The sequence below is a fragment of the Lampetra fluviatilis genome, chromosome 2, assembly GCF_964198595.1.
Source record: "Lampetra fluviatilis chromosome 2, kcLamFluv1.1, whole genome shotgun sequence".
In the NCBI taxonomy this organism is placed as follows: Eukaryota; Metazoa; Chordata; class Hyperoartia; order Petromyzontiformes; family Petromyzontidae; genus Lampetra; species Lampetra fluviatilis.
The window spans coordinates 16,442,201-16,503,148 of record NC_136276.1 but is presented as its reverse complement, the minus strand read 5'-3'; the positions used below and the strand labels follow the sequence as shown (position 1 = coordinate 16,503,148).

Genomic DNA, 60,948 nt, shown 5'->3' with positions numbered 1-60,948 from the left:
TGGGGAACATTCTCCGTGACACGAAGTTGTCTAGCGACTGCTGACCGCAGACCACATTAACAGGTGACCGAATGTTCAGGCTAAGCGTGATCCAGGGCTTCAGTCACACTGTGAATATTTGTGCAATAGTGGACACACCTGCCACACGTTTTCAAGAATACCACAATTTGTGGGAACAATTTTATGAAAACATTCTTCTCCTTTCATACAATTTTGACAACTATGCCATGTACACTCGCGTAAATGGTTTTTCAATAACACCGCGCCATTTCTACACATCCCTGTGTTGTCTTGAGTGTGTATTTAGACAAATTATTTAAAAATACTGTCGGAATATTCAACATTTCATCCAAGGTCTTATGCTCCTTTGAACAATGTATAACCTGTATGTAATAAAAAAGTTAGTGTCCATTTTTCTAATGCTGGTAGCTTATATTTACAGAATATTAATTATATCTCTGATTTATATCACTTCACGTAGTATTTGAATAATATGGCAGATAATTCACGTTAATTTAATGTAAAAAAACGAGTCACAATTTCACCTGGCTGACCTGTAGCTGGCTGGGAGCACTTTGAGACCACAGCATATGTTGTACAAGAGACACTTGTAGGGAGGCGCGGGTGTGAATAGAGTATAAAGGCGTGCAATCTCTCTTTAAAATTATAATCATTCATTGGTTCACTAGAGATCCCAAAACCTTGCTAAAAGCATCACAAACTCGCTGTCCTACACACCTCCGTACGATGCGAAAGAAGTTCAACATACGGTACATACATGTCTGCTTCCCTACCACGTAATTCGGATAATAATACATAACCTACGTTCATTAATTAGTATAATTATTAATTACATAGTCATAGCGTGTGCAAAGCACATGATTCACCCCTAAGTTATGATAATAATTAATAATAAAACTTGGTCTCAATCATTATTTAATTATTTTTATTGATTACGTCCAGTCATCGCCTGTGCAAAGCACATGTTTCATTCGCCACCACGAGCACGCAGGCAGCTGCTGTGCCATGCTCCGTGCCCCTGGCCTCTGTGCCTGCCGTCTGCTGCTGCTGCTGCTAGTTCACGTCACCTGCACGGCCTTGCGCGGTGCGCTGGCCTACAACCTGGACGTGGCAGGCGCGGCACTCATCCGGGGAGCCAAGGGCACTTTCTTTGGATTCTCGGTGTTGCAGCATGCCTATGAGAATGACACTTGGTAGGTGCATGCTCTTTCTGGACTTGTGATGTGCGTGTATAGACTAGATTTAAGTAATGCACTATTAACAAGAGATGTAGTGACTGAGTTGCGTGCGATGTATTGTCGGCTCAATAGTTGGATATATGTTTGTGTGTATGTGTGTGTGTGTAAACTGGAGTCGTCCACAATGAGTGAGTGTATTGTTTCTGCAAACCATGTGTATATATATGTCACACAATGGTAAGTGAAACGTGCATTGGTATTTGTATACGTGATTGAAAAATAAAGGGGTAAAGATGCGTACAACTGTCTTCTTAACAAAACCGACAGATATTGTTTGTGTCACTCCTGTATGTGGCAATTTAAAGTGAGTAAACTACACATGCAATTTAAATTCGTTTACCGATTACATAACCACGCCTGGCATGGGAAATAAACCACGTAGCGGACGAAATTGTCTCCAGATGGTGACCCATGCATCAACATATTCATAAATATGAGGATTCTATCATCGTATAAAGAAATAGAGATAAACACAGCACAGCAATTCTATGCATTTCCACGACTGACTTATGCAGACGCTTATGCGCGTGCATGCACACACACGCATGTGTTGCGTTAGGTGCCAGCGGAGAAAATCTGTACGGCTTGCGTTGTTTGTGCCAGGGTGTTGATTGGGGCTCCTCAAGCGCAGTCAGGCGCTGAGCGCTCTGGGGCCGTGTTTAAATGCCACGAGGACGGCGCAGGAGGGTACAGCTGCAGCGAATTACCCATAGGTATGCTCACTGCCTGGCTGGCTTGCGTGCGTCTCGTTAACAAGTCTTCACAATACCTGCTCACGCATATTTATTTATGTATGTATGGGGTAGGGTGAGAAGGGGGGGGTCAGTCAATAATCTTTTTACCACTCAGATAATAAAACGACCCGCATTGTTTTTTGGGTGTTTATAATATCCACACCATGTTTTCACCAGATAAAACAAGCGAGATTCAGAGCAGTGGCTGATGGAGGTTTTTTGATGTACAAATTCGCTCAAGATCGACGATCTTGGATATCGGTAAATAAGCAAAATCTCTTTTGCAGAATGGAGCTAAGTACGAGGCGGGATTATGAGTCTGGTGACACTTGTCTTTACTCCATAGTTTTGAAAGCATGAAGTTTTGGTGGATGACATTAATACGCTAAATTAAATGCTATGATGCCTAAATGGTAAAATAGATTTTTCCACAAAATTACCATCAGACTAAGTTTTTTAATTATCACATCAGTGACGAGAAGCCATTTAAATCATAGTCAAAGTTGTAAAGAGCAGATAAGCAATGTCATTTGTCACGACATCACACTGACACAGAATGGAAATAGTTTTGAATGCCCTGAAAAACACATCTATTGAGTCTAAGATGTGCTACAATTCAAGACATACGTAATTATCAGAGACCAAATATAGGCACCGTTGCAGAATACAGCGATAGTAATCGTGCAATGAGCACGGCGAATGTGGCACTTTAACTGAGACGAACTTCTAAAAGAATCCTTCACACGTAGGCTTTCGTGACCAATATTATCCATAGTAGAGGTTTTTTGGGTTAGATCGTGTAAATGTGTCGTTAAACCCGCCACCACCCGACACAGCTAATTAGTAAGGTTTGCCACGTAAATAAAACATGCCAATTCGCGACTAGTTCAGCACACCGGTGTGTTGGAGAGTAAACCCACAATATTTAAAGGTGCAGCCCTACAATTGCTTGCTCACCCCACTGCTGGCAGAAGGGCCTCCACTAGAAAAAGCTACAGACAACATCTCTCTAGGGTACATTGGCCTACTCTTCCATGCTGACCAGACGTATTGGAAGAGGTGTGAACACCCACACATTATCCCACCACACGCGAACTGTCGCTCGCCTAAGCGCGCCGTACCATTTGTACTGCCGAGTTAAACAAAAAAATAGGCAGGTAGATGACCAAAACCAAAAATTCGCTCATTATTTCCACTGTCGCGCCAGGATATCAAACCAAACTGGCGACCCCCCGGATTGCCAACCATTACCCGATGGCAGCATCTGTCCTATTTGTACTGTACATCAAATGTGCTTTTTAAATTCGTTGGCATTATCCACATTAAGATGCAGCACAGTGTTTTTGTTTTGTTTGAAATAGCGCTTGTCGCATGTCCACAGATAAGCGGACTGGAAATGTGTGTGGGACCTTATGTCGGGAGACGCGTGCAGACCAGTGGCTGGGGGTGTCACTGGCGAGGGAGGCTGGTGGTGGCGACAGCAAGGTCATGGTGAGCGCTTTATGAACAGTGTGCACAAGCATTGAGGCCCCCCCAGACAAAGATCCCCCGTGTAGCCTTAACAGACTGTTGGGGCAAGTGCTTTTAGCGAGCACTTATCAAGGCTGGCATGGCACACGAGGGGGTAGTTGGCCAGCACCACGCCCGGCCACCCTTTGTCTCCCTCGTGGCAATATTTACACACTGCATCAGGTACTCATTTGAGGCTGATTCGACCTAGGGGAGGCCCAGGACCGGTTCGGAAAATTGTCACTGGGTGTTGGCCGTAGCACTGCTGTTCTCCACGCTCCCCTCCACCCGCACAAGGGTTTTCATGAGAGTTGTAACCTCTAGAACCTAACCGTGAAAATAAGTCAAGTAAGCAATGGAAATGTTCTTCAAAGTTGGAAATCAAAAAATAGATCTATGAAGGAAAATCTTGGAAGAAAATCATATTTTATCAGACCGTGGTATCTGCATTAATCGATGATATATTTCTGGACCATTTTTATATATTTTTAGGACTACATTGTGAGAAATCCACGTGCCACACAAGATATATTGTTTAATGTTGCATTCTGAATGTATTGTTCTCAGATAACACATTGCATGGTGCAGAACTCACAATGATGGTTATAATGTAATCATCAGCGTATATATTTCTGTGGCAGAGCTGTTATCTCACAAGCAGCAGATTATGAGTTAAAATTTAAGTCGGGGGCTGACTCAGCCTAAATCCATTATGGGTCAATAAAATAAGTAATACTTTGTGAGAAGTCCACAGTGGTTGTCCTATAGAGAGACTTCCCCTGAATACAAGAATGTGGATTTCCTCTGCTGACTCAAGACTGCTAAAAGATGAATATTGCCCTGTGCTCTGTTGATATTGGTGACATTCTGACTTTTAAAAAATATCACATGATCACGTCGCACTCAATACATAGCAGTACCATAATGCTTTGAGTTCTGATAACTGTTTACACATAAAATCACAATGCATAGAGAGGGACTGGGATCCTTTGAGCTCTGTTACCAGTTTTAAAATAAAAAAACTTTTGTTCAATACATAGAGGCACCGTAATGCTCCGAGTTCTCTGAACTGTATTGTTAACCATGATGCGTCATGCTTCGTTGTTTTGGTGCCCAGGCCTGTGCCCATCGCCGGGCCAACGTAAACCCAGACGACATCTTTCCTCACGGCATCTGTTTTCTCATTCCTCCTGACCTGAAGCCCAATGCAGTGACTCACACCAGCCCCTGCAGTATCGGTAACGGCCTGCATTATTCAATATCCCTGCAATGCGAGTGACGGTTGGCAGGGCTCCATGGGTGTGCAGGCATGCACCATGTCGCACAATTAATGAAATAGCACAAGGGCATGCGAGGAAAATGACTGTGGAGCAGTTTGGTTTATGAAATAATGAATCTACATTGGATATGTCCAGCACTGAGGATTGTTTCATTTGTACGGTCGCTCGTTACCTTCCCCACGGACATTTCAGAAAGCAACACAGCAATAATGTAACGGGGTCTTGCAACAAAGCTGCGCGTCTTTGGCTGTTCTGAACTCTAGTATATAGTAATTCATGAATTATTATATATATGATGTTTATAATTTGAATCTTATTTTGAACGAATTCCGAGTTCATCAGCACACAAGTGATAGTGAACGTGTATGAACTAACACTTGTTCAGTTCGAAGCAACATAATTTATCAGGTCGCCTTGGCTAGTGGCCTAAGCTGGTTGCTGTGGCATCATGTCTGTGGCCAGGCCCTGCAAATCACAAACTTGGGGGAAGAATGTGTTTTCCTTTGTCCCAGAAGGTATAACTGGACGGGACTTTTAGTTAATTTAAACACAATATATATCCTTGGATGCCAATGTGGTCACAGCAATGTGTGCAAATTCGATGGTTGCGACTCAAAATCTGGATTTGACTCCTCTACTAAAAATAAAATCAGTATCACTTTGCGGGCAGCCACAGTGGTTGTCTTACACTGACTTGCCTCCGTCATAATAATGTAATTTGTTCACTATTGTAATGTGCACCTTCTTTCTAGCATTGGTTCAGGATATGAGCATTGCTCAGTACTCATTTGAGCTGAAAACCACTTTGAATTTGAAACGTGATATATAATTATGACCAGATTGGTTCTATAGCTTGAAAGAAACGTGGTCACGAGGACCTTGGTGGTGTGAATGTGGTTGTTTCACCCTCCGTGCAGGTGCAGCCAACGCCCACGATGAGATGCGGCAACACGCCTCCTGCCAGGCTGGAATGGCTGCCTCCTCGGCCACACAGGTGGACATCTGTTGAAAAAGCGCTTCATAGATCATCGAATTCCTCCAGTCTAAATACATGTTCTGATTCTGAGGTGGTACTTCCCTCCCCTTCCCCCCCAAATGAGATTAGGCAATTGTGTGTTTGTTGAGTTGGCAACAAATAAAACTATCTATTTTATGCGACGTAACAATTAGTGGACTTCACAGATGTATTCAATTGACATTCAGTTGCTGTAACGTTCGTTGGACGGTGTCGTCGTAGAACTTCATGGTGCTGGGCGGTCCTGGATCCTTTAACTGGGCAGGCACTGTGATGCTGCACAACGTGAGCTCCGGCTTGACGCACTTCTCCACCCCTGACACCGTCGTCACGAAGGACAGTTACCTTGGTGAACCTGAACGCATCGCAGTCACGCATCCACTGCGCATCTCTCCACACACGGCAACCAATTCATTCCCAACAAGGGAAAACAGTTTTACGTTGACGACAAATTGCCTAAACACCAAGCAATGTATATTGAAATACCGTGTTTGAAAGAATTCTAAATTGTTGTGTTGACTTTTTTTTGTTTGTGTTGACTTTTACCATGAAGGCTATTCGGTATCAGCTGGGATTTTTTATAATCGAAAGACCCTGGGCGTCGTAGCTGGAGCTCCGCGCCAAGACAACGTGGGAAAAGTAAGAACCAACATTCATGGCCTTGGGTTATTGAGTGAGAATAATGATCCCTGAAACTCTTTAATCAGCAGCTTTTCAACAGCCGCTGTGACAAAGAGGCAGTTGCGAGGAACAGTGATAATTCTATGTTGAGACTGGGCTCTGCCATGAGAATGTTGAATTTCCACCACTAGCCCACGACTACTCCACGCTTGGTTGAGCGGTCAATGTATAGAATAAAAAAAAACGTAATGTGCTCTACACATCCGTGGACAGTATTGTGCACGACAAGAAGAAAAATGGTGCGTAGAACCTCACTTGGAGGTTGGCAATACGTGAGCTGAGACCTCTTAGGAGACAAGATGGAGACCGAATGGCACGTGTGCTCTTCTGCGGCAGCATCACCGTGAGAAGTGTAGTTACGATGCGCAGAGGAATCTTACGATCAACCGCGAATGGTCGAACCACAGGGGCGCGATCGGCAAATTGTACTAAATTTGAAGCGGATGGTCAAATCCGCGATGCTGTATACAAGTTGGAGTTTGGTGATTTGTTGGTCGTTGCTTTGTATTGCATATTTTCATTGTATTGATGATTATTGATGGTTGGTTTTACTTTTTGGGATTCATTGGGTTGTCCAAATGAGCGGGAAATAACAATGTACGTTACGACCATGCAATTTGGTAAGAAACGTTTGTGTTATATTGCACACCAGGTGTACCTGCTGACATTAGTGGAGGGTGAACTGCAAATAACATGGCAATCCTCGGGAAAGCAGGTATGTATGTGTGTGGATTTCACACCTGATGACGATTGCTTGTGTTGCACTCGAAACGTCGTGTGAATTTTTATTGTTTAATATTTTTATTATTTTATTATTTCCCTTCTACGTGACTTTACCGAAAAAAACAATAATATAGTCATTTACTCGTTGTGAATAAACCTTGGAGTGTGCAGGATGTTGGAGAGCTATGTGATCGTCGACACGATGGCATTTAATCAGTTTGCATGGGGTTCGCAGTTCGAATTCCAAAGTGGACAAATAATAATAATGCACAGGGTTAAGGACTCTGTGATATTACTGACAACAGTTTGTCATTCATGGCGAGTGTCAAAGTCCAGCATCTAAAATGTAAAGTGGAATCACAATCACATAAACACATTCTGCCAGCTGTGTATTATTTATGCAGATGCGAGCATCCAATTGCTCGCTTCATTCAGTATGTATTGTATCTACGTGGGCCCACACCTGCTTTGGCAAAAGTCACTGAATGAAATGTATTACAAAAAAACAAAACCCGATGGAAAAGTCCGGTCGTTTTTTCTAGTTCCCCAACTTACCCGAGCATCCTTCGCATCGATGCATTTCATTTAGCCGCCCGCCAGCGATGAATGGTCCCAAAATAGAGAGTCGATTGAGTTAGCGGAGCAGCGCCACTCCCCTCTGCGTCGGTCGCGCAGCCGGTGACCGTGGGGCATTCCCTGTGCTGTCGTCTGCAGCTCGGCTCGTATTTCGGCTCCGCCACATGCGCCGTGGACCTGGACGCTGACGGCCTGGCGGACCTGCTGGTCGGGGCGCCGCAGCACAGCGAAACGCGCGACGAGGGCAGGGTGCATGTGTTCATGAACGCCGGCCAGGTGTGCTAGGCTGGTCACGGGAGGGTGGCGGGGGGAGGGAGGCAGCAGCTGTACCAAGCGGGGACGAGGGAGGCAGCATGAGCCGCTGCAGTCTTCACGATTGACCTTCGCTATGTTGATGCATGAATGTATGGCCACTGTTGCCCGTATGTCTGTGCAACTGGTGTTCGCTGGTGCGTATGTGTGTGCAGTGTGTAAGTAATCTCTTTCGTATGGCTGATGTGGAAAAAGAACAAAAACTGAAATTTCACACTCAGGTGGTTAAGGCAGATAAATGCGTCCAGAGCAGTTTGGCCCTGAAGAGGGCCGTTGGCGTGACTTGTGTTGTTGCTCAAGAGACCGGGGTGATCGATGTTCGGCACCCGCCCCGTTGATAAGTAATGCAAACTTTGGAATGTCCACCTGGTGCTCCAATGGTGCCATCAGAAATGAACACTGCTTAATGTTACGTTACTGCGACGCAGTGGGTATACGTTCTGTGCAGATGCAACGTAACCGTGATGCAGCATTCTGATTTTTACATTTACATTGCTGTGTATGTGAGTAACGTTGCGTTAATTGATTCTAACAATGTATGACAGTCCGATTGCCTTCCTCCAGTCTAAATGAAGATACTGGTTTTCTTATGTGGCATAGGGAAATTTGGTAGAACGGAAGTCTCTTCTCTCTGGAGCCAATGCATACAACGCTCACTTTGGACAAGTCATTGTGGCCCTGGGCGATATAAATGATGATAGATTTGAAGGTCAGTGACAAATCCGCCAGACGTCTCTACATCGGAACATCTCGTTGCTTGTAAAAAAAAAACTTATCCGCCACTTTTCTTTGAGAACCAGATGTGGCGATTGGTGCTCCGCATGAAGATGACCTGCGTGGTGCTGTGTATATCTACAATGGGGGGCCTTCTGGAATTTCCCACTCTTTCTCACAGGTAGCAGTTGGAATTGGGGTGTCAATGTGTTAACCACTTTGCCACCACACAACCTACTCAGTCAACCACACACAAAGACATTTATCTCCAATTTAGTTGAAGAGACTTGGAAGCAAATATTGATAGCGAGGACCTATTATGTCACACACACACACAGGTGCCACGGTAGCGATATGTTGAGTGCCTCGCCTGGGATACAGCTCGTGGGTTTGATGCCGGCCCTGTCGCCTATATATTTGGAGTTTGCATGTTCTCCCCGTGGTCGCGTGGAATTTTTTTTCTACGGGTCCTCCGGTTTTCCCTCCACATTTATAGACATGCTTTTGCAGAGTATAGCCACTTCGTTGAGCTATAATTTGTGGTCAGGTCGCTTCTGAAAAGGAGCTATACAGCTCAGTGGGCCTTACCTGGTAAAATAAAAAAAGTTTATAGTTTTAATAGTTGGTAGAAGACAACTGCAAAATAACTCTACTTTTGCTTTGGCTGCTATGGTACATAAGGATCAGGTGGTTTGGCCATCATTCTGCCAATCGACTTTTGTTTCCCCAATGCCGATGTTTACATATTCCTACTCCTTTAAAGCTATGTTGACTCAGGGAAGATGCAATACCACTTGCCATTGATGTATGCATGTACGGAAATCTAAACCAGATCGCTCGAATATATTTTAGTTTAGTGTGTTAACCACTACACCGCCATGTCCATACAAATATCCTCCATATAGCCTTGAATAGACTGTTAAAGCAAGTGCTGTTAGCGAGCACCTATGAAGGCACCCTAAGGGGTGGGTGGCCAGCGCCGCACCCGCCACCTTTGTCTTCCCAGTGGCGATGTTAACATCGCACTAGGCACTCCTTTGAGGCTGAGTCGACCTCGAAAAAGCCCATAAGCGTTTTGGATAATTTAACCTTATGGCGGTACCCCGGGGTACCATAGTCCTCCTGCTCTCGCATAATGTCCGTGATGCAGTCATTTTTTGTCTGTTGATGGTCGGCGATGCGGCAATCGACTCATCTCGACGAGCTGTACACGATGCACCACTACGGTGCGTACGAGCATTCAGGATTTCAGCGCAATCGTCCTCGCTGCGTTTCGACATCGCGGAGGAGCACTGATTTCGGATTGATTGGTACCCCAGTCGCGGAGTTACGTACACCCCTGGAAAAAATAGTGTCCCAGAAATAAAATATTTAATTGCCTCGGCCATTTTGTATTATTTGGTACCGCCATGAGGATCAATTGTCACCCATCTTGGCCTTGAGCGGGAATTGATCTCGGGTCGGTGAGTTTGTAGCGCAGCACGCTAACCACACCCCCCACACACACATACACACACGTGACGGCAAAGATAACCTGTTTAGCTTTCAATTCTTGGGGCGCGTCCTAAAAGTGAGCACCCACATATCCACCAATAGTTTTGTTAAAGCAATTTGAGGTGTTTGTGAGCACCTATTAAGTCTGGCACAACTCACACGGAGGTGGAGTGGTAACCACCATGCCTGGATTCCTTTATCAGCCAAACACTGATGTTTACACACCGCATCAAGTACTCGTTTAATGACTGAATTGACCTTGCATAAGCTCTGGACAAGATAGGGGTGTACATGATGCTAGGTGCATATTTCTTCCAATCGGTCTTGGAGATTATGGGAGCAAGGTCTGTTAGTAACTGCCTATTAATAAGTACATTTACGCATGCATTATTTAATATCACTTACATGTAACTTTTTTCTCACTCATTTGTTTTTGTTATTTTATACCAATGTGCAATGACGTGGCTTTTGAGAAGAGGATCCTGGGTCGAAGAGTGAACGCAGAACTGAGCATGTTCGGACATTCCATATCAGGAGTCATCGACATGGACAGAAATGGCTACCCAGGTGAGGAATCGGACATGGACAGAAATGGTTACCCAGGTGAGGAGTCGGACGAGAACAGAAATGGTTACCCAGGTGAGTAGTCGACAAGAACAGAAATGGTTACCCAGGTGAGTAGTCAACAAGAACAGAAATGGTTACCCAGGTGAGGAGTCGAACATGGAAATAAATGGTGACCCAGGTGAGGAGTCGGACAATAACAGAAATGGCTACCCAGATGAGGAGTCGGACAAGAACAGAAATGGTTACCCAGGTGAGGAGTCGGACAAGAACAGAAATGGTGACCCAGGTGAGGAGTCGGACAAGAACAGAAATGGTTACCCAGGTGAGGAGTCGACAAGAACAGAAATGGTGACCCAGGTGAGGAGTTGGACATGGACAGAAATGGCTACCCAGGTGAGGAGTCGGACAAGAACAGAAATGGCTACCCAGGTGAGGAGTCGAACATGGACAGAAATGGTGACCCAGGTGAGGAGTCGGACAAGAACAGAAATGGTGACCCAGGTGAGTAGTCGGACAAGAACAGAAATGGTTACCCAGGTGAGTAGTCGACAAGAACAGAAATGGTGACCCAGGTGAGGAGTCGGACGAGAACAGAAATGGTTACCCAGGTGAGTAGTCGACAATAACAGAAATGGTTACCCAGGTGAGTAGTCAACAAGAACAGAAATGGTTACCCAGGTGAGGAGTCGAACATGGAAATAAATGGTGACCCAGGTGAGGAGTCGGACAATAACAGAAATGGCTACCCAGATGAGGAGTCGGACAAGAACAGAAATGGTTACCCAGGTGAGGAGTCGGACAAGAACAGAAATGGTGACCCAGGTGAGGAGTCGGACAAGAACAGAAATGGTTACCCAGGTGAGGAGTCGACAAGAACAGAAATGGTGACCCAGGTGAGGAGTTGGACATGGACAGAAATGGCTACCCAGGTGAGGAGTCGGACAAGAACAGAAATGGCTACCCAGGTGAGGAGTCGAACATGGACAGAAATGGTGACCCAGGTGAGGAGTCGGACAAGAACAGAAATGGTGACCCAGGTGAGTAGTCGGACAAGAACAGAAATGGTTACCCAGGTGAGTAGTCGACAAGAACAGAAATGGTGACCCAGGTGAGGAGTCGAACATGGACAGAAATGGTGACCCAGGTGAGGAGTCGGACAAGAACAGAAATGGTTACCCAGGTGAGTAGTCGACAAGAACAGAAATGGTTACCCAGGTGAGGAGTCGAACATGGAAATAAATGGTGACCCAGGTGAGGAGTCGGACAAGAACAGAAATGGTTACCCAGGTGAGGAGTCGGACAAGAACAGAAATGGTGACCCAGGTGAGGAGTCGGACAAGAACAGAAATGGTTACCCAGGTGAGGAGTCGGACAAGAACAGAAATGGTTACCCAGGTGAGGAGTCGACAAGAACAGAAATGGTGACCCAGGTGAGGAGTTGGACATGGACAGAAATGGCTACCCAGGTGAGGAGTCGGACAAGAACAGAAATGGTTACCCAGGTGAGGAGTCGGACAAGAACAGAAATGGTGACCCAGGTGAGGAGTCGGACAAGAACAGAAATGGTTACCCAGGTGAGGAGTCGGACAAGAACAGAAATGGTTACCCAGGTGAGGAGTCGACAAGAACAGAAATGGTGACCCAGGTGAGGAGTTGGACATGGACAGAAATGGCTACCCAGGTGAGGAGTCGGACAAGAACAGAAATGGCTACCCAGGTGAGGAGTCGAACATGGACAGAAATGGTGACCCAGGTGAGGAGTCGGACAAGAACAGAAATGGTGACCCAGGTGAGTAGTCGGACAAGAACAGAAATGGTTACCCAGGTGAGTAGTCGACAAGAACAGAAATGGTGACCCAGGTGAGGAGTCGAACATGGACAGAAATGGTGACCCAGGTGAGGAGTCGGACAAGAACAGAAATGGTTACCCAGGTGAGTAGTCTACAAGAACAGAAATGGTGACCCAGGTGAGGAGTCGAACATGGACAGAAATGGTTACCCAGGTGAGGAGTCGGACATGGACAGAAATGGTTACCCAGGTGAGGAGTCGGACATGGATAGAAATTGTTACCCAGGTGAGGAGTCGGACATGGACAGAAATGGTTACCCAGGTGAGGAGTCGAACATGGACAGAAATGGTTACCCAGGTGAGGAGTCGGACATGGACAGAAATTGTTACCCAGGTGATGCACGTTGTCCACAACATGATTCTATATTTCGGATTCCAGGGCGCTTTACTGATGGGTGTTTCCGAACGAGTTCATGAATGATGATGATGATGATGATTTTGTAACCATTACACACTTAACAATTACAAACACAATGACACAACAAGTTGCTCAGCTGAGCTTATTGAGTAAATGTGTCTCGGTTTTGTGGTATCACAATAGTTGTCAACATCGAGTAAAACACATTGCTAACTTTGTATGGCGTGTGTACATTCATATGGTTCTCATTTCAAGGGTTCATACGTATATATATATTTGAACGAGTAAATGCGTCATGAAAGAAACAACATTCAAACACGTGATGCTTTTTTTGTCATTTCAGATGTGACAGTTGGTGCTTTTAACTCTGACGCTGCTGTGGTGTTCAGGTAATCAAATAATAGTCACCCATTTCCAGGACACTAACATGCATACAATCGAATGGCTTGAGACACATTTTTGTTTCATTATGTGGCTGTATCGTGTGACGGCGGTTCAGTACTGGCAAGCACGTGTGCTAATTGCCCTGCGGGTGACTCACATTTCACATCTCTCTGTGGCCGCAGAGCTAAGGCGGTGGTGACGGTGAGAGCCCGCGTGTCGCTCCCATCCACCGTTAACGCAAGCAGCTCGGTCTGTCCAGGCACTCATCAACAAGTGAATTGCATCATCATCAGGGTGTGCTTCACAGTCACCGGACGGAACCTACCCAGCGTAATAGGTGACTTGTTGGTGTATATGCCTGCGTATGCGTGTAAGGGGAGCGGTGGAGCAGCGAATAGCGCCCCGCGCGACGAACGTGGCCACCCGAGTTCGATTCTCGCTCACGGCCAACACCAGTGATGATTATCTGAAGCAGTCCTGGGCCATTAGGGAGAAAAAGGCGGTCGGGCGTGGTGCTGGCCACCCACCCCCTCGTGTGCCGTGTCGACCTTCATAGATGCTTGCTAGTAGCACTTGCCCCAAATGTCCGTTTAAGCTATACGGGGAATCTTTGTCTTGTATTTGTCGTTGGTGGAAAAATGGGAGAAGGCAGAGTTGTCAAAAGTGTTTTGGTTTGTGTGAATATCGCTGCTATCCCGATGCACATGAGTGCCAAGGCCTGTATGTCCTGTCCTTAGCTTCTTCTAGGTCGATTCAGCATTAAATGAACAATTTGTTGCGATATGTAAACATCAACACTGGCCACACACCACCTAATGTGCCACAGCTGTCTTGATATGTACTAGCTAATGGCATTTGCCCCCGTGGTCTATGAAGATAAATGAGCAAGGGCTCTTATGACTCTGTGTGTACGTACATTTACCAGCATGTGCTTAACTTTTGTTGATTACTCCCAATGATTAATTTCGCTCAATACAATCTTCCTTGAAAGCTAAAAGTCATCCCTTGATATTTCATGCAATGAAAGCCACGACAGCAGGGGGTGGCTGCTCGTTGAAAACATAATAACAATCATAAAAAAAAGTAAAAAAAAATTCAACCTGGCGCCAATCCATTGCTGGATGAGGGTGTGCTCGTGCCCTTTCATGCACAGAGGTTGTTTGACCATACTTCACCACGCTGGTAGGTGTGTGTGTGGATGAAAGGGAGGTAACAAAAGACACGAGTTCATGACTGGAATTTCACATTGGATCGCCAGGTTCACTTCAGGTGAGAAGACTGCAGTGATCTCGCCACACACCTCCTGAGTTATTTGCGCGTGCTGGTCCACCAGGCTTGCAGTACAACCTCACTGCTGATATCAGAAGACGGGAGCTGGGGTTCCAGTCCCGAATGACAGTGGGATCGCTCAACAATTCTGCCAGCTTTGTATCCAGGCATATGGCTGTGCGACTTGGTGACAATTGCCAAGAGAGCTTAGGGATTATCAAGGTGAGCTAAAGATCACACTCCCTCATTTAGGCTGAGGTATAAATGTGGCAAATTAGATGCTGCATGTCATGATACATACCAAGAAGCTGTTATTGCGAGTATTTTTTTCGTAATTTTACTCGAAGGTTAGTGAATGCACTCCTTATAAACTATATAGACCAGTCCATACTAAAGTGTATACATAGAACAACTGTTTACGTGTGTATGATTTTATATAAAAAGTACATGCGTATGAAATAGCTTCATACACAATATAATTTTACGCATCTATTCTGAATGATGCACAGTATTCACAATTCCACTGTTATGTATCCATAAACACACACATACTTGCATGCATGCATAGAGTTTGGCAAATGACAACACAATAGCTGCAAAAAAACCTTTCTATCAATGGCTTAATCTGACGCGGTCTTTGGAGTGTCTCTGCCCAAAACATTGCTACCTCTCATATTCCTCAGCTTAACGTCTTCATTAGGTATGCGTTCATAAACTTGGTAAGCTTAATTTCCAGGCATGGACTTAAATCATCTTCATGTACTGCACACAATTCGCTTGACGTTAGTGAGGCACCAGGTTCCAGGTACTAAATTTCAGCTGCATCCTAAGAGAAGCCCATTTTTTTAGGCCCAGTCAACTAAGGAGAGGCCCAGGCCTGACACTGAATATACATTACCACTGCAAATGGCTCAAGGATTAAACTTAGCTCACTGGGATGGTAGTGTAGAATATGAGCCATTACATCATTCCAGCTCAGAGGTCAAATCAAGACTCACACACAAATCTGTGTAAAGCCACAGGATTGATGAATAAATCAGAAACATTTCCATCACATCCCTTAGATTCCATTAATGTAGATTTTGCAAAAACATGCGTGGACTGCAAGTCAGAGGTGCACAATTGAAATATTAGTTAATTCCTTAATTAATTTCATTCCCATCCTTGTACGCTCACCGAGGTAAAAAAAAGCATCTGTGCTGCGTCAAGAAGGTCCCCCTTGGAGAAACTGTCACAAAGCCAGTAATTGGCATGCACAAGACGAATCAATGAATAATTAATGTGTGAACTGTTATTTATTTAATTTATTTAATGAATTATGGATTATTTTTATTTTTTGTAATTATTCTTTATTATTATTTCATGGTGATGGTGATCACAATCGTGAAGGAAACATCATCATCATTTGAGTAATGGTGATGGCCATGGTCGTTAAAATATTTACTATTTCAATACCAAATAGTAATCACCCAATGTCAATAATTCTTAAAATAATATTCAGCTATACGAACGCATCCCACAGTGTGTTGTTTATGGGTTGTTGTTTTACCATAATTACCATGCTGGCCAGTGTGAGTTGGTGAAGGTTGGGTGCCAAGACCAATTCAGATTACTGTTGGTAGCGGTGTCGGGGAATTTAATTCATGTCACTGGATTTACTGTGCCGTGGACTCACCATTGCACAAAGGCTCCCCCCATCACAATCATACCCAGTGCTCCAAACCAATCTGGAACACCTGTGCACTTTCACAAATAACGGATCATATATCCATGGGTATGTATTTATCCCCAGCTGTCCTCTTCAGGACATCGTGTTTAACCTACACTGGAATGTTGAGTTAAAAATACGATCTGCCAGGTAAAGAAATGCCACAATCTCGATCATCAACATTGTGAGAGGTTAATGTTTCTGCATGAGTACACTGCCAGCAAGAAGTACACTGCCAGCATAATTATTTCCCTTCATCCATGTGTAAATCTCATCCTTTTCCCTCTTTCCCCAATTGGTAATATAGGTCACATCTTAATAACCATTGCTTGTTGCTACAACTTTCAAGAACCCTACGCTTTAAACTTTGGCCGCCTTGCAAAAAACAGGACCCCGGGCTCTTTGTGACAGTCTCTCTGATGAGCCCTTATGAGGGTGAGATGTGTTGACGTATCGCATGTGGTGATGTCTGCAGACTGTCTAGCCCTAATGAATCTCTAGGAGGTACGTTGCCTGCGGGATTCACTACATTTGCCATGAGTAAATTGCATCCTTTTCTTGAAAGATGCTTTCGTTTAGAACTCTCAATGAAGCACCATTCATGTAATTTATATACACGATTCTGTGTGGGTGAAACGTCTCTTCTTGTTTATTCTCAATGCAATGCCCTCCATCCCTTCAATTGCCTCCAGCAAACACTGCATCGTGCCCTGCTGTTCCAATTCATCCCTGTTGAGTCAAGGACCAGATTATACTTTAATAACAATGCTGTGCCAGTAAAAAATATGATAATAGTTTTTTTACCCTTTTATCTGGCAAACAAAACTGACACCTTTTTTACAAGGAGTCATGTTTGCATAGACCACAATACCTGCAGTCATAATGCAAACAAAAAACATAACTCTGATAATGTATGCACTGTCCTTGAAGTTGATTGGTCCACACCCGAGACAGCTTTCCTTAGAGCCTGGTCTAACACCATTATGACTGCAGGTATTGTGGTCTATGCAAACACGACTCCTTGTAAAAAAGGTGTCAGTTTTGTTGCCAGATAAAAGGGTAAAAAAACAATTATCAACAATGCTGCAGTTTAGAGGTGTAGCGATCCACCTCCCTACCAGTTCAATGAATTGTCATAATTCAAGGCCGTTTTTTTAAAATCAAGAAACGATTATTTTGTTAACATTGTAGTCATACATAGTAGGGCTTCTAGTGACTGCATGAGTGATGTGAACCCGTTACATACAAGATAAAACATAAACTAAAGATGTATTGATTCTTACACGTTAAATTCGATGCATGTATTACGTGCTTAGGAATCCGCATTAATTGATCAATAACAGCCAATGCATCACTCCTGTTGACATCTCACCCAATATAACCGATTCCAACAAAACAAGACATTTTACGGCTTCCAATGTGGCACATTTAAGCAGGCATTTAAAAGAGCGGTCAATTTTTCGCACTGATATTCCACAAAATAGTGCTCATTAAATTGATATCGGTACCACCACGCCTGGACATTTACTTGAGGTTCCGTACGTGGGCTATTTAAATGATCCATATTGCAGATAGGGAACACTGGGAGTTCACTCCCCTAATCATATCATATGTCGCACGTTCTACTGTCTACTCGTACGATATAGTGTATAATAACTGCTGCTCAGTGCTTTACCTCCAGCAGTACTGAACTGCGGTGCAGTGTAATGGTGTCGTGCTTACAGCTCCTGTGCAGCGCTGGAATGAGTCCAGCATGGAGAGAGGCAATGTGATGATTGCCCTTATCGATTTTGCCAATATCTTGCACCTCCGATTAATACGGTTGGCTACATACGGTGTGTATGGTGTGAAAGAAGTTCAACATACATACAAGAAAGGCCATTGCCCAAAACATCACCGATTACATTTTTTGTTTTTTCCCCTTTCAGGGCAGTGTAACAGACAAATGTTGTTAAATTTCTGTGATGTGTGCTTGTGCTCCACTGCCAACGCACAATCACGAAAAAAGTGTTAATCTTTTCAAAGATATAATCTGCTTTCTCTGAGCTGTATGATAAGGTTTTGGGGAAAAAAAAGGTCCATGTGTAATATCTCGGCTGTGGGTTTCAAGGGAAAGGTCTCCTCAGGTCTGGCTTTTCGTTAGTGCTGCGTTGGCGAATGCCTGTGTTAAAGAGTAAATGTCGCGACATCCCAGAGAGCAAAGCAGAGACTGCAATAATAGAGTACAGCGTACAATAGCTAAGCTGACCATCTTCATCAGTGGTGGCTGGCCTGGCCCCACTAGAAAGAAACGACATTTGAGAGGGAAAGCTAAATAAAACTTCCAGATTTGAAAGTTAACAACTTGTACATTACTTAATGTTGTACACTGCATTGAACAGAGTGTGGCAAAAATGGTTGATCATAAAAGGAAAGTTAACAAGCCAGTGCAGTACTACCTAGGCACATGCGAGTGAGTACACAAGTTGCTTGCTTTTTGGGCAGCCCGACCACTTGCTGTGAAGGAATTGCATGGCGACTTAAATTAATACAGCAGGTAGGGATTTTTCTCATGAATGCACTTCCAGTATTTGTTTTTTTTCTGGCCAATGCGGTGACACACGATAGCCTCTCTCCCTGGCCTGTGCTCAAACAAATTAATATTTGACAGTACTATTTATATATTACCGCCTCCTAATGGGCTTTCTGTGTCCTGCCAATATTCATACCCACCGGCCGCCACTGATAGTTTTAGCATACATTAAATTACCGCAGCCCTATAGTATTATTGTAATCATCATACAATCGTAAAATTAAAGCTAAACGTTCTATTTCACAACGCTGTTTATTTTAATGTCCTCGCACAGAGAAAATGCGTCATTTGTCAAAGCAACATACAGGGACTCATCTACTTACAAACGTTCGAATTACGAACTTTCAGAGATACAAACCTGTCCCATAGTTCAACAGCCATGCAATAGATGGCGGTGGTGGCATCTACATCAGCAGACCACTAAGAACCAGTGGCATCTGCATCTACAGGAGATTATACAACTTTTAAAGCCATTCCCCGTGTTTAGTGTACATGCCGAACAACATGTTTGGAATCAACAGGAGTAAAGTAGGACTAACGGGCAAATCGACTTACGAACAGACCACTGGAACCAAACCCGTTCGTAAGTAGAGGAGTCCCCGTATGTGTTTCAGAGAACATACTAGTGTTTCCATTGGGCACATGATGCAATGATGCACACGTATAGTTATTAAAGTTGGTTGACAGTAGCATTCGAAATATCCCCTTCGGCTATAACGAGTACGGGAATAAGAGTCAATCTGTAGTTGTGGCACAAAGTGAGCCTTCATGTCGAGTGCAAGGAACTGACGACGGTTTTTTTTTTCTGGCATCGCCAATGAGGCTGGAAATGTGTGGAGCCAGTCCCCTTTTTAAATCCTTTATATTAAGTTCGCTTGCTTGCTTGCGTGCTTGCGTGCTTGCTTGCTTACGACCGTGCAAATCTTTCGGTCGTTTTTTAACCCACTTCCCGTGATCCAATCGAGCTGACATTTTCCACACAGACTCGTTGTGCGTGACAATTAATGTTCGTGGAAAATTTTTTCCAAAATTTTACACTTTTTAGGACAAAAATATTATATTTAATTACCAATTGCTTAATGGTGCAATGCAATCATCTGACCCATAGGTGGCAGCCATCTCAAGCCAGAGGAGGAGAGGACTCTAGCCGCCACGCATATAAAGGATTTATAGTGAAAAACTTTGTTTTTATGGGTTATACTTGTATCTGATGCTCAGTATTTTCCAACTCACAAAAACGCGCTGACACAGTTGAGCGCGCGTGCTCGCGGTCAGTCCTTCACAACTCTGGGGTTTTGTGTTTCACGAAATAAAACACACGCACCCACCCCCCACACACACATCAGCCCACGATAACCGACGTGCCACGCGTGGCTTTCTGCGCTGGCACGTGGCACCGCGGTGGGGGAATTGAAGATATCCATCTCGCAGCCACACCCAGACCAGTGCGAGAGCGTTGGCTGCATTGTCACCCGCTCTCGTGCGACCGCACACATTTTGGGAAATGGGCATTGGCATTTAGTCTACGATGACACATGCAGGGCGGTGAGGCAGGCCCCTTGCCTCGTGTTTGCCATCAATAGCATGTGAGCACAAAATGTGGACTGTTGCACGCGGGATTCGTAAGTCAACAACCGACGTTCTACATGTACAGCCGTTTGTCATTCCACTGCTCGATGAGGACCATTCCTCATCCAGCTGCATAAATAGCATGACCCATACTCTTTGGTTCTTTCGGTAAAGTCACGTAGGTAGAAAATAATAGATCACGACGTTTCGATCGCAACACAAGCGATCGGCATCAGGTGAGACAATCACAGCAGGGAGACTGCTGCTGTGATTGTCTCACCTGATGACGGTCGCTTGCGTTGCGATCGAAACGTCGTGATCTATTATTTTCTACCCAGCAGGGAGACTGCTGCTGTGATTGTCTCACCTGATGACGGTCGCTTGCGTTGCGATCGAAACGTCGTGATCTATTATTTTCTACCGACGTGACTTTACCGAAAGAACCAAAGGGTGTGGGATTCCTGCAGTCACGAAAGCTTCAAATCTAGCATGACCCAGTCTGGTCATGACGGCTAAGTATAATTCTGGCCCTTTTAAAATAAGCATTGCATTCGTACACATTGATTAGCAAGCCCCTGTTTATGGACGAAAAACGACTCAGGACAGCGAAACCACAAGACACGTAAGCTTTACTTGTACGTTCATGTGCCCTCTGTTATGACTCTTGACTTGGGTTCAATAAAAACAAGAAAAAAAGCATTGCATTCTAACTTTGACCCTGTTTGGAAACCCAGTAATCCATTCTTGTTCGTATTGTGATGCTGTACATTTCTAAACATTCTTCGAGCCTATTTTGTTAACCTAACATTAAGTAGGAATCTAAATATGAGCCACATTTTTATTAATCACGTAAAAGGTATAACAGTATGGAAACACGTTGTTTGTACAACATATTTCACAGTCTAACTGGTGCAGGAAACAATCATGAATGGAATGAAGCACTAGCAGAGCCATGCCGGCTGGCTCGTGCTGCACACTACTCTGGCTCGTAGGGTATCTTCCCCTTGAGAGCCGGGGGCCAGTTCGAGCAATGCGCCTGCTTATAGTCAGTTATTTAACGGTGGGGTTGGCGGGTCGCTCTGAGATCATGCGCGTGGAACACCCGCCTGAAGGGGCAGCGAGATGCCAGTGAGAGGAAGGAAAGAATATGTTTTGGACCTGGGTATCATTTCAGAATTCTTATTTGGGAAAACATAAAGTTAGGTGATTAATTTGTTGTCCTTCCTTAGTCGGTTATCTTCCCCCACACCTCGGATTCGCACGGTTGGCAACGTACGGTGCGAAAGAAGATCAACATACATATTAAAACAATTTTCTTCTTTCCAGCGGGAAGTCGTCGATGTGTTCCAACCGGTGGTGGTGGAGGTGACCTATGGCCTCCTTGCGGTGGCTGCCAGGCCCAGTGATGTCCGCCCACCTCCCCTCCAGCCCATGCTGCGGCCAAGAGCAGAGGGACACGTGGCTTGGAGCCAGGTCAGCCAGACAGCAGAGACACTACGCGCCTCCTAGAGTCCACACTCGTTAACGCCCCCCCACCGCTCCGTGTCATCCTGTATGTGAATGAGCCAAGTAACACTCTCAACTCACAGAAAAAGTCCTCTCATGTGCCACATGCTCAGTGATCTACACTGCCTGGAGAACTTGGGAGGGCCTATTTCAAGCAGGCTTTAGTAATCTGCTAAGAGTTTCAGCAGTGCTTGTAATTGTATTAATTAGCATTAGTTCCATTTTTGGGTATGCCATCCCTAAACCATCTGGAATGTACACAGTAGATTTACTGCAATGCGAGCCCTGAGGCATAAATATTGACTGAAACTTAGTTATAATTAGGCATTTCTATAAAAGCAGAGTGACGTGTTTTACTGAACTTTTTTTTTACAGGAAAGCTTGCTTCGCAAGCTGTACTGATAAAATATACTATGTGGTCGTGTTCTGATATCAATAGCAGGGATTGTGTTTAATATATATAAATACAGTAATGTTTTTTTTGCAGAAAAAGTCCTGATTTAATTACATCAATTATCGATTCCAATAATATATATTCACACGCATTTATCAACTTCACATTCTAACAAATAACCTTGAGATTTACACGAACAGAGTATACATACATGAAAGTATTTTTTTTTATAAATCATTACAACAAACCTAATATTCCCCGCAAAAACAGATTTTATATATATATAATACACCTATTTAAATGTCTGTGTAAAAACACTGGAGGCAAACATTCTAGAGTGGTGACCTATCTAGACATATTTGTTGCTTAAGCGCCAGTGGTAAAAAGTAATACTGTCACGATAGATGTGGTGGAGGATACCACATTACCAATTATCTATGACAAAATCACCATTAATGCACCTGATCTCTTTGGATCTTTTGAAGCTAAACAGGTTCGGGCCTGGTTCGGGCTTGGTTGGGTGACCACCAAGGCGTGCCACGTGTTGCAGACGTGGAGCTTTGAGGTAGCCAGGAGACGGCGGTGTTGTGTGGTGGTTTTTTTCTGGCCCCTGCGGTTTCCGCACCACACACTCAAGTTTAAGTTCATGTATTAGGTATAGCCCTGTGAGCCATTCGGCTCTTGAATCGGGTGCAACCGCAACAAACAAAAAAAACAAAAACATGAACAAGAAAACATTTTAAAGTGAATATGTGCAAACAGAAAATCCAAGAAAATAGACAGCAAAATATTGCAGAAAAAGCACCGTACACCAACACTGTGTGCAAAAATCCCAGTGGGATGCAAAGCAAACAACAACAACCACAAGACAACTTAGATTAAGGCCATCCGTTTAACTCTGTACTACAACAAACAAACATGGCCAAACCGAAAAACTTTTCGAAAATCACCAAAATAAAGCCATAAAAGCAATGAAACAGTGAGCATAGGAACTGTTAGCGAATTTTCACAATAAACGACATAAACAACATGTATTACCAAACTCTGCAGCTATAGCTGGCTGCATGAGTCACTCCACAACAGCAGGAGCATCAGTCGGAGTCAATTCTTCTAAGCAGCTGGACCTATTTGAAAGATAGTCTCAAAACTCTGTGAGACTTTCCTCGGCAAAATGAATAACTTCGGCACAATTGTTATTCAACAATGGCGCGATATTCACGGAGATTGATTTGTTTTATGTATGCTTTGTATTATTTGCTTTCTCCTTTGCGAATGTGTTCCAGACTTTGCTCCAGTGCCACTCTGTGAACACAAACTGTACACCTGACCTCTGGGTGGAGGTCGCGTTTATTCATTCTGGGTATGCAATCTCGTCCATTTGTGTATTGCTGCATTAAGTTCGATGTCTGCTCGAGTGTGATCTCTCCTTTGGCTGCCACTCTTGTCAGTACGCTCAGCCACCGGTCATAATCCCTTCCAGACAACGTGTCCTGCCCAAGACCACGTTACTTAAACAGATCTCGAATCCATGTGTTCCTCTTCCTGTCATTCGGTCGAATTCCAAGCGTGCACTACTCCACGCTTCTTGCGAAACATATGGGCTTTTATTTTATGTCTACGTTGGCATTCGTGATCCATATGTCATAGCAGGTCATAGCAGGACATATGCAATAATTATCTTGATTAAATGCTTTACGGTGCCCGGCCGCCTTTGGGAGACAAATGCTGCCGGGTGCGGTGCTGGCCACCCACCTCCTCGTGTGCCACTTCTAGTTGCTCATTAACAGCACTTGCCCCAACAGTCTGTTCAGGCTACACGGGTGATCTTTGTGTGTATGCATATGTGTTGAACGCCTTTCGCACCGTACAGAATCTTCGTCTTTGTGCTGTCATTCTGTGTAGCTCCGAGCATCCTGGGAACAACGTGGTGGCTGGAAACACACGCACACTGCTGATGCACGTTAGCGTACACAACCGCGGAGACACTGCACACGGTCCTTCCCTCTCTGTGGCTTTCCCACGGCCGCTGCACTACATCAAGGCTCTCGTACAGGTCTGCCCACACGTGTACGCTTTGTACGTATGTATGTTGAACTTCTTTCACACCGTAAATAGCCAACCGTGCAAAACCGGAGGTGTTTTCAATCTAAGCAGCCCTGTCAGGACAACGTGCATTGATTTACTGACAGCAATTAAATGTAATCTTTTTATTTGGAGACTAATTCTGGATAGATCCATTGAGATGAATATACCTCATTTACAGGGACATTAAGCTCCCACAGGGGACACATTGGTTTTTAACAAATTTGCAAGATAATTTTTTCACCCTCCATTTGGATATTATGTGCAGTAACTAATTTGCAGTGTAGCAACGAGTTACATGTGCTCTTTAATGTCCACAGGTTTAAAACGGACCTCAGTCTGAAGTCTATTTCCATAGCCCTTCTCTGCAGTGCCCCCTAGCACCAGCATGAGCTCTGCTGCATTGGAGAGGGGGATGCATTGTCTTATCCAAGCATACAACACCATGTAAACTAATAACCTAATTTTCTTTGTAGAATGGGTAGTGATTTTTTTATGTAGCATTTAAACCATTGGCCTGGTGCTTCTGGGTCAAAGTATCCTCGTACATGTACCTTATTAAAAGGCAAATGTTGGACCAATTTTGGCTCCACTGTGTTCTTGACAAGGCATGATACTTGATATTCCGATATCACGGATGAGAGAGCCATTCAAGAAAATGCACTCAATATTGAGATCCGGCAATGTGCTGTATAGTAAATGCTCAAAACGATTTAAACTCGTAGCTCACAGTTCCTTTTGTAAATTCACTGCTGGATGAAGGTCTCATCATACGCACCATTGGCCATGGGGATTGTTTGACCATACTTTACCACTTTGATAAATTCAGATGTCATGCACCACTGATGTGAATCACTGTTGGGAATCAAACGCCTGCCACTGGGTCCATAAAGTTCAGTGCATGAACCACGGTGCCCCCCCCCCACATAAAAAAGTGCACTTAATTTACACATAATTCACACTTTGCTGCAGTCTATCCAAGTGCTTGTTTAGTCATTGAAGTTCGACAAGGACATTCCTCTAGGCAACATGACTGCGGAAATCTACCAAAAACCATGGTTGTACTGATTTGATAGTCCCGGCGATATACTGTAGTTTAATGAGTCTCGCCTTTATAAATATAACATCAGCTATTGGTTTGCAAGCAGTGATTTCTCGTCGTACCGAAGTGCAGTTTATCTCGAGTTGTTCGCTGCTGCTGGTGATGTTTCTGGTCTGCGTGTGAACGGTTGTGCAAATGCATCGTGCTGAGGTGCAAGCAGCACTTGTCACCGCAGGCACGAGGTGCTCAGCTAATTAAACGGCCGTCTTGCATCTTTCGGGGAGTATCGGAGAAATGTTAACACTGATGGGTCTTCATACTCCACTAATAACTGTATCATAGCACAGTGTATCTCATAGAGTCTGACTTAGACTCTGTTTCCCCTTTCACTATGATTGAGTAGTTTAAGCATCAAAGTCATTTGTCAGCACCAAAGTAAACCATTCCATGTCACAAGTTAATATCCTATTATACGTTCGATAAAGAATGCGACGTTGTGAGGTCTAACTTCAGAAAATGGGGGTCACTCTTTCAGGATATGAGGGTTTTGTCTTGCTATCTTAGCAGGAAGAGAGGACACGTCCGGTTATACTGGTAGGAACCTCCTGGTTACACTAGCCCACATGGGATTGTTGTGTCCGTCGTGCAGGGAGGGGCTGGGTGGGGAGGGGAGGGTGGGGAGGGGAGGGGCTGGGTGGGGAGGATGGGGAGGGGCTGGGTGGGAAGAGTGGGGAGGGGCTGGGTGGGGAGGGTGGGGCTGGGTGGGGGTTGTGGATAGGTGGGGAGGGGCTGGTCACCCCGTGATGCCCTTATAAAACTCAACGTTTAACCTACTCACGCCGGCTTGTGCCCGCCCTCACAGTCGGGCATATTTGCGGAATACACCACGCCGCCGTTGACCCTGGCCATTGACCGAGCAACCCAACGTTCCTACCAGCTCCCTCCGCAGGAATGTGTTCCAGTGCCATCGTGAGGATAGGTTTTTCCTTCAGCTTCAACGATCGTGGTGCCACCCACATTCAGTGGCATGGAGAACGGAGCGCCACGAGCATAGCAAAGACACGCAGGGTCCAACTCCGGTGCTTGTGAGATACACACTCATGCTGCTGATAGCTATCGACTGAAAATTGGTAATCAGAAATCAGTATATAAGGTCGTGTCTCTTAGAGCTCTCTTCACGTGATACAGTAATTTTGCTGTGACGGTTCCACCTGAAGACGGAGGCTTGTGTTGCCTCCGATACGTCGTGATTTAATTGATTTGTTTTCTATTTAACCTACGTGACTTTACCGAAAAAACCAAAGAGTATGTAATCAGAAATAATTTTGAAAATGTTCATTCTCATCGGGCACCTTTTGTGTCAAGTGCAATCTCCAACTCGTATCGTCCTGTGGCCTATTCATGTGTGCCATGGAGAAGAGCCATTACCCAGACGTTACCGATTGTATGTTTGCTTTTTAGCCCACGGTGTTATTAATGAGTGCGTTGAGTGCTGTTTTTGTTCCATAAATATATAAGCTGAGAATTGTTTTGCTCCCATATTTCGCAGGGCGATGATCCTCATAGTTGTGCACCTAAAGCTTCGTCGCTGGTGTGCACCTTAGGACCCCAGTTGATTGAACACAACTCAACGGTTCGTACAACCTTGTTCGCTTGCACGTCACCATTAAAGCACATCTGCATTCATCAGAATGGTTCGATTAGCACGTGTGGCTATGTACTGTGAAAAAGAAGTTCCCCATATATACATTAACCATGCATTTGTGTGCATTTTCCTTTGCAGAGGAAAGTCGGCATTATGTTTGACACCAACATGCTTGCCGGGGATGAGGGAGAGTTGCCGTTTAATATATCTGTGAAAAGGTGAGAATAAAATCCCATGCTCTTCGTCATTTTCACACTTTTACAACAATAATTTTCTGTTTTAATATTGATGTACAATTAAAATGTCCTAGACACGATGATTTGCGTTGCTACGAGTATTCCTTGAGAGACACCCACCTCTATTACGTGAGACTTACAAATGTAAGTGCTCCAACCACTTCAGAGGCAAGCCGGGCACTATCCACGGGATGTTGAATTGGTGACCTTGCTAATCCAATTTGACAAAGATATTTTCGGCCGACAGGTGATGCAAGCCATACATGAGACACCCACCTGCTGGAATATGAGCTGGCCTGAAGGCAGGACAGCGATGAGGCCGTTTACCTACCAGTGTGCATTTTGACGATTGTCTTCTCTTCGGCACACATTTTCTCGTGGTGCTATGGATTCCTCGATCTCTTTTAGAATGAGCAGAATTCAGTGGTGAATTGGATTAGGCAGCATGAATGTTGTTGATGAATCCTGTATCAAAGAGGAAAATTTCCTTATGAAAAAATCTGGAAGACCTATCAAATGTGACGCTAGAATAATTTAGTATTGACATTAAAGTCACTGAGCTACGGGACCTTATTTTTCCAGTATCAAAATGATGCCGTAGAAATAACGCAGGTGTTGAGATGTTCAAACACTAAATAGATACCGATTGCAAGGCATAAATTCTGCGTTAACCACACATGCTTGTGGCATAAAAAGCAAACAAATATGCTCTGATTATAATATATGCATCGTCTTTGAAACGGATTGGCCTACACCAGAGACAGTCTTCTGTGTGGCCTTGTCTCACCAGACCAGAGAACAACAAAAGGCGAAGAGTACAAAGGAAATGCAAATATCGAAGCATTAATAGCTCGGCTTGAACAGTTACATCTAAGAGACCTTTAAATTCAATTATCAGAGAATATTGGTCTCCATGTTTTGCCACAAGTCTGTGTGGTGAACGCAGACTTTGTGCCTTGCAATGGGCGTGTCTATTTGGTGTTTAAACATCTTAACACCGTCAGTATTATTGCCAGAAAGGGTAAATAAAGCCCGTTCTTCTTAAGTCGATGAGCGTGAATCGCCACAGTTGTGCAGGCAGGGATTTATTTCTCATTGAATATTTTCAACATCATGGTGGGGTTTTGACTTTAAACTTTCGTGACTGCAGAAATTCATATGCTTGGTTCATTCGGTAAAGTCACGTAGATAGAAAATAGAATAAAAATAAATGAGAATAAAATTAGAGATCGCAACACAAGCGGTCTTCATCAGGCGATCGAAACGTCGTGGGTTTTTTGCTTTGATTATTTTCAATTTAATTTTAGAAAATGTTATTTCATTTAATTTTTTCTTTATTTTATTTCTATCTACGTGACTTTACCGAAAGAACCAAGAATATAGCAGGGTCGGGGTGCGGGGGAGGATATTTTCTGGAGCTTAGCCCCAGGGAGCTGTAACTGAACCGAAGCAGACAAATCTCCCGATTTGCTCTTTTATATATTACACGAACTTACCCACGTTTACTGAGCATTGTGAAAGTTATGCAAACAGTAATTGCACTGAATATTAGACCCCCTCCAACAACAACATCTATATAGTAGATAAATTGAACCAAACTTGAGCTGTTTACCAAACATACAATTGATACCTTGGTAATTGCATTGTGTCTAATTTTATTGTAAGCATGGAGATGTATAATAGTGTTATATTCAGGTCCTCTCTATTATCAGGATCGGTAGAAGGGAGTTGATTTATGGACAATACTGTTAATGTAACTTAATGATTCTCTCTTCAAAATAAATTAGACATTAACAAAAGTACGACGGTTAATGATCTGGCACAATAAATTGTATTTGTCCTGCACAAGGGTGACACACAATCATACTTACCGCTCTCCTGCCTACGGGAATGAATAATGAGGGCATAAATAAACGTAATATATCATATTATATTTAAATACTAATATATAACACATTATATCAATAGAATTTGGATTTATAGAGCATGTACATGCAAGTGCATGTTAAGGCACTAGACACAAAGCAGGATTTGTGCATCACGGGGATGAAAGGGATGTGTTTACGTTTTTCAAATAATGTCCGGTTGTAGTCACTTTACAGATGTCATGCAGTCCGTTTTAGGCAGAAGAAGGTCTGACTTGAACAGGAGCAGGGAGCTGGTGGCACGGATGGTTGGGGGTGAGAATACTAAACTTTGAGGGTAGCAGCAGAGAATTAGTGACTTCCCATTGAGCGTAGGATGGTTGAGAGCTTTTGCCAACAGCGCTTGTTTGCTGCTGCAGAGAACACATTGAGGCGAGTAGAGTAAGGTGAGAGGGCAAACGTAGGGAGGGGACGAGTCCATGGAGTTCATCTTCTTGGTTCTTTCGGTAAAGTCACGTAGAAGGGAAATAATAAAATAATAAAAAATAAAACATGATAAAATAATTCTCACGACGTTTTATTTTATTATGTTATATTTTTATTATTTTTATTCTACGTGACTTTACCGAAAGAACCAAGAAGATGAATCCCTGCAGTCACAAAAGCTTTAAATCGAAAAGAGTCCATGGAGGTTAATTGACCATACTTCGCCAGTGATCGGCTGGTGAGAAAAGGGCCCAGGACCAATTCAGAAATCGCTTGTGACTCATGTGAGCTTTGGTCAGGTATGAAACTCAGGTCGATTATGACTTCTAACTATTACTGACCATGCTCAACTTGAGATCTAAGGGAGTTTTTTTCGTCCTAGTCCTGTTTTATAAGAAACTGAGACGTGGCATTGAATGGGCTGTGGTTGTTCTGCTTTGAATGCAGTGAGACTCCTGAAGCAGACTCCACCCTAGAGGACAATTACAAGAAGGCTGTGGTCCACGTTACCAATGCAGCTACAGCGATCATCAATGGGTAAGAATTATAACCTCTGAAGAAATGCCCTGCGACTAATCCACGTCACTTACCATTAGCACAGAACTCTAATGCCCTAAGAACTGAAAAATGAATGAAAAAAATTTGTACCATAAATTTTGGATATCAACAGTGGTTATGCTTTGGATAGACCATAGCAATGGGACTATTTAATTTTCAGCACTGCTGTATGGCTGCAATTAAACATTAGCTATGCCCAACAATAAGGATATTCCAAAATGTCTATTCTCTAAACTGTGAGAGATGTTAACTATCCCGACCCTGACACCTGTATATTTGGAGTTTACATGTTTTTCCCGTGGTCGCGTGGAGTTTTCTCCAAGTCCTCCGGTTTTTCCTTCCAAATTTAGAAGCAACGTGCTGTTTAGAGTATTTGGCTGCTATAAATTTACCCATGATAAGCCACGTACTTGAGCTATCGCTTGTGGCCAAGTCGCTGCAGAGAAAAAAACTATAGAGCTCAGTGGACCTTACCTGGTAAAACAAAGTTTAGTTCTAGATTTATTTTAGCGAATTAAAATACTCGACATCATTTATTCCAAACACACTGTGGATCTCATGACTTTGTGTTTGTTTGTTTGTAGAACGGTGTCTCCAGCGTTATTTTACTTTGGCAAAGCTGCCAAGGGGGACCAAACCTCAGAGTGCTTGCAACAGACGGTCATCTTTTCAATAAAGGTGAGTTTCCTCTAAACCCTGATAGCAGGTATCCCAACCCACACGCCTGTCTGCTGACCGTCCATCAATGTGTGCATTCCTTCTTATTAGTGAATGTTATAATTCTGTCCGCTTCATGTTATCTTCCCAAGCCTTTACCCAAGTGTATTAAATTTTAAAGTGGCCATTGTTTGCGCAGGAAGACACCGACTTTTTTTTTTACTTTCATCAACGTCTCTTCTTCCCACCACTTCTCCTCTCTCCCTTGTTCCTCTTTGTCATCTCTCACGCTTCAACCAAGTTGGCATCTCCCCCCCCAGCCTGTGGGATAGGGTGAAAAAAAAAAGTCTCACTGATTTTCACGCATCCCTCGTCCATATTATCCTCATTATGTCCATGACCCTGGCTGTGTTTGCCCCAGCTGGTGCTTCACTATCGTCAACAAACTGATGTTTTCCCCTGTTGGAGGTGACGAATATGGGTCCCAGCAGAGTGCGTGCGGCCTGGGTGCAGCTCCTGGTCCCTGGGCAAGTGTCGAGCAACACTCCCAAGCTGTTCTCTGTACTGGAGACCAAGGTGCACACGAAATACACCACTTCCTCTCACCTTCTCCTCTGCCCAATTATACACGTATATGAAATGCCTTGCCTCTCTAGATATGAAGAACACCTTTTGATTCGATAATTTGCCGATGAGTGCTAAAATCGCCGAGCCAGCATGGAAGAATGGGTCAAAATAGCCTCTTGGGTTACTCTCTAAAGTGCCCTATAGCAGAGGCCCTTCTGGCAGCAGTAGCGTGAGGAATAAATTGTGGGGTGGCATCTTTACTTTCGGCAATTCTCAGTCAGATAGCACGGATGACTGAGGTTTATTCTGGGATATTATTGTATAAAGGCGGGTGAGATATCCTGGTGAATGCATAAAGAGTCTCGCGATTATGTACTATACTATACAAAGCGACACTGTTGACATTATTACATTGGATTATGCATTGCTCGAATGAAGCATTGGACGTGACAAAAGTCACCATTGTCAAACATCCCATGCCCAAGTATCCATTTGTATGTTTAAATGTTAAACTGTTTTCGCATCGTATGTAGCCAACCGTGCGAATCGGAGGTGCAGGCAAATGAATGTACATTATACTTGGCTATGTCTACTCATTATTGTTGTCACCCGTTGTGATGTTAAGCTCAACTTCACAAAAAAATGTAGCAACAACACGTTATTATAACTTGTGCAATGCATGCCATCGTTGGCCCCATTAATATTCTCACTGATTTACATTTACATGCACACTTCCGAAGGGTACCAGAGCCACTGGGATGTATAAGTGAATGAATAATGGAGAGGCAGCGTTCGTGTGATTGTGTTCCCTTTCTGGATGGGCCATACCCGTGTCAGAGCTGCGGGTTAAAGGCATTGACTGCGCAAAATTAGCGCAAGTCATTCTCACAATTATTTAATAAATGTTTCATTTCTTGGGGATTAAAGGTGAAGGGATTAATATCACACTCATTTAATATTAAAATATGTGCTCTTGTAAAATCTTGCAGATAAGCTAATTTGATAAGGAGAAAGAATTATCGCTGGCGAATATACTCTTGGGATAATATATAACCTGTTTAATTCGATGCAAATGAGAATGTTTATCTACTCTTAACATTCACTGATGGGTGTGCTGAACTGTCTCTTGACATTTATATATTATGATAAAAATATCTTCATTGTTGAAAAGAAGGGGAAATAGACAATTTTGTGGACTGAGAGCCGTCCATGGGAAGATTTCCCAAGACAATTTTTTTCAACAAGGTAAACATGGAGGGTGGCATTTACTTATGTGAAATGCATCAGCATGGCATATCTATTTATAAAAAAATAAATGTCAGAGTACAGTGGAGTTTTTTCGGTAAAGTCACGTAGAAGGGAAGTAATAAAATAATAAAAATAAAACATAATAAAACAAAACCAGGTCTGTCGAGGCGACAGCGTCTGAATGAGACGCTGTCGCCTCGACAGACCTGGTTTTCACCTGAGGGCGGCTGCTTGCATTGTGGCCGAAACGTCGTGAGAATTTTTTTATTATGTTTTATTATTGTATTACTTCCCTTATACGTGACTTTACCGAAAGAACCAAGAAGATGAATCCCTGCAGTCACGAAAGCTTTAAATCGAAAAATACAGTGGAGTTATATATTACACTGCCACTTTAATACCGATATCTTCCTCCACGTGACACAATCGTTCATTAAAATCAACGAACATCACGTGTCAGTGAGGCTTGTTGTATAGTTGATGAGACCTGTTTTAAATGTCGTTTTTTTTGCTGGAATTTTAAACTTTTTTTTAATAAACATTCCTAGAAACTTGTTTCATTATAATAATAACACTGTGTAACAAAAACAAATTGTTCCTGGGTAGTAATGTTATTTCCTCATTGTTTATGCCTCAAAATTACAGAAAATGGCTATTATTCCCCACAAACTTGGTTTTTGTGACCAGGACAGTGATATTTTGAAATGTACCTATTTTCAATGGGAAAACGTGGTGTGCATTTGTGTCATTGCTTCATATAAAGTCCTGGTCACAAAAGCACAGTTTGTGGGGAATAATAGCCATATTCTAAACTTTTTAGGCATAACCAATTAAAAAAGAACACTTACTATCCAGGGGAAAAAATTGTGTTACATAGTGTAATTTACTAAATCTTGCTTAGAACTAGAAAGACATATCTGGGAGTGATCGCTAACGTGTAGGTTTATGGATAAATGCACAAGCACACGAGGAGTAAGTCATACTAATACTATCCAGTTTCCTCCTACAATACTAACCACTCGATAATCAATACCTGTACAGTTCTAGTAAAAGAGGAGTAACACACACAAACATACAATGGGGGTAACACACAAGGCTTCTAACAGAGAGATGGAAGGATCAATTTCTGTACTCCCATTATCTGTCCACCTCACAGCCCAAGCCGACAACACCTCTGTCATTCTCAGGCAGCCTCCCATCCAGTCGCTAACCAGGGTTAAACATGCATAGCGTCTGAGTAACGATCCAATCGCGTGCATTCGTGGTGATTTGGTTGTCGGCTTGTGGAGTGGAAAACGACTGTTTCAGTGTTAAAAATAAAATACCTCGGATCCAAGTGTTTTATTGTAAGTAAACACCTGTGCTTTCTCTTCGCAGGTAGGAGGCCAGGCAGCCGATTGTGTAATTGACGGTGCAGCTGAAAATTGTCACCACCCGGATGTGAAAAGCAACCCTGGATTTTTTCAAAACTTGTTCAACATCATCAATTCGAAGCACCTGAAAGTGGTGAGTAAAATGACCATCAAATAGTTGTCCAGGGCAAACAGAACTCCTCTTTAAAAATAGTCCGAGTCTGCAGCCTGCTGTAATGGAATGCTAAAGATCATGTCACATTGTTTTGAAGGCGATGCTGTGGCAGAGCATGCAACTCACACGTGGAAACTTGAGAATAAAAATTTGTTGATTGACCCGTTATCCCTCCAGGGTTTATAAAACGAGTTGCGGTTCCGTGTCAAGTTAAGAGTGGGTTTGCTTAGGAATGGCAGAATTTCTACCAATGGCTTATGGCCACCGTCATAGAGGAACATCGCCTCTTTGCTCTTTTGAACGTGGAGGTACATTGAATTGACTTTTCGTAATTTATGTTATCCTGGTTCTCCTTTGCAAATTTGAATATCAATGATAGATAGATAGATATATATAAATAAAATATCATATGATTGATTGATGTGCAATAAATGGAAAAGGATTTTCAAATGTACGTGCTGTATAAAGTGTGCTCCTCCGTGACTTGCCTTGTAGACATGCGGTGGCATGGCCAGGTGTGTGAACATCACCTGCCCGCTCGGCAGCTTGCACAAGGGGAGTGTTCGTGATGTGGACATCAGGACCTTGCTGGACACACGCGTGCTGGAAATGGTGAGAAATGGACTTCATTTAAACACGAATTTATTGTGGTTACTCAGGCTCATGTCAGCACTTCCCAATGTCCATTATTTTGGTTGAGCTCAAGTGCCATTAATTTAAGGTTTTTTACATGTTTTTAAAGCTTTCCTTACAAAACTAAAGCACAGTTTTTTTAGAAAGACCTAAGTGTGAGCTAATACGTTTATTTCTATATCAACACAAGTTGCTCAGCTTTGAAATTCCTTGTTTTAGATGGGAAACTGAACAGTGTTATACCTCAACATAATGCCAGATCCTCATCGAATGTTTCGTGTCATTAAATGCAGTTTTCGTGGAAGACCTTGATTTCCAGTTAACCCTCCTTTTCCATCCAAGAATGAACTCTAACCAGAACACCAACTAGACACAGGGAAGCACTCATCATCATTGATGGCCATCAATGCATTCAGGGTGATTTGGTTGTCGGCTTGTGGAGTGCAAAGATGCGTTTAGAAGATCTGGCTTCTGTACATTTACACACGATAAGCCACTTCGTGGAGCTATCAATTGTGGCCAGGTCGCTAATGAAAAATATAGCCCAGTGGGCTTTATCTAGTACAATAAAAAAAATAGCTCATAGTTTAGTTGAGATGGAAATTCCACGCAGTGAATGATGAAGGTCAGCCTCTCCATAGAGAGACCACGGCTGTCTCCCTTTAATCGACCACGGGGGGTGGTGGCCGCGTTGACCACGGACTGAAAATCAAATTCACTACCTCGTGGGCAGCGAGTGCTTTTTTTTTACAATAGAACCTCCCCCTACTGTAATTTTAATCCCATCCTTAACCCTAACCGTAACCTAAATCTCACTCCAAACCCTCATCATAATTCTAACACCAAATCTATCGGTCTTTTTTTTTTACTCCCCGCCACCTTCATCATTAATGACCATCACTCGCAAACATTTACTTTGCAGCCAGACATTTATTTAAAAAAACATTCCCAGAGGGTCCGGCATTAGCTTTGATGTCCGGCAGTATTTTGTTTGTGACAACCCCTGGGTCCCGTCGTAGCCGGGGGGAACCTTTCTGCCGTTATTGAGCGCCTGTCCCTTGAGCCGCCGCTGCCTCTGCCACCGCCGCCGCCGCTGCTGCGGCTGCTGCTGCTGCAGCTGCGGCTGCTGCTGCTGCTGCTGTCCGTGATGGCTCCCTGTGCGCGCGTGCTGTCAGGACCGTGCGGCGTGGGTGCAGCTCGACGCAGAGGCGAGCGTCACGCTGCACGGAGTCGCCCCAGACGGCGGGCCCACACGCACCACGGTCAGCACGCGCACGCTCCGCGCTGCTTAATTGGATTTGCTCCGTCAATCTCCGCACTAAATTACCCCGCGATGCAATAAAGTGCCGCGAAATGTCCTGGTGGCGCGGCGTGCGTGTTTGCGCGTGATTGCATGTATGCACGGTGGTGGAGAGCACCTGTTAAAGCCAGCGTGACTCTTGGTCTAATAGTCTCCCCCTTGCATCCTACTGAAAAGGGGGGAGGGCGGGCTGGGATATGTCTTGTGTTTCTGAGTGTGCGCACGTATGTCTGGGTGTCCGAACACTTACGCAGTTTTACCATTATTCCGAGGAGAGTCACACATCACAATTTGGCATGCTCATGAGAAGTGTTTTGAAACTATATTAATTTAAGATCATAATTTCAGAATTAAACATCATCGGCAGTTGTGACAGAATATACAGCTAAGCACAGGCAGGTGCTGTCTCTACATTTTGGAGCCAGGATACCGTCCCCCCCTGAATAAAACTACCTCATTCAAATGGTGCCCAGACAATGTATAACCTAATCACTCATGAGTGCTTCCACAGCACGAAGTAAATACAATTACATCTGCCCCATGGATAATTCAATTTCTGGCACAAATTTACATTTTGGTACAAAGGCCAGTTTTTTTCTGTAGAAAAGGCTGTAATTCTGTTAGTCATTGTGCATGTAAATGTACCGCACGGCTTGTATTTTTTTTTTATTAGAAATTTCACTACCCATTTAAAAAAAAGGTAAAAATATTTTTCCTTTGCCAACTTTATGTTTACCATGTAGGCTTTCGCGACCAATATCATCCATAAGAGGTTTTTGGGTTAGATCGCATAAATATATAAATGTGTTGTTAAAACCCACCTCCACCCGACACAGCCAACTCTATGTTTTAGCGTGCCCATCACTATCACCATTCATTACTCAACAATGACAATTGTTATGGCAAGTGTTGTATTGTCATAAACGAAACTCTATCTCCAAACATGTGTCGTCGATAGCTTTAATCTGGAAATTCATGCGGGTAATATTCCTAATTTCCCTGTGATCAGCGCACGGCTCACCTCTCTGTCAATGCCGTGTGCTCCTTTGCTCCAAACAAATTGGAAAACGGTGTCAGTTTTCCACAAAGTAAGAATATCACATTATCAGGAAATTATTATCAGGGGGCTAAGATAGTATTTGTGGAGCTGAGGTTGGTTTCAAACCCACAAGGCCTGAACCCAGAAGCAATCGTGCTAATCACTGTATCACACATCTACCCCCATGATAGTATAATTTATAATAGCAGTATATTTAAGTTTTTGCAATATATTAGACTGATTAGCATAGAGAAACTTAAGAAAATCTAGCCTGATTGTTATAGAAAATCCAAAACACCTACTAGCAAAACATTTACAAAGTTATTTTAAGAAGTAGAGAAACTTTTAATAATGATATTATCTATGCATTTTTTATTTTGTTAGACCTGCAGTGAATGGAGCATGACCCTGGTACTCATGTGAACTATTATTTATACAGTCCCATTTTTAGCTGGCGGGCAGGTGTTATTACTAACTATGGTAGCTGCGTACAATATTCCGTTCATTGACTCTTGATACAATGTACGATTATTGCACACTCGTGATTATAGGAGTTGCGCATTTATAAATGTACTTACTTATATGTGGTGAAGATGGTAGCACCCTTGCGCAACTCTACATTATACAACAACGTATAATGTTCCCTGAGATCGCAAAGACAATTCAAATTGACCTAATAATGAACCTGCACAACATTTATAAACGAGTGGAACAGCTGCAATGAGGATGTGAGCATGCTTACGATGATGAGAGGAGGAGTGGTGGGCCATTTGATGATGCTTTAACTCAAGGCAACTCTCCGTACTCACAATAACGGTACTGTGGAACAAGCTTGGATTTAATGTTCTGGCACACCCAACGTACATCCCAGAACTAGCCACTTCAAGTTTATATCTTTGCGAAACCGCCGAATCAAACTTAAGGTGGAAGGTTGTTTGACGGTCTTGGTACAGTCTTGGGTTAAGGACCAGCCAAAAGAATGAGGGTAACTTTTTCAGAAGAGGCAATGTTGTTTCATATGTCTCAATGGGTTTATGTCATTTACTGGTGGAAAAAAAGGTTACACACATTCAATCTGCTTCTCAGCTGTAAAAAGTCATCTGTTTGTCCTGTTGGCACTCGCTGTTATCTAAAAATGGACTTTCATTTCTTTGCTGTAGTTATTCAAACACCCCCATAATTAGTGATGTTCGCATTGTCTGTGTGCAACTCGATCATTAATTTACAGAAACAAAGATTTAACGATTTTGAAAAGGAAAAGACTTTAAGGAGCATTCCTGCAATTGGAGTAATTCACTGCTTGAATGCAAAAGCAGAGCACTTGATGATTCGCACCACTTAGTGTCGGCGTTGTTTGCGGAGGTAAATGACCCTCCTTGGTTTAGACATTCGCGTGGACTTGGTTGGTTCTGCAGGTCACCGCGGACGCCAAGTACGAGCTGCGAGAAGCGGTCGACGTTGTGACGTGGAGCGTTGTGCTCAGCTCTCTGGCAGGGGTGCTCGTGCTCAGCGCCATCACGTTCGTTCTCTGGAAGGTACGCTCGCAGCTCGCAGCACCACCTGTCACACGTCATGCAGAGCGCAAGGTGCACGCCAGAGGTCGCAACCGGGTACCCAATACCCGTACCCTACCCTATACCCTGCTACCCGTACCCAGCCGGGTACGGGTACGGGTAGCCGTTTGCGACCCTGGTGCGGCCGGGTACGGGTGCGGGTAGGCCGTGAGTCACTGGTGAGTAACCGTTTGTCACTCATTTCGGGTAGGGTACGGGTAGGGAACGGGTACTCATTTGCGACCCTGGTGCGGCCGGGTACGGGTACGGGTAAGGAATCAAACCCGTTTGCGTCCTCTGGTGCACGCCCACGCTGAACCCACAAAGGTGCCAACCTCGTGTCCTCTCACAGACTCACGGAGCCAGCAAAGTAATGACGCACCGGCTGCAAAATCACCCGCTTTGAATCGTCTCCATAATTAGGGCAGCGGAGTCATTGTGCGTGTAAATTATATGGAGAACGGGAATTTACTTGAAGTATAAATGTGTGGGATGGGCTGTTGGTATTCACTATCCTTCTTATGATGAAGCTACAACTGCCGTTGTGTTGATGTAGAATGTCATCGCGTGTGACATTTTAGCACATACATGGCAACTGACGGCAGGAAGGGCTTGTGGCTGTGTAGGAAGTTACAGCAGCTCTAACAATTGCCATTGTAGTTAAGTAGTCATTGTGGTTGGAGTGGACGTTGCATGCAATTATATATAGGTTCAGTATACCTGCATGTGTTGACGATTTGCATTTAGCAACATGATGTATTTTGTGATGCCACATTTGTAGATCACATATTTTAATTTTCGATTTAATCCTTTTTCAAAGTAAAACATTTTTGATGACGTTAATGTTGTATTGCTAATCCACATTCTAACATACTATTGTCGCGAGCGAATAACGTGTTCAACCAGTGCACATTACAGAAGCATGGGAAGGTACATGATGGGATATATACTTAGAAACTGAAAGAAGAACATCTGGACCAGGGAACGAATAAGAATAATATTGTTTGCTAAGAAAAGTAAGTGGACTTAGGCAGGCCTTGTCGCAGGTTGGAAATATGACAGTGATCACGAATAATGACAGAATGGGAGTGAAGTGAAGGATCACACCGGAAGAGGATAATCACGGCAGATATGCAGGAAAGAGATGGATTGTGGGACTTTGAGACCATGACAGATGGTGATGGTATGGTTATCCTTTATCCAGCAGTTGATAGAACATGGTTGATGATTATGCCTTGGTCCACAGATCTGATGGTATTACAAGTGACATTGAAATTTAAATACTGTATTTGTGTTCAGTTTTCATGTTCAAAGAATGTATCTGCTTCTGCACTCATCCAGTCATGAATGAATCTTTGATAAATCCATAGATACTGTCACTTTCGGCACTTATTAAGAAGACTCGTACATATTTGCACAGTGTACGGTGTAAGAAATATTGCTCACTTGGTAGAGTTGCTGACTCTCCTGTGTCTGTCCCTGTAGGTTGGCTTCTGCAAACGAACGATTCCAGTGGGAAAGCCTCGCCGGAGAAACGCCTACTGAGTGGGAGAATTGTGAATCCATCACACTGCAGGAGGCGCCGAAGGCGAGGTTTTAACTACCTCGCCTGGTATGCAGGATGGTCGTGGGTTCGATCCCGACCGTCACACCCGTATATTTGGAGTGTGCATGTCTCTCCCCCTGTGGTCGTGTGGATTTCTTCTCTGGGTCCTCCGGAATTTTCGTTCCACATTTCGAATCAATATGAGTTTAGAGTATTTGGCTGCTATAAATGTCCATGTAATAAGTCACTTCGTTGAGCTGTCATTTGTGGCCAGGTCGCTTTTGAAAGAGAGCTAGAAAACTCAGTAGGCCTTACCTGTTAAATAAAAAAAAGTTTAGTTTATACATCAGAGCTGTCAAGTATGGAGATGGTCAATGCATGACACTGGCAAGCGGGGGGTGGAGGGAGAGCATTAGATTTGCCAGCCTCACAGACGGCTGGGTAGCATAGAGGTGACAGAGCAAAAGCTGGCACCGCTGAAATCCTGGGCGTTAAAATTTGGCCAGATGCCCGTGATTAAACCCGGTTCTGAAGTGCAGCGAGTTGATGGGCTCTGTCCAGTCTCCAATGTCTGTGCAAAAAAAATTATAAATCCATAACTTTATACCTACGTGACTTTACCGAAAGAACCAAAGAGTATGGATTCATGCAGTCACGAAAGCTTCATATCAAGATTTATACACGAGTTGAGACTTAATTTGGTTAGATTTCAGTCGTAATAATAAAACAAATCTCAGCCTCACCGTCATGCGACGAACATTTGTCTCTGTCGAAAGGCGGGTGCAAAAGTGTTGCCTGCTTGTGCGGATACAAGGTCACTTTAAGAAATTTCAGAAGCAGTTCTGTGGTCCGTCCTTCCGCTGACTGTTCTCCTCCCGCGGTGTGACTCCCTGCCCTGCCATGCGAAATTTCTGAAAGCATTCTTATTTATCTCGTGACGTTGATAGGACAATCGGGATCAAACAGTGGGAAGAGACAAAAAAGATTGGCTTGTCTCCACGTGACTGCCAGTTTAAATGTCACAAACAACGAGGAGGAAGAGTGATGCCATCATAGTTTCGTAAACTTAATTGGCCAGTAGTTGCCACCAGCTTAGGGGTAGGGGTCGAGAGAGGATGCTGTCATAGCATTGCAGGCAAACAGAAAATTTGGTCGTTCCTTCTGTAATTTCATCTCAGGAATGTGCGAGCTATGATGTCAGCGTGAGAATGTGAGGAAGCCTCCCAATATTGTACACGAGTGTCATACCAACGCACAATATTTGAGTGCTCTGATGCATACACACACATGTACATATACCAAGCAAGTATTGATTCGCCCCTCTCCACCGAGACCCAATTAATTTTCACTAACTAATCCAGCCCAAAATTCTATTAAAGAATCGATTTATGTTTGTCTCCTTTTTTTGCAATTCCATTTTGTATTGATTTAGTTCTTTCTACCTGGTGTATACAGTTGTATCCTCTTCATTAGTCTCAGTAGTGTTGACATATACTTTGCATGAGTTGTAAATAGTCGATTTTCACATGCATGATTCGATACGTGTATAATGGACAGATGAATCCATTTCAATTAAAGAAGAACTGATTAATCAATTCATCACTACATGCCTAGCATACGCACTCTAAACATCTACACACACCTATTTCATACATATTAATTACAAATGCATATATCAGTTTAAACCAAGAATTTCATACTCGGGTTATCATTACAACCAATGGACCTACCACCACATTTGTATTTGCAAAAATCTGATGGAAATGCGAAATGTTGTTGGTTTAGTCTCAAAACGTATTACAAAACACGTTTTACAAGGGATCTGCTTGTACAACTAGCAGCATGTTTTTCCATGGGATAATATTTACGCTACACCTTCATTGACCTTCATTGTTATTTCACGTGCCTTCTTCTCTGACATTCCAGCTGGGGAAACACTTTTAATAAATGATATTACAGTGATTTTTTTATATTACAAAAAAGTGTAGACGTCCATTTTGAAATCCTGCCGTGATGTCATACAATGCTGTTGTTAGTTTTTGTTACTGGTTACATGCTGAATATACGTCATTTGAAGGCTGGTATGAAAATGTTCATCGTTGTAAATCATACCGGATGGGTGGGTGTGTCACAGAGTCCTCCGCACACAATTAATTGGAAGGCTGCAATTTCAATTCCAGTTCAGGGGTTTGTCCAGCCCATCATTGTTGCGAGGTTGATAACAAAAATCAGTACCACTTTGTATGCTGTCAAAAGTGTCTGTCCCGTGGAGAAGCTGGCCACTGTAGTGGGAAATTTGAATCTACACCGGAAAACTCGGGGCAAAAAACGAGGAGATAAGCACTATCCTTACTTTTTATTTGTTGTATCTATGGATAAACTTGTGAATATTAAACCTGTGTCGCTTCTGAATAGTGTTTTATGGACAGACACTGTCTGTGGTAATAAAACAACAACAACAACAACAGTCGTTGGCCATTACCATAGAATGTCTTGCTCACCCTTCAGAAAGACGCAAGGTGGCTTGGTAGTTTTCTGTATAAATACATATATATGGATTTGTCAGTAACATTTTATTCACTAGTTATTTTATGGTTCAACATTTCAATGCAGCAAACAAACGAAACAAACATATTTTATCATGTGCGCAGTAACATGCATTAACCACGCATGGATGTATTACTTCAGTACGTATAAAAAATTTAACCCGTAAAAACTAAGTTTTTCACTATAAATCCTTTATATGCGTGGCATCGGTTTTATTTTATTATTCATTTCTGTTTTTCTTGAGTAAGAGTTTCATTTTTATCACATTGGTATTTAAATTAAATATAATTTTTTTTCCTAAAAGTGTAAAATTTTGGAAAAAATTTTCACGAAAATAAATTGTCACGCACAACGAGTCTGTGTGGAAAATGTCAGCTCGATTGGATCACGGGAAGTGGGTTAAAAAACGACCGAAAGATTTGCACGGTCGTAAGCGCGCAAGCAAGTGAACTTAATATAAAGGATTTAAAAACAGCTCCAGGTGCTGGTAATTACTTGAGAAAGTATGTTAAGCTGCATATCAACCAGGTAATTGTTTGGGTTGTTTGTTCAGACATGCAGGGAGGTGGTGGCGATAATCTGCATGGCTTGGTGAGGTGGGAGTTATTTACGTGTTTATTCTTAATTCAGTCTGATTACATGAGGGTTAATACGTGAAACGTGTAGTATTTGTCGTTGCATTATATTTTGCTTGGATTGCACGTGGCAGAGGCTGCAAGCAGATAGTGAAAATTGTGTTCTCGGTGTCGGTAATACGAAGCGATTGTGTAATAGGAAGCAGTTTTTTTTTAATCCAGCAAAACAAAATGAATGTATAATTTCCCTCAATACAGCCTTACATGTAGCTAGTATTACAAACAACGGATGGTTCGTATTTAGTGCCGACTGGGCTATATATATCTGGGTTGACAAAGCTTCTGGCTTGAAAGCTTCTTTCATGAGATTAGCCCATCCGAAACAAATCTTCGTGTCCAGCCTGAGTAAGTGCATGATTGCAGGTTAAGCTTTTTTGTTGTTGCAAACAGTCGATTGTGCTTCTTAGCGGATTTACGCAGCAAAGCGCGTGTCATGGCCTCGGGGAACGGTTGAGATGACAACAGCAGCAGCAGCTGTGTTTGTTGATGTTGTGCAACGTAGTGGGGCGTCTCTGAGAAATCCACGGAGTTCTCATTTCGCAATGCCTCTCAGCGCACGCATTCGATGTGTCCCCCATATGTGTTATAGTCCGCGTAGCTATTAACTCTCAGAACTCACGTGCGTACGTGCACACTTTAAGCTGCATAAAAACACATTAATTTGATGACATTGTCAAGTCGGGGTTTGTTTGTATCACATACTATCCAGTAGAGGTCATACACAATTCGCAGACTCGGCTTGCTATGCTGTTGAGTCGAGATTGGCCGTACGTGCAATGCGTGCATTTTGAACTTCTTTCGCACCGTACGTCGCCAACCAAGCGAATCGGAGGTGCGAAAATGTGATTCGATGGGCTACACTCGTGGTACTGTACATCAATTACTCTACGTGAGATAGAAAATAACGCTCTAATAAAATTGCTACAGGAGGTCATCGATTATCCGGCAGCTTCGGGGGGAGGTGTTGTTTCTGTTTTTTATGTCTTTTAAATTTGTCTACTATATGAAGTTGCCATAAATGAACACAAAAATAGATACAAATAAATATCCTGTAAAAAAAAAGTTACTGCATTTACTGTACCGTATTTACCACTCCAATTTCGACGACTCTGCATGGGGTGATGTGTATCGTGCAGTATTTTCATTGTTTACGTTGTATGTAGTGTATAATGTACTGTATACATGTGTAGAGACAGTGCGTGTGTGATGTGTAGACAGTGCGGGTGCAGGGACAGTGCGTGGCCTAGCGGTCACGAGTAGTAATTACAGGGGTTGATGTTAATAGAGGGCAAGTTGTGACAAGGGGGGAACCATCTGGGGAGTTCGGGAACGGGCCAGATAGTTTGAGAAAGGGGGCGTGGCCCGGGGGCGGAGTGAGGGCCACGCCGGGGATAAAAGGAGGCGAGAGGCAAGGTTCGGGGCTGCCGTGCGATCGGGGTCGACTGCGGGCCGTCGCTGTCTTTGCGTTGTCGTTGTCATTGCTGTCTTCCTGTCGTCGCTGCCTTCACGTCATCGCCACTTGCATGCCATCCCTGGCCAAGTTATATGCATGAACCGCGCTAAATAATAAATAAAGCAACCGTCTACAGTTCGTGTTCTCCGAGAGACATTACACATGTAACACTGAAATCAAGCATAGCTACTTTTTTTGTCACGCACATGGTGACAATTGTTGGACTGGTTACAGCATTTGGAGCGGTTTTGCCGTTTTTTGCGGATCGGTCCAGGAACCCCTGGATAATGTTGGAAGCCGGATAATTGATGAGCAACTGTTGTTAAGCAACTGCAAAAACAAAAATTGCTCCATGGAGGTGGCCAGGTGGCTCAGTTCAAGGTTTAGCGCGCTGAGCTGGCACCGCTGAAATCCTGGGATCTAATTGCTCAATTCGGTTGTGAGAATTCAACTTACTGGTGAGCAAAATTAAAAATTGTAGCATCAAATTCTTGTGGACGTGACAATGTAATTTGTTTAGCTATGTTGGGTGGTGGAGGGTCTTCATGACACTAATTTGTCCAGACCATTACGTGGCCTCACCCAAAATCAAGTGTAAATTCTGATTTAACCGGGTTCTAAAATGTAATGAGTTGATGGTCTCTATAAGGTCGCCAATGACTACAGAATTTTTTATTTATTTTGGTTCTGTACTTAAATTTACTACATTGCAGCTTTGAGAATTTAAAATATTAGTTTACTGTCACGTGTATGGGAAAAGTGCTGCCTCCTAGTGTGTGGATCAGAGGTCACTTGAAGTGATCTCAGAATTAGTTACATGATATCTGCTTCCACGGGTCGTTTAGAACAGGGGTCCCCAACCCCTGAGCCGCGGACCGGTATCGGTCCGTGGCCTGTTAGGAACCGGGCCGCACAGCAGGAGGTGAGCGGTGAGTCCGCGCGTGGCCAGCCCATTATTTGATTTACCACTGCCGTCCATGCCTCTTTCGCGCACTGCGCACTTGTCTTAGTCACAGTTTTGGTGAGCCCACAAGCTCTAATCCCTAGCCAAAATGAGTAAAAAACAAACGGCACTGGAGAGCTTCTTTGAAAAGGGAAAAAGACCCAATGATGCCCCCCCTCCCTAGTCCGTGAAAAAATTGTCTTCCACGAAACCGGTCCCTGGTGCCAAAAAGGTTCGGGGACTGCAGTATTTGGCTGCTATAACTTTCCATATTTCGTTGAGCTATAATTTTTCGCCAGGTCATTTCTCAAAAAAAGCTATATAGCTCAGTGGGCCTTACCTGGGAAAAATGGTTTAGTTTTAGTTTCCCAACACAAAGGGTTTCACTTATCTGCAAGAGTTCTGCATCAAGTTTCCCTTTTTGCGCGATGACACCGCCTGATAACATGTATGTGTAGTGAGTCCAACTGAGTCGCAGACGTTGTTTCTTTTAGAGGCAACACATTTATTGTAACACCGTTACACAAAGGGGTAACTGCCCCTTTACCAGATACAACCTAGGGTGGTCACCACCCAGCTAACTACACCTTACAGAGGAGTTACTGCTACCAAGGGATGGACCCTCACCCGGGTCTCCGACCACGTGGTTGCCTCGTAAGACCAAGAGCTTCCAGCTTGAGACCCCGAGCTTCCAGCTTTTCGAATGAAGAGACTCCGGTCCCTCTCGGGGACCCACCTTATATCCCTCTACGGTCGGGGGCCGCTCCGCCCTCGGCCCGCCCGCCTTCTCGAGCATTCTCGTTCCCTCTCGATCCTTCTCAACGGCTCTCCCCGGACACGTGATCACCCACTAGCCCCCCCACCTGGGGCCCCCTGTGTGGACACTCCGGATCACGTGTCTACAGGGTCAACCAGAGTGCCATGGCCTGGGGCAACCCTGCCCCTGGGCTCACACTCACCCACTCCCCCTCGTGGGAGCCCCCACCACACGCTGTGCACGGTGCCTGCACTATCCCAGTGCTCACCAAGCCCCGCTAGGGCTGGTATTACACACAGCCACCCACACGGTGCTGTCCACGATGTAGGAACATCGAACGGCACCGCCCTTCCGGGCCGGCACCATTCAGTGACATCCCCGATGTCACTACAGATGGATAGAGACAACAATTCCCCGAAATAGCTCCGTAATTCATTTTATGATTTCCTCTTTTCAACAATTAAACAACAACATTTCTATGGGGTTGGCAGTATTGTGTACAGATAGTATGAGTAGTGTGTTAAAACAGACTACAATATTGTGACATACAATACTGTAATTTACATATATAGTAGTACTGCATATTTGACATAGAGAACTCTCAAGAATATTAGACTGGAATCACAATTCCATTTTAGGAATCAAATAAGATTGCTGAAACAGGATTGTGGGATTGGCAGAATTGTCGAATTGGGAGTTTGGAAAGAATATAGGGCCTGTGTGGCATCAGGGTTGATCCCAGCCAACCAGTATCTCCGCAATCATCATTCAAACATATAGCCGATGCCTAGTGCACAGAATTGACCTGATTCTGGTGTTTATATTCCAGCATATTCATAGGGCAACTAAGTCTCTGTATAACCTTGTTAATACATTTAACTACTCCAGGCAGTTCAACTACACATTGGTGCAGGATGGGCAGTCCAGAATCGCTGTTCTAGACAGTTGTAATTTGTAATGTTTAGCTCAGTGAAGCATGTATGAAGCTTATCTAAACTAGATTCACAATATTCTTTGGGTCTTTCGGGTAAAGTCCCGTAGATTGGTTCAAAATAATAAAAAATAAACAAGAAAAACCATGACGTTTCGATCACAACACAAGCAATCGTCTTCAGGTGGAAAAAAATTGGGGTGGAAAGCTCCCAAAGGCAAGTTGTTTTAAAAGGCTTAAGATGGGCGTAGCCCGTGTCAACTTTATTAATATTTGTTAACTTTATTAATTTTGAACCTATCTACGTGACTTTACCGAAAGACCCAGAGAATATGAATTCCTGCAGTTACGAAAGCTTTAAGTCAAACTTTAGATTCAGAATAAAATCATAGTATTACCCCCATCCTATTGCACGAATCTTCCATGGCACAATCGCTGTTCGAATAACACTGGAATCACCGAGAGCAGTGGTTGTCTTGTAAAGTACAGTATAATTCCCATTTCCTAACTTTTGATAAATGTATTTTTCTCACCTTTTAATGTTGAGTACATTGAATGAGTATTATATACTTTTGCTATAACAATAATACGAAAAAAATAGTGTGCTTAAAAGTGTAAAAATAATTGAATCACAACACGTTCCAGGTTTAAAACTCATTCTGTAACAAGATGACGTGCCACGCCTTGAACAGTACTGGCATATTTTGTTTTACCTTAATCTAATTGCATCGTGCGTGCATCGTCATCATTGTTATGAATCAACGAAATCAACAGAAATTGTAAATTTAATTCCCTGCATTCTGAAATCCTTCTCATGGGAACAAGAAGTGGATGGACGCATTCCATCTATCATCAATGACCATATCGCTTGTACATCAGTGATTGTTTTTCACACGTAATACCAAGGATAATACCATGGCACGTTTCAAGTAGCGGTGCCATTATCAGCGTTGTATGCCGCCTGCTCTATGCCACCTCCAAATGCGAAAAAGCTCGTTTCGTGTCTCCGAATGATCATAATCGTTACAATTATCATCATTACATTCGCTGCTTCAAGCTGCTTGTGCTTATGGCACTGTGCAGGGGTTCATGCCCGTTTAGCACATGGGGGCGTGGGAGGGGGCAATTAGGCGGCCCTGGCCAGGGCAAATAGGATGTCGAGATGGAATGTGCTTTACCGGCAGGCTGGCTGCAGTTTGGATGTGACACTGGAAATTGTGAATACAATACCAAATTGAAACATCTCACTTTCTATCTTGAAAACTCATTTCTTTAGAACCGCATTTGTGTTTAGTTTGTTGTTCTTTACCACCCCCCCGCACATCCGATTAGTAGGGTTTGGTTACGCACAGGGCGCGAAAGAATTTCAATATACGTACCGTACATACACATCTACTAACGCATCCAAGTGGTGTTTCTCTGGAACTTACATTTTTCTCTGTTGATTTTGTCGCAAGTGTAAATCTAGGCGAGGTGTGTTTAAGCATGGCGAGTGCATTGGTTGTTTGCTCCACCAGTTTTACTCCCCTGTGTCACAGGCACTCCCACCAATACTTAACATTTTTCTACTCGGGCACACTACTGGAGCAGACCTCACAAAACATGTTTTTTTTTCGTCTTCAAAAGCTTAAGCTATAAAAAAAATAATTACATACATTAATAAAGTATAAAAATACAAATGCATCTCTTAGCAGCCATACAATATGAAAAGCTAAATATACACAGGTAAATAAGAATAATAAATCAAAATACAAAGTAAGACCTGGGCAGAATAAACAGAGGTCCAACACTGCACTCGACGCCGGTCTCAATCGCTGCGACCCCATGCTCATTGTGATTTATACAATCACACGCACACATCTCCATCTGAGCAGTTCTTAACAGTGCAGTGAGCGAATGAAGTACAGTCTAATTTGGTTGTCGACAAAGATGCATTCACCTGAGGTAAGTTCAGCTTACTCACCAGAAGCCCTCTTCTGTTTCTGTGTGACTTTGGACCGTGCATCCAGACTCATTTTTCTGTAACAAAAAATGTATTCCGACTTGTTCACCTTAGAGGACTCTAACGAAAATACGTAACGAAATAAAGAGAAGGGTTTCGAAGACGGAAGGAAAACAAAAGTAAACACGTTTTTTGTGGGGTCCAAGTGACGGACGAACAATCCTCGTGTTGCCACACGCCCTCGACGGAATGGCAAGTGAGGCAGTGGCTGTTGGCTTGCAAATCCACCCCAGTAAACATGCAACGTTGGCCCCACTTGCAAGGTGAAAGTTGATTTTGTTTTATTACAATTCCCGCATGCATGGGGTTCAGCTGTTGGGATTCGTAACACCGGTGATTCGAGGAAGGTTTTCTCGCACTTGCATTAAAATTAGTTTTCGTGTCACTGACACTCAGATATCTCCCGCGACCCGCCTGTTTTGAAATTTTCATGTACACAAACTTATCTGGCAGACATTGAGATAGGCCCTACAGGAAGTGCTGCGCGCACCCCTCAAGAGATCTAATCAGGACCGCCCTCATCCGAGACAGCGTGGTGATATGTAACTGCAGGTGGCTTTTCGAAATTGCACTTAACTCGGCCAATTCCATTTTCGACCAACCGTGAGGGTGTTACCAAAGCTGAGGGTGTGACTTCCAAGTGAGACTGCACCAAAACAAGATGGTCATTCTACTGTCGGCTGAGTATATACCAAAAGTGAAGAGGATGTTCATCTTTTCTGAAATTATTCTTAACATTTATTCCACGAGATCTGGCTGGTATTGAGATTATAGAGTTTTTCAATTGGGGTTAATGATGATGAATAGGCACAATTATAAGAATCAACAAAATTCTGCCGGATAGTGCCTAGTTTTCTTTTCGAGTTAATTACCTGAGTGCAATGTCGTACTTTGTCCCCACCGTCAGAATGTGGAATTTGCGCCGTGAAAATGTTCAGGTAGATGCTCTTTCATGGAAACAATTTTAAGTGACTTTAATTGAGACAATAGACGTGCCTTTACCGAGAGACGTGACTGTCGGTAAAGTCATCTACGTGACTTTACCGAAAGATCCAAAGAACATTATTTTACTTTTATTTTCCTCCAATTATCAGGAAAAGCTGACGCCATAAACACACAACACACTTTTGTGTAACATTTGTATAATTAAAATACTTGGAAAATATGCTATTTTGCGTTCTAAGATAAACAATCTCTAAAACATTGCTAAACGCGATATTATTTCGTACTTTTTATACATTTTCAGGCATATCCCATCTCTTTCTCACGATTCTTGGAGAAACGCTGTAATTTAAATTCCGTGCGAAATATACTGGTAATGTTTTTTTATTGCATTCTTACAGCCCCCCCTCCCCCTTCCCAAATAATGGAACAGCTTGGGGGAGGGCTGGGTTTGTGGGGGATGGGTTACAGGGTGGTGTGCAGGGAGGTACGAAAGCCCCTTGCGCGATTCAATTCCATCACTAACGACAGCAGCCGGTGCGATCGACAGCGAATTAATTAACACCAGCCAATCAAAGCCGTCTGCCCGCATTGCAGTGACGTGAGGTCGCACGCACCTGTCAACGGCTCCTAGCAGGAGCAGTGATCCCCCATCCATCTTCGGCTCACCCCGCCTGCCACGCTAACCGCCACCGACACGTGGGATGGATCCCCCGATCGTCACCGATCTCCGCCACCCAACAATTGCATGACAGCGCAGTGGAGCCCGGAGCAGGTGACGCCTCGCCGCATTTGCCCAAATAATGGATGTGCATGCAAACGAACGTCTGCGCGCGGCACTCGCGCGCACATTTGTGGCCGTATCCGCACTGGCGCGCAATGCTCATCGCGAAATCACCCCTACGTCCATGCTGTCCTCCCTACACTTCTATCAAGTGCTCCCCTCCCTCAAAACTCACCCGAATTGCCCCCCCCCCCTATTCACCACCCACCCTGCAACCAAAACGCCTTTTCTCACTCACACGTTTGCTCATTTCTGCAGTTCAATTAACATAATTAACGAAGCAACATGCATATTCATAAGTTTCTTCACTGCGCGCCCCCCCCCCCCCCACTGCTCTCCTCCACCCCCCCCACTGCTCCCCTTCACCCTGCGATACCACCCCGCCAACCTCCCCACAGTCTGCCCTTAATGAAGTTGCACATTAGAGGAGAGGGAGGAGATGCCAGGCGAGTGGCGGGTAATGACTCGGCCGCAGCCAAGCGTGTGACTCCACTGCCATGCCCGCACTGAGCGAGTGCAGCTGGGGAAAGCGGCATTTCTGGCAGCTCACCCACTCGAGCTAACAGCGTGCTCGCTGTTCAAGGTAACCTTCCAGGACCAGACACTTTGCAAACTAAGTGTTCTAATGCTATTAAAGTAAGTATATGAGTACACGGATTGTGTGCGTGACACCGTGCAATAAATATAATGATTTTGGAAGAAAAAAAAGGTTCGGTTTCATTTAACGTTTGGAATTTTTTTTCACGGAAGCCCAAGCAGTAGTGTGAAATACACAGGGGTATGATCCTCCAGTGCACATTACTGTTAAGATATGTGAGAGTGATTGTTGAACTCCGTGCGGTACAGTGAGATGCAAGTAAAAGCCACCCAACGTACTGACGCTCATCTGAACCCAACTCTTATTTGGGTGATTAATATAAATTGCGAATATATAGAAAATATAGAAAAGATGCCTCAAACTTATTTGGGAGTCTAAGATTCTGCCGTGTCGTGGACAGGGAACAGTAGTCGTCCTGTGGAAAGACTGACCCCCGACGTTATGATGTACAATTGCCACCACTGGCTTGCAGATGCCGATTGCTGCATGCTGTCTCGGTGTGCATTTGAGCACAAATTTACACCTACGGTTAAAAGTTTCTGATAGACAGCCCTTGGTTCTCTTATTTGTATTTGGCACAGATGTATTAGAAAATGGCAGTACATTTACCGTTTCAAGATGGAATTGAGGAATCTTCATGGGTGGTAAGAGTCACATGAAAATACTTCCAGCATGATATAAAGTACAGAACTTTACACAAAGGTTGTTGGCATTTGCAAAAATCATGCGCGCATCTAACCGATCATTCTTAAGAGAAAAGCATGCTGACAAAACGTAATCCTTTACTGCCTATCACAGGCATAACGGTAAATACTAATTATGGAGATTCCTGAGCGCAATGTGACCTAAATCTGGCACAAGAACTTCTGACAGATGAAAATTAACTGGTTGTTCAAAATGTGATATGCACTGAACCCCAGTTCAGTGGCTCATCAAAGGGACCACTTTGCATTATTTTTTTATGATTAAAACTCCCACAATAATAAAACGTTAATGTCAGATAAGATCTTCCCACAGTAGTTATCGTTGCAAATGTTGACTTTAAATGGAAATTTGAAATGCAGGTCTGTTAAACTCTACACCTAACTAACCTCTCTAGATCTGCGGACCAATGTTAACTCTCAGAAAATAATATGCAGACCACCACGCAAATGATTGTTTTGTGATAAAAACCTTGTTTATTTGCAACACTTCACAGCTGTTAGCACCTAAGAAGGCCAACACAGCGCGCGAGAGGGTGGATGGCCAAAACTACATGAATCCGCCTTTGTCTCCCCCGTGCTGTTGTTTACAAACCGTACGAGTTACTCATTTGTGGCTGATTCGACCTAGTAGAGAGGCCCAGGACAGGTTCAGTCATTCGTCATTGATGTTGGCCGTGAGCGGGAATGGAACTGGGTTGGTAGTTTTCGTAACTCTGCGGCAAGTACCACTCTACAAAGACAAAGATCCCCCGTATATCCTTAACATACTTTTGGGGCAAGTGTTGTTAGCGAGCACCGATGAAGGCCAGCACGGCACACGAGCGGGTGGGTGGCCAGTACCACGCCCTTAGCCGCCTTTGTCTCCCCGGTGGCGATGTTTACACACCACCGCCCTAGGTGCTCATTTGAGGCCGAGTCGACCTAGGGGAGGCCCGGGACCGGTTCAGTCATTCGTCATTGATGTTGGCCTTGAGCGGGAATGGAACTGGGTTGGTAGGTTTCGTAACTCTGCGGCAAGTACCACTCTACAAAGACAAAGATCCCCCGTATATCCTTAACAGACTGTTGGGGCAAGTGTTGTTAGCGAGCAGCGATGAAGGCCAGCACGGCACACGAGGGGGTGGGTGGCCAGTACCACGCCCTTGGCCGCCTTTGTCTCCCCAGTGGCGATGTTTACACAACACCGCCCTAGGTGCTCATTTGAGGCCGAGTCGACCTAGGGGAGGGCCCGGAACAGGTTCAGATGATCGTCGCCGGTGTTGGCCGCGTGCGGGAATCGAGTTCGGGTCGCCGGGCTCGTGGCGCAGCGCGATGACCGCTCCGCTCCCGCTCGACAAAGACGCGCGCGCGATGCAAATGCACCGCACGAAACGTGCACGACGCACACCACATGCAGAGAGGCGCGGGCTCACTCTCCGTGTGCTGACTCGTGAGGCGTGGAGTCAAAAAAGCCCCATTGTAATTGGTAAATGAGATGAAGCTGCCAAGTCTCGCGCCGCTTTGGCTGCGGGCGTGGAGGCGCGGGGTGCTAATGATCGCTCGGTGGGCACGCGCGCCGGCAGCGGCTGGCTGGCAAAGCGAGGCCCTCTGTGCGTTGACTCCGGGTCACCGCTGGGCTCCCTCACCACCCCATCCCGCATCCCCTCCCTCCATCCCCTCCCTCCCCCGATGCCCTTGCGGTGTCGAGATGCAAAGGGGCGCCGCGGTGGTGAGATGTTATCCCCGTCGCCTGGTATGCAGGAGTTTCGTGGGTTCGATCTTGACCCTGACGCCCGTTTATTTTGGAGTGTTCACGTCTCTCTCTCCCCGTGTGGATTTTTTTTCTTCGGGTCCTCCGGGATTTTCCTGCCACATTTCGAATCGACATGCGAGTATTTGGCTGCTACTATACATTTCCACAAGATAAGCCATCTCGTTGAGCTATCAAGCCTGGCAAGCTTGCTTTTGAATAATATCTGTCTGGCCTTACCTGGTGAAAGTAAACAAAAATATTGTTCTGTTTTATTATGATAGTTTATAGGAATGCTCGCCGGCTCTGTGCTCCTGTGGTCGTTATGTGCTCTCTGACGGCCGAGTGAGTAGTTACCATCGAGTTTAACACGCAGTAGGTTTTCGCGACCAATATTATTCATAATAAAGGTTTTTGGGTTAGATCGCGTAAATATGAATGTGTCGTTAAACCCGCCACCACCCGACACAGCCAATTAGTAAGGTTTGTCAGGTAAGCGGAACATGCCAATTCGTTACAAATGGCATATGCATACATTAACCCCCCCTCCCCTCTGACCCTTGCATCTGATTGGCTCACAAGTGACGACACCACACTTATCCATCTATTTAAGACCGAAACAGGAGGATTTATTCACAAATACGGCTGGTTACAATAACTTGGCGAAACGTCGTGCTCCAATTGTGAATGTTGTGGGTTTACTCTCCAACACACCGGCGTGCTGTACTAGTAACGAACTGGCATGTTTTGTTTACGTGGAAAACCTTACTAATTGGCTGTGTCGGGTGGTGGCGGGTTTAACGACACATTTATAATTACGGGATCTTACCCAAAAACCTCTTATGTTACCATCGAGTTCTCGTAACAGACTGCTGGTTTTTTTTTTACTTAAAACCGATGTGCGTACTGATGCTATTGGTTGCAGGTTGTGTGCGTTCGTGGCAAGAAGTAAATCAATCAATCAAGATATATTATTTAATATAGCGCCCTTCAATATAAAATCGTCACAGAGCGCTTCACGTGTAATCATAACATTACATACATACAAATTGAGACAGCTAAAGAGTAAAAAGTATCGACAGTTCTAAATGTATCAAAGAGATTATAAAATACATATTTAGCCTGATCAGATGGTGTTTCTAGTGTACTCCACATGAACACAACGTCGACCGGCATGCTGCACCATGAACACCAAACATGCTGCACCATCAACATCCTACACACTGCACTATGAACACCCTACACGCTGCACCATGAACACACTACACACTGCACCATGAACAACCTACACACTGCACCATGAACACACTACACACTGCACCATGAACACACTACACACTGCACCATGAACACCCTACACGCTGCACCATGAACACACTACACACTGCACCATGAACACCCTACACGCTGCACCATGAACACACTACACACTGCACCATGAACACACTACACGCTGCACCATGAACACACTACACACTGCACCATGAACACCCTACACACTGCACCATGAACACCCTACACACTGCACCATGAACACCCTACACACTGCACCGTGAACACCCTACATGCTGCACCATGAACACACTACACGCTGCAACTGAACTGAGAATCCTGAAATTCGGACTGCAGCACAGGGCGAGAAGCATTGGCAGGAATAATATAACCCGTAAAAACAAAGTTTTTCACTATAAATCCGTTATATGCTTGGCGGCTAGAGTCCTCTCGTCCTCTGGCTTGAGATGGCTGCCACCTATGGGTCAGATGATTGCATTGCACCATTAAGCAATTGGTAATTAAATAGAATATTTTTGTCCTAAAAAGTGTAAAATTTTGGAAAAAAATTTTCACGAACATTAATTGTCACGCACAACGAGTCTGTGTGCAAAATGTCAGCTCGATTGGATCACGGGAAGTGGGTTAAAAAACGACCGAAAGATTTGCACGGTCCTAAGCACGCAAGCAAGCAAGCACGCAAGCACGCAAGTGAACTTAATATAAAGGATTTAAAAATAATCCTCGACGTAATCTTCCCTGTCTCGCCTCTGCGTACAGTTGACTGTCTAAAATTTAAACGAAATATGCCCACCTTCCCGTACAGTGCATTGAGATGCGGTCACATTTAGATGTCATATAATACCCGTTGAATTATATCGTACATTTTGATTAATAAAGCTTTTAATCCTATTAGCGTCCCTAGATGGGGTTTCACAATAGATATGTAAGTCATTTGTCGGTTGTGGAAAATGAGAAAATCTTAGGCTGGACTTAAATATGGGATTAGATGCAGCGGTGAAGATGTCAAGGTAGAGAGAGAGAGGATCAGACGGTGGAAACAGCATGGGAGAAGGAGTGACGGGCCATCGTGTGGAGGTAAACAGGAGAGACGTGACTTCAGCCGTCTGCCGAGATGGTGGGCTTCATAATTACAGTCTTATAAAAACTACTTTATTATTTTGTTCGAGAAAAAACAAAAGTCTGATTATAACAACATAGCTGTGTGTGGGGTGTATTTGTCAAAAATAAAAGAAAAACACCCACAGGATTTTACATCTAAATGCCTTGAGGAACAGAGATCAGAAATGCGCTTTTACTACTACTGTAGGTTTCCGCACCTTATTACGACTCTGGGTGAAATATTTCTCGCCCCCTTTGGAAATTGATCGTCTTCGCCTTCGGTCACAAACATGTACAGAGAGGCAACGTCATTGTCATTGGAAAAGACGTGAGCATGATCTCTCATGCAGCTCAACAGCGCCATCCAGAGGGGATGATTTCAACAACCAATAAAATAGCAGATTTGGCCAGGCTTAATTGTACGATTCAGGAGTTGTTTACTGTTTTGTAGATTGTTTTTTTTAATCTGTCGCCAATAGGTGAATTTATACCTATAGAATTAGTTTCTTAATTGTGGATATAACGGGCGCGTTTAGAATACAGAATTAGCCGTACAAATTGTGATGGGTTTTTTTTTCTTCCACCCAGTCCAACATCTCAGAAAATTACCTTTTATGTCCGTGCGCGTGTTGAACTTCTTTTGCACCGTACGTATCCAACCATACCAATAGGAGGCGCGGGGGGAAGGTCAAAAAACCGGAAACAAAAAGCAGTTATAAACAAATGACTTTTCAAAGGCATGTGCATACATTAGAGGTCCATCTGTCAGTAAGATGGAGAAGCATTTGGACTCGTACGTATCAAGAGATAAAAGTATTGAATCAAATCCAGCCTTCTTTCAAACATAATATAAGCTATAAGACATCTCACAGAATGCGCTAGCTCGAGTAGAGAGAGAACGACCCAGAGGTGTGAGAAACCAGACAAGCGGGAAGGCAGCCACTCAGTGAACAGGCACAAACAATTACCAAAGCTTTGCGGTTCTATATATATAAAGATGGCATCGGCCAATTCATGAGTGTTTTAAACCATTACAACTATGGCAGTTCTGTATTATGAGATGCTTTGTCACAAACTAAAACACTGCTTGATGCCCTTTCATGTATTGTACTTACACAACCTCTCTCTTGACTAACGTATACATATCAACACCAGTTCGCTGGCTCAAAAGGACTCCAAAGGGTGGCAATTATTAATAGGCGGTTTTGTGGAAGCACATGCCGTGCGTGGTAGTGCATTCTCTGATTATACATTTCCAAATTTGGCCTTGGTGAAAAATTAGTTGTTAATACAAGGCGCTAATTTGCCTGACTGATAATTAGTGCAGCGCACGCGCGCCCGGTTAATTGTCAAGAGTGTCTGGATGTTGGTTTTTTTGCAGGCTCCTGTTAAAATTCAAGTATTTTGCAATTCTCCACTTTTGGGCCAAGCCACTTATAGAACGAGTCACAGTTGACAATGCAATGCCGATTCTGCTCCACTACATTTTCATTTGCACTTAAAACAAATATCACGGTGAAATGTGAACGAGCAGACTGCAGTGGATGGTGTACGCGACAATCTAATGCACATTTTTAGGGCGATCAATCCGTATGAAGATTATTCCATGAATTTCATGAAACATATGTGCACATTTAGGTGTGCGCAAAACCGCTATATTGATTTGAGTCTGGAGTTATGGCATAGTAATTTGGGCAACGTGATAACATTTCAGCTACCTACGTTTATTAGAAGCCGTACACACCACTGGCAATGTGTATATGACTTGTGTATAGATTTCCCGCAAATGATCTCACCCTAAAATTAGAATATGAAAACCTAAGATTAGTGTTTAGCGCACAGTCTCGATATATCCTTGGCATGAATAATGCGAGTTGGCCTGTGAGGTGGCCAGAAGATGGCAGTGCAGCGATAGATTCTGACATGCGCAGTGCTTTGTGTGCCGACCCCCTCGTGTACAGGGCGTTCTCCATGCACTCTGGCTTACTCTCATGTGTTAAACAATCATGAATGGAATGGGCTAAAAACATCCCAATTTACGGCACTTCTTGGGCAGTCCGGAGACTTTCCTAGCTCAACGGCATTCGCATTACAATACCGTGCTGTTCGTGGCGGTCCAGATGTCTTGTGACGCCGATTTCATTCTCAAAACTTCGGATTTTTTAAATTAAGATTTGTTTAAAAACGGAAGTGAATATGCCCGGGAAAAACATGTTAGGAGTTAGTTAAATGAGGGTCACAAGACATCTGGACCGCCCTCTATAGCGAAGTTAGAAGGAAAGGTGTTGTCCCCACAGTACGTCACGTGACATGCACGGTTTTAAAAGCGTTTAATAATAGAACTAGTCACGAACATGTATACCTGGTAAATAAGACAAATCTTCGTGTAGTTCATTGTCAACGGTCTTCATAAACTGATCTTATTTTGAGGATGTCCTCCATTAACGTTAAAGTTATTTAATGCCTCGTCATCAGCTGACTAAAATTATTGATCATAAAATCACAGACTATGACAAGTTAACATGGACATTAGGTGCAAATTAACCACAATATGGTATAGTACCTTAATCGTAGTGATTTAGAGCATTCATTGTAACCTTTCTGAATATCCTTACGCTCGTCAGATATAAAGAGGAAGTCTGCTTAATACACGATTTAAAAGTGTTAATTGCAGGTTTTTGCAGTTTACAGAGAGCGAGTCCGTATACTTGACACTTTATTAGTCTCTGGGGATGTTTAATTAGAGCCTTTTGAACTGCCAGAATAAAGCGTGCAATCATATACAACATACATAAAATAAACTGCCCAGCTTAAGACCTTCCTCTAACCATTCATATGAGTACGTGCGCATTTATAGTCTGTGACCCCATCGAAGTGTCCCCAAAGTGAACTTAATCAAAACGAGCTACAGCAGAGGAGCATCGTTTTGATATTGCTCATCGAGCACAAGTCGACTTGACAGCCCATTTAGGTCTCGGGGCAATTGCACGATGGCACACGAAACATGAATCGGACCAAAATGTTTCCTCCCTTAACAAATGTAAATAGGAGCGGTGTAACAAAATGAACGGACATTGTGCTGCAGCACATTCAGTGTAGGCAGTTACCCTTGTTCCCTTCTGCTGGTCCTTCGCATTAGCACCTGCAGGTGACTGCCGTGACATTAATCAATTATGTAAATCAGCTTAATGTTCTCACACACGTTTCACATTTTGAGGGTTTATTGCTTTGGCAATAATCTGTACTCTCTCCAAACAGCCGTTCTCGCCTCCAGCAGATGTTGCTGGCACATCAGAGGGTTTTCGGAGCATTTAACTTCGTTCTTTCTTCTCAGATTATACATTTAACACTCGTCGCAATTGTGAAGACTCTCACTGTTCGAAAGAAATAGTTAAGTAGGAAAAATGTAATATGAATTAAGTGCTATTTTTGTAGGAAGAAATGATTGCGTTGTATCAGTGGTATAGATTCTACATACGGGAGGGACTACTCTCTGTGCTTAAAACAATCAATGCTGACTTCCCACATAATTGTACAGCATGACTTGGGGGCGCTCATTAGAATAACAATTGAGAGACAATGATGATCTTGATGAGACTCAGTATATCATATTTAAGATTTAACATTTTGGCGTGCATTTAATCATATATTTTTTTGGTCGTTATATGAATCCCTCTCTTTTGGCAGGATGCTGGTGATTTTTACAGAACCTAAGAATGGTTCTGAGATTTGAAAATCATTGAGGCACGTTTGTGCCATCTGCAGAGTCCATTTTACTTGCCTCATTCCACACACCTGATTGGGCCAAAGTAATCAGGGATAAGGGTGCCGTGAGGGAAAGGCCAAAAAAATATTACGAATTTTCCTGAAATTCATGCATTGATAATCAGATAATTTCGCACCAAAGGGTATAGCAATTCAAAAGAGAAGGTGGAGTGGCTTGGTGACCCACTCAATGCAATTCATAATCGTGTTTGAACACACGAATTATGTAAAAACAAGTCATAAATTTAAGCACTTAACCTCACCTACTTTAATGTCCTAAAATTGTGCCTGGTACAATAGTCAGATG

At 43.7% G+C, this 60,948-nt stretch overlaps 1 protein-coding gene and 1 long non-coding RNA gene across 7 annotated transcripts; one reads left to right on the top strand and one right to left on the bottom strand.

The window, feature by feature from the left end:
- The first annotated feature begins 1,026 nt into the window (after positions 1–1,026).
- Positions 1,027–40,687, top strand: LOC144937883 (integrin alpha-9-like). Its single transcript, XM_078865443.1, has 28 exons — positions 1,027–1,214; positions 1,863–1,972; positions 3,375–3,484; positions 4,620–4,740; positions 5,700–5,776; positions 6,020–6,146; positions 6,351–6,436; positions 7,131–7,193; positions 7,916–8,053; positions 8,690–8,798; positions 8,890–8,984; positions 10,774–10,864; positions 13,415–13,460; positions 13,638–13,792; positions 14,789–14,946; positions 21,900–22,046; positions 23,757–23,833; positions 24,376–24,526; positions 27,147–27,230; positions 27,381–27,460; positions 30,277–30,366; positions 30,972–31,065; positions 31,513–31,620; positions 34,237–34,365; positions 34,882–34,998; positions 36,195–36,281; positions 38,774–38,893; positions 40,397–40,687. The coding sequence occupies exons 1-28, from the start codon at positions 1,027–1,029 to the stop codon at positions 40,454–40,456; spliced, it is 3,018 nt and encodes a 1,005-aa protein (XP_078721569.1). The 3' UTR covers positions 40,457–40,687.
- Positions 21,976–36,481, bottom strand: LOC144937888 (uncharacterized). Of its 6 annotated transcripts, none has more exons than XR_013637793.1 (6): positions 36,050–36,472; positions 34,875–34,989; positions 24,337–24,421; positions 23,512–23,597; positions 22,935–23,083; positions 21,976–22,007 (listed from the first exon to the last, which is right to left on the bottom strand). It is a non-coding gene; the product is annotated as an uncharacterized LOC144937888 (long non-coding RNA). The 6 variants fall into 6 exon arrangements; XR_013637794.1 differs by lacking the exon at positions 21,976–22,007 and adding an exon at positions 22,070–22,123; XR_013637792.1 differs by lacking the exon at positions 21,976–22,007 and having other exon boundaries at positions 22,891–23,083.
- Positions 40,688–60,948: the final 20,261 nt, after the last annotated feature.

Bases quoted from the DNA above. Each gene is read 5' to 3' on its own strand.
- LOC144937883 (XM_078865443.1), top strand. From the start codon at position 1,027: ATGCTCCGTGCCCCTGGCCTCTGTGCCTGCCGTCTGCTGCTGCTGCTG. The intron at 30,367-30,971 runs GTAAGAATTATA...GTTTGTTTGTAG, and splicing joins GCTACAGCGATCATCAATGG to AACGGTGTCTCCAGCGTTAT. The intron at 38,894-40,396 runs GTACGCTCGCAG...CTGTCCCTGTAG, and splicing joins TCACGTTCGTTCTCTGGAAG to GTTGGCTTCTGCAAACGAAC.